This window comes from Camarhynchus parvulus, chromosome 3, assembly GCF_901933205.1.
Source record: "Camarhynchus parvulus chromosome 3, STF_HiC, whole genome shotgun sequence".
In the NCBI taxonomy this organism is placed as follows: Eukaryota; Metazoa; Chordata; class Aves; order Passeriformes; family Thraupidae; genus Camarhynchus; species Camarhynchus parvulus.
Window position 1 is genome coordinate 19113929 of NC_044573.1, and position 71564 is coordinate 19185492.

General features: G+C 39.8%; 1 protein-coding gene across 1 annotated transcript; it reads right to left on the minus strand.

Moving 5' to 3' along the window:
- Positions 1-1922: 1922 nt before the first annotated feature.
- Positions 1923-30487, minus strand: RRP15 (ribosomal RNA processing 15 homolog). Its single transcript, XM_030945756.1, has 5 exons — positions 30362-30487; positions 26689-26963; positions 24757-24854; positions 23733-23934; positions 1923-9892 (listed from the first exon to the last, which is right to left on the minus strand). Exons 1-5 carry the CDS (start codon positions 30420-30422, stop codon positions 9740-9742), a joined length of 789 nt encoding a protein of 262 aa, XP_030801616.1. The 5' UTR covers positions 30423-30487; the 3' UTR covers positions 1923-9739.
- Positions 30488-71564: the final 41077 nt, after the last annotated feature.

The following is a 71564-nucleotide window of genomic DNA, read 5'->3' on the forward strand; positions in this document are numbered from 1 at the left end:
ACGGTGATGTTTTTGCCATGCAGAACTTCCAGGGCATGCATTCTCCATTCCAAAAGCCTTGGCCACTTGGGCTAAATCCCCAGCAGCTGCAGAAGCCCACCACACACGCCTGAGCTGCTCCAGTTTGCACCAGGAAGGGACACCTACCTGCTAGCCAAACCATTCAAATACACATCCACATTCATAAACATCGACTTTCCATTATGTAATCTAAATGGAAAATACCTGGAACATATACATCATGATAGATCTGGTCTTAGTTCTAAAATCTCCCCCTTGCACATTTAAGGAGGCTTTTTTTGCCACAGAAGTCCTGCAAACTAGACTCAAACAGGTGTCATTTTTTACCTTGCTAAAATGACGAACACACGGAAGAGGCTATCAAAAATTGTCAGAAATGGCAGAACCAAACTGCAGGCACTCAACAAAGCTGGATAAAGTCTTACATCACAGAATTCAACTATAACATGACCTTTTACAGAGGTAATTCTGCTTCTACATTCTACTGTTAATTTTCGTGACTATTATCCCAATTACGGCTTTGTATTTTATCTTGCAAAGCTTTTTTGTTTTTGTTCATTCCACAACAGCTTTTACTGATGACTACCTGTTAGTTTCAAAAGTCTCTGGATTATCAGACACTGAAGGTTAACTCAGCTTACATTTATCTCTTCCCCTCTATGAAATGGCCTTGTTCCGTGGGGCTGCTGTCAGTGGAAGCTTTGTAAGTCGTAAAGTGGGAATGGGACCTTAGTGTGCCTATGGGAAAAGAACAGATCTTATCTGTTTTGGTGTTTTTAATTCAATACAATACCGTCTTTTTTACATATTCATTTTTTTTAATAAACACTGACTGTTTATTAGAAAAACAGGGACACCTGGAAAGTTACTTCACTAAATGTAAAGGTTTCATGTTTCCTATTAAGTTAAAAATTACGTGGTCGGGATTTTACAATTTGTGGTTTCTTTTTAGATTGTTTTGGTTATACGCAAATGCACTGTGCAAAATACAAAGGCAATAATCTTTCTAAAACTGCTGACGACCAGGCCATTAAGTAAGGTGGCTGGTCACATTTCATAAACTAAAGAAGATTGTTGGAAGAGGAATAACTTTTAAAAGTTAAGAGGTGACTTTTGTAAATTCTCACACTGATGACGAGCGTAGGATGATTGCACAATTAATTCTTTGTGGCACGCACAGAAATCTGCAGCCATAACTGTGGCTGTGTAGAATCTCAGTCATTCTGATGCAGGGTGCTAGGGAAAAAAAAAACTTTTGAATTCTCCTTTTTATAAAAATACATGTATAAAGGTTCAACTTGGAGAGCCAAAGTGGCACCTAATAACGGTGAGGCAAAGAGGAGATGACAAATAGTGGAAAGTTGTAATATATACTATAATAAAACGTTAGATTTTACTGTTTATTATCCTTAGTGAAGTAGAAGTCCATACCTCTGTGCTGCACATTTCATTAGTGTGCGCTGTAACGCCTGGATGAATCTGAGAGCAAACCCTGCTGACCTTACTAACACAAGCAGCCCCACTGGCCCAGGATTGCATTTCACACAACCACAGCCCATTCCTGCAGCATTTATGTTCCAGAAGATAAAGGCCATTTTATAGAACATGCTGTTTGACACGCAAGACTGCTACCCATATATACACATGTAACTACTTGTCAACTTGCAAATCAAAGGTATGCTTCTGATATATATATATAAAAAGATAATTTATTTGTGTGAGCCAGAACTTCTTTTAAATATATATATAACAAATATCAAACAGGAATAAGAACTTTTATTTTAGTATTTATTTATAGACATACATTTTTGTGTATTTACAAATATATGTATTCATACATAAATATCTATATACATAAAAGAAGTTCTCATTCCTACAAATAGATTTAATAATTTCAGTGGAAACAGTCACGAGTAGTCAACAGGATCTGATCCAAAAAGCCATTCAGGTGTCATCTCTGACAACTTATGGAATGGCATCATCTTCCACCATTAAGTAAGAACACAAAGCTGTAATGTCCACACAGCAGTGTATAGTCTGTGTTTAAAACTGCAGCTTAATAAAAGACATCTAGAATGCAATTAACCCCAAAAAAACTGTTAGCAAAGACCACCAGAAAAACTCCAAAACAACAACACTGGAACTTTAGATAGGACCTCAAGCCAGAAAGACTAAAATCTGAAGGAAAGGGGAAAAAAATTCTTATGGAAAAGAAGAAAAGGGAACAGAAAGGAACATCACCATTAGTCTGAATTTCAGCACTATGTTATTTTTAACATTTTTCAACTCCTAAAATAGCTTCTCTCCAGTAAAGTTGCACCCTGCCTCCACAGAGTACAGCCAGACATTGGGGGTCTAGTGGAGCATCAATAGCCTAAACCCCATATCCTAAAAACATACACATTTCCCATAAAGGCTGCACACATCACTGCTGCATCCAAAGAGGTTTCTGCTTCCAACAGCTGATTTCCAGCATTGAATAAGTTCAGATTCAAGTCTTCATAAAAACTTTGCCAAAGAAATTTCCCCATGGTTACACCTCCCAGAGTTTGATCCCCTCACGTGCTCTCCTAAAACTGCTTGTCAGCCTTGAGAATGCCACACTAATCTTCTATGTATCATTCCAGTTTTAGTCTGTATGCCACTGAAGAAAAGGCCTTCCTTAATCCTAGCACCTGTGGTTTTAATCACCACAGGAAATCCTGTTTCCACTTAAGTCAGTAAGACTTAAATGTCAGCAGAAGCAAATGATCAGATTCACTAACTAAAAATAAAAATAATTAAAATAAGACAGAGAAATATAAGCTCCGTGGTTCATAAACCAGAGGGCCTTGACATCTACTTATAGCAAGCATGACAAAGTAAAGACAGTAGGGTAAAAGTCATCCCTTTAATCTCAAGGTTTGAACTCGTGACCTGCATCTCCTTCTCAGAATTACAGCTGCTGCGTTCTATTTCTGAACTGCATGGTGATGATTTGGGTTATACCTCATTAAATAACACACAAATGATATCTGTAAATACTGGATTCCTAACAGAGCATCCACTGGAGTTTATTCAACAAATTAAAACCATGTAACTCAAATTAGAATGTGCACCCAGACTGCACTGTTGTTACGTGTATAGCAAGATTAATTGGCAGCAACTTCAATAATGGGCCAGCCAGTAGTAATGCCATATTTAAATCATATTCTGCACCTACAAAATCAAATAGCTCTGGGTCTGGCATCCTGACTTCTTCACAAGCTGCCTATGCAGTCTGCACAGATAAAAAGCTCTAATAAGCCAACACAGCTTCAGAAATGTTTTTTCCCTAATGGTTTTTAAGCAACACACATGTTCAAGAACATCCTAGAAAGCTTAGAGAGAGCAATGCATTGTATCTTATTACCTCATGAAACAAAACCAAACCCACAACCAAACCAGACCTCATGCAGTACCAAGATTTTGTGCTGCACCTATCAGATTAGTGCAGAGGTGCCTCTCAGCCTTACACATTTTTAAACCCATTTTCTATGCCTGGCTACTGAAATCAGTGAATGAAGTATTCCTGAATAGTTGATTAAACTACATCCTCCCAGACAGATGGTTTGAGCTTGGTGACTCCATTTAGAATTAGAACATAAAGATCTATTTCTGTAACAGTTCTTTTGATCCATATCCAGATTATTTTAGAGCTGGATCTTGAACAGGCCACCTCTGCGGAGTGGCAAAGATGTTCAATATTTTCTTCTCCTGAATCAATGATCTTTTAGATGGGAATGCAATTAAAGTAGGTTACTCCCCTGGTTTTAGCTGGGCTCTAACGACCAGTCTCTAAGCTTTCCCATCATGGACACTGACTGACAGCTGAAATGCCTCCTCTCACAAATTCCAGTGTCATTTGAACATCCACCCTATCAACAATTAAATCAGAATGTAAAAATGCCTACAAACTGGCTGCAAATATGCATCAGACCCAGTAGTATCTCACATAAAGGACCTGAGTCCACAAGCTCATCCCTGCAGTCCTGTGAAATTAAAAGCAATTAATTCACCATGAGACAGATAGTCCAGCAATGTGCTTCAGCAGCAACAAGTGAATGAGAAATCAAGACAACAGCCTATGTCTGGGAGGCACAGTATTGACATAGAAAGTTCAAGTAAGAAGGGAAATGTGTGTCTATCTTCTTCACATATGTTCCACTTCTTTAATTCTAGGAAATGATGCAAAAATTTAAAGTAAGTAAGTCCAGCAGTTAAAAAAAAAAAGGCAAAACATAGCAGATGGAGAGAACAGCAGTGGCACTTGCAATCCTGGTCTGACCTGCTGGTTGCAGTGCTACAACATCAGAAAGATGTTCAGCACCTTGCAAGGCCTGACCAGACCCCTTATAACACAATCCACAAGAAAGAGTATCAATATATCACCCTCCCAATTTGATCAATGTTCACACTGGAAGTATGTTTATATTTGGGTCTAATACATTGTTTTGGCTGAGTAATGCATCCTTAATTGAGATCTTGTCTGAAGTTCTGAAAAATGTCCAGTCTTTTTCTATTAATCATGAAGAGACAATTCAGAATTTTATAAAGTCTTTTCTTAATTAAGGATAATCATAAGGATATACCAAATTTCAGTAGGTATTGTCAAATAAGTCACTCCTCTAAAAAATCCACCACATAAAAAACCACACTGCTGTTACACCTTTTGTACAAAACTACACCATTGCAGCAATATTGCACTACTGTGCAACATGAACCTCTTTTGAAACCCACTAGGGTTGTAAGTGAGGATGCAGAGTAGCCTGTGGTGCAGACTGACAATGTGTGTTGGACTGCCCTTCTTCTCCAAGCAGCCCTACGAGGTGTGACTGGGAAGAAGCCATGGGCAGGTATGGCAAAGGCTCAATTACCAACAGCTCAGGGGCTCAGCTCTCCAGCGACAGTTTTCATTCAGCTGCCGGACCTCAGGCACCCTTTCTGAAATGGACACAGGCCAGCTCTTGTCCCTGGACATAGGCTACCCTAAGTTAAAGGCTGCTTCACTGCCCACAAAACTTGCAATTTATGGATCACTTAAAAACCAAAGAAAATCCTCTTGAGATAAACTGTACTCAACCTGAAAGGCAATGCAAAATCCACATAATCATGAAAGCCTGACACTATCTTGTTGCTTGAATCAAGCAACACTTTTAAGCTTTTCTGTTCTGAACAAGATTAGAATGTCCTCCTTTATCAGGATATAAAAGCAAAGTTCAAAGCAAGAGAGTGATTGAATAGCTATGAGCCTTAAGTCACAATCTCCACAATTATATTCATAGTGCACTTTATAATGGGCTCATAAGTGGCTCGTTGAATCTTTAAGTACTTCAGATTTTTAAATTATGGCAAACAACCCCCTGTTACCTTCTACTTATGATCATACATGCCTACAACACATGACTTAAAGAACTATTAACATCAGCATGTTTTATATTTAACCATTTCTTAATTATGGCATGAAGTTTCTGATAAGAAATGTAACTACAGCTTATCTTGTAGGTGAACTGTTTCTATTAATTTATTCTGCTACTTCTGAGAACACTATCTAAGTAAGAAATGCTAGTGGTAGGAAAACCTCAATGCAAATCTGATCCTGGTTAGCAGTTCACAATGAACACCACCATATTTACTGAAAACAGAGTGAAGAAACACAAGGAAAATGTTGTAAAATTATGCTCCAAAAGTTCATGCACTGGCACGAGAGAATGGGGTACTGAACCAACTGTGGCATTGTGAACAAATAATGCTTTTTATGAGTATTCCTAAAATAACCCTCCAAAGTGCCTCTTGGAAACTGCTTGTGCTCATGAGTTCACATCCAAAAACTTGATGAAAGTACCCTAATTGAACAAATTTGTATCCAACAGGTTAAACACGCGGATTTAAACAAAAGTAAGTAATTTCAAGGGATGGAGTATTACACAAACACAAGGACCTTTTGTGTTGAAGGTATTCAGTTTGACTGGAGTTTCATTTTTAACATGTCCCTTAAGACAGAAAAGCAATTGAAAAAGATGCATTTGAAAACAAATGTTTTGTCGAAGAAGGATCAGCCATTGCTAAAAGTCTGAAGAAGAATGGTTAAGAAAAAGTCCTTATCTGCTAGATCACACAGAGGTGAAACACTGGAAGTTTACACGCTGCAAGTTTGGAAGCCACTGCTTTAGAACAGCAGTAAATGAAACGTACAGTCTTCCACCATCTGTTAATCAAGAACTTCTTCAGTCTCTAGTGTCTAAGGTCTTAGACTCCCAAGTTTAACAACTTATTTAGCACAAGGACCCAATCTGTGTAACACGATCCTAAGCCTCCACTACCTCAAGCCTTCTCCTGGCCCTCTCACTCCTTACCTCAGCAAGTCTTGAAGAAATCATTGAGCAATTTGCAGGGATTGGAAGTGAACAACACTGATGACTGCTCTGTGTGTATATTAACTGTGCCAGGACTCATTTCATAAGAATGAGAAGCTTGTCATTTTCAGTTGTGCAGAGTGTTTTGCGCCAGATGACTTCTGCCTTCCTCCCTGGAGACAGCTACTGAGCCAGCTCTGAACAGATGCAGCTCTACAGACCACCTTCTTCTGGAAGCATCAGATAGTCAAAAAACTTTTATGGCCTCCAAACAATTAATTTCTCTCTTTAAAACAAATCAGACAAAAAATCCCTATCTTCACTAGGAAGCAGCTTCCAGCTCTTTTGTCCTGCTCAGCTTGTGAACCCAGGAGAGGCTGCCTCACAGCTGCAGAAGTGGGAGCTCTACCCTCCAGGTTTCAGCAGAGAAGATGCTGTGGTATAGTGGCATCAGACACAACAAGAATATTCCATCACCACTCCCAAAGTGTTTCCCTAACAGGAGGCTGAAGAAAAGCAGGGACAAGACAGTTATTTTTTTCCATAGGCCAACTCATGCTTTCCTTGCTGAAAAAATGTTAGCACAATTAATGTGAAGAGAAATTAGACCAGAGGACAAGAGACATGGGGAAGAGCTGACCCTGTGCCTTCTCTTATTAAACCAAACTCCTGCTTTGCGTGCAATCCATAGAATATTAAACTTTACATACTCTGGACTTGGCTTGAAGCCTAACAAAACTGGAACCACCCCATCCTTATTGGCTTTATATAGATAGGTACGGAAATATACAAAGTTGAGATGATTCATGCTCTCTGGAATGAAGGGCAGCAGCACAACTTTGCTTGAGCAGAGATATTCATGGGAGCAGAAAAAACAGAGTGAGCACTCTGACTGCTGGGAAAAGCTGCTGAAGGTTGTTCTTGGTAGCTCTTGAAGAGGAAGAACATTACTGAAAAAGGGGGTAGGGCAGCCCAGAGAAGAGATGGGAAGGTGCCTGGGCCAAAGAAGATCTTTTGAACTTCTAGTCCACAAAAACAGAACTTGTGAAATAGAGCAGCCTAAAATCAAAATATGTAGTCAGCAATTTTAGCAACTCTTGGAGCTTCTCAGCATATGGCACAAAAAAAGGACAAGGCAAAGACAAAGTACAGTATAAAATTTAAGTAACTACTCAATATACATAAAAATGTAATTACTATGCTTCTTAAAAGGCAAGAAATGCTCTCCCCATATAGGCTATGCACTCTAAATGAAATGGAAGCTCGAAATACTTTTGGCAATATTGATAGATTCCACATTTTTCTTAAACACACAAGATTCACTTCAGTGCTTTAATCAAAACATTACTCCAAAAATACACAAACAAAGACCCAGGTATTCTAAAAGTATTTGGAAAGCATTCTGAGATTTTTAATAATCATATCAGGATGTCACAGTTCCTAAGGAAAACTTTAAATTATTTTCCAGAAGTTTGATTATGGAAAGACACTGCTGATATGAAACTAGAGAGCAACTTCAGATTTAAGGGTGCTGATGTAATTTTTCCACAGAAAGCAGCTGAACTCTGTAGAGAGAGAGCAGTGTCAGGTTAGAATGTTATCCCGCTTCATGGACTCAAGCCCCACTGCAGTACGTTTCTGCACTGCGCTCATGAGATGGTGACTCTCACTGCACAGCTGTACAGATGTTGAACCTTCAGAAGCTGAGATAACCATATGTCAAACTTGTGTGGTTTTGCCACTTGGTATTTTGGGTGTATGCCTTCATTTGTGATAATAAATATCAGGCCACAAACGAATGTCGCCTCAGATATCTAATATGTTTAACACTCAAAACAGCTTGAAAATCAAAACATTTCTGCTGTTAGCTTGGAGTTCTCCTGGAAGAATTATGCTACAATATATACCAGATGAATAGGCAAGGGATAAGACAATGATTGCCAGTTGTTGGGATGGGGTTCTCTGCCATTTTGTACCCATAGTTTTTATCCTGCAGTACACACAAAGTTCAAACAATGCCTTTGTTAGGAAAATCTAAATCCTACTGCACATTTCCATGCTGAAGACTGAAAATTTCAAAGTGGCTCCTAATCATATCTTGCCTATAAGCAGGTACAAAGAAAGGCTTGTCTGTAAGGCATCTGTTGAAATGGGAACAGTACCATGCATTTTAACTATCAATTAATGGGCCCCAAGGCTTTTTCTTCATGTAGCAAATGGGGAAATGTGATAGCAAAGTTAAACAAATGACACAGCATCAGACAGTCAGTCTGGAACAGCAAAGGCAGCAGAATTCAACCCTAGCCTCTCATTTAGAACACCCTTATCACCACACAATTCCTTCTGCATATGCTTACATAAAATATATTCTTATGTGCGTTAGCTTCTGCACCTCTGCAACCAACAACTACTGAGGAGAAATTGCTGTAGCTTAAAGAAAGGCAATTGTGTTATACCGACAGATGACTTCCAAAATTGTTACTGTTACGGCCCACACTAAGAAGAAGGGTTTTGGTTTGACCCTTTGCACACCCTGAGGAATTAGCATTAGAGCTGACTAAACCCACAGGATGAATCCTGGCTCCTCCTTGAAAAAGGCCAGAACACCACAACTGTAAATGAAGCAACACTGAACACCATTTTCTGTGGTATTGTTAGAAAAGCTCTCCCTCCCCAATGAAACCAATAGCAATGACTGTCCTTTCCTACCAGACTCTTAGCTTATACAATCTCAGACTCCTATCAGTACGGTGAAGTCTCTGTCTTTACAATTCTGTTTCCAGAGTTGTCTCCAATCAAACTAATGCTCCTAGACCAGAACTGTCACATGAATGGTTACTTTCCTTTATTATCTACAGAACCTTTTCTGGCCAAAGTAGTAAAGACTCTATAGGAGTCCAATAACTTTACAAGGTGACGGCATTTCTGTGTTTATTGTAAGCAATTTCTATTGCAAATTGCAACAACTTTTCAAAGTGCAGCAGTGATTTGGAAATGCAGGCACACTAATACATCAATTGCCATGACTAATGTGTAAACTTTTAATGACCTGGGCAAAATCTATCTTTCATTGGGCAAGTGCCACTATTTTGACTGTACAAAATGTTTTGGAAATATGTTGAAAATTATACTTGTTTTGGAAAATATTTCAGGATTTCAGTATAGCAAACGGAGCTATATTAAATAAAAGTTTGACATGGAGGAGAAAACACTCCAAGGTTGTGTAAGTCTTTTTTTTTTTCCTTTTAAAAGAGGTATCCTCCAAGTGTTGTACATTCATAGAATGCTGACTTTTTATCCAAACAAACTTAAGAAGATAAAACATTATCTTGAATGGTTTTCATTCAGTCACTGTCATCTTCTTGTTTCAGACCACCTCCTTCTTCACTGTTGCCCTCTCCATCGCTTTCCTTGTCCCAGTCCTTCATAGATGCTCCCATCATGAAGTCATCACGCAGTATATTCCATTCTGGCCCCTCTTCAGACTTCACTTCACCCTGAATGTTTGAGGGGAAGACAAGAAAGAACAGAGGAACGAGATAAACGTGAAAGGCAGTAAAAGATGCAAGGTCTCCATGCAATCAAAATAACACCTCCAACAATCAGCAGACTGGGGGCCAGGTCTTTGTGCAAATGGTACAGAAACATGCAGAACAACCAAAAATGACTTGATGCTAAAATGCAAACTTGTTTTAACCAACCAATAAAAGAAATATGGAAACAAAACAATTATTCCTCACGGATGAAACAGTCAACCCTGGGCATGGCTTCCTTTATTAAAATCTTTCCTGGCAATCAGAATGGATTCATGATATCATTTATTAACCCCCAGGTGCTGCTTCATTAGAACACTTCTTGGCACATTTCTAAAACACAAATATGGATTTAATAAAGGCTTAACCCCCCAAATTTAATATTTAACATATTCGGTGATACATGAACCAAATCCCCTTTATGTGAATTATTACCTCACTACCTGGGCTTGTCATATGGTACAAAGCTGCCTCTAAAAGAAACAAAGTTGATCTACTCTCAGCAAGCCAACAACACTTGACTCCAAATTTCCTACCTCTTGGAAGTGGATAAACTCGAGGCCCACTGCATGGGCTGGTGAATAATAAAGAGAAGGGCCGGGAGTGGAGTTTCAGGTTAGCGCTGGAAACAGCGCTCGGTCGCTGTTCCCGGGGGTGACAGATCACGTTTGGCAGTGCAACAGCCCCATCCTGTGGCAACACTTTCACACAACAGCTGGAAGTTGTGCTTGCATCCTTTGCGGAGGAAAATACCCAAAGCTGCTCGATGTACTGAGGAAGGATTTATTTCAGTGTTTATGCCTTAGCAGCAAAACATTTCTGAGGAACAACATGGCTCAGTGTCCAGCAGGCAAGCAAAAACTTGTCCTACCAAAGTGAAATTAGGGGCAGTGAAAACACTGATTTAATTCTGCAAGGTCTTTGAAAATAAACTTAACACTGGCACCCCAGGGAAGCATTCCACACTCCCCTGCTCCAAAGAAGGGACCTCAGCATCCTCTGCAAACAAGATTTGCCTCCTGGATGCAAAACCTGCAGTAAATGTATGATCACTGTAGACATCTGTCCACACCTCTTTTCTGCCATGCATCTAGGAATGTGATACCACTGCATGTTTAAGCTGAAGCCTGTGGGAATCAAGATTTGGGATAGAGCAGCATAAAGAATTTGATTTCAGGAGAAAAGAGAAATGAAGAATGCGAGTCCATTACTGTAAATAAAACATGTGCTATCACACCATCAGAAGTTATCTGAGTGCAAAATGCCTGCCAAACAAAGTATGTGTTTTTAACAGGTAATCAAAGCAGAAATGCTACATGTGACTTCTGCAGTTCTTTATCAAACACTGCCCTCACAAAAATAGGATAACAAGTCTTAACACTTTTCTTCCCAAACGGAATTTCCCAGGGCCCAGCTCAAATAAAGAGAAACTCTACAGCTGTTCCTCAAGATGTTTGCACTGGGTTTCAGTTTAGGCTTTGCTTTTGTGCCTTCACAGATGCTCTCATTAATGCCTTCTCCCATCCAACAATTCCCCTTTTCCCAAGGGTAGTGCCTCCTAACCACCCACCACTCTTGCAGCAATTTACTTCAAGTGCTACACCCAGTAAACCTAAAATCATCTCAGAAGGGGCAATCAATTACTTGGAATTAAAGAGCTACAGATAAGGTAGGTCCCTAGGCAGACCTTAAAATTTTCACGAGATTCATCTGTATTGTTATGACAGTGCAAACACAGGTAGTCTGTTCTGGGATGCAAGGAGAGGGAAACTACTGTTTTCCTCCTTTTTAACTGTATTGCAGTTGTACATGTTTGCCTTTGCAGAGTAGAGACTAGTTTAAAAAAAATATCACCAAAATCACCAAGTTCTTTCTTTTTTAATCCCAGATCTTTGATAAATCAATATTTGAACAGTGAAATTTAAGAGCATTGAATCTGAAATACTTAAAAGGAAACATCCCATATTTCTTACAAAACAATCTACATTTTTTGTTTTCAATAATTAATCCAACAGAATTCCCTTTTTTTCCAGATGTGCAGAACAGGGATTTTTTTTTTCTTATTTTGTTTTGGTTTTTAACAGCACAGAAGGAGTAGATTATTATCAGCAATGACAGTTGCAAGCTCAGGGTTTGAAAAGCTCAATCCTCAAATTCATCACAAGCTACTATTCAGCAACCATTAGTCCTTCTTTCTGGCTATGTCAAGTGAACAACAGGACAAAAGCAGGACTTGAACAAAAGAGGGATGCTGATCCTCCATAGCATTACCCATTCTGTAAGGCACCACAAAGGCCTGAATAGAGTTTTACAACAAGCCCAAAGGAGAAAGACAGAGGTAGCATGTTCATGGCTCAAAGATGAAGATTAAATGCTTGAAAGCAAATATTTAATCAATTTTAAGCATGCCTCCAAGTGAAGAAAATGCCTTATTTAGTATCTTCATTCCTAACTCATTTACTACTTATTTTCCCCTCAGAATAAAAACTCTCCAAATCTACTGCATCACAAAACATTCCCGAAGTCTTACGAAAATATGCAGCGAGAATATTTGTATAATTAACAATTAGTTGAACTGTAACATCACTTCCCAACTTGCTTTATGTAAGAATGTTAATACAGTTGGGTTTTCAATGCCATAATCTAGTTTCATCTAAATAAAACAAAACTGATTCTTGGCACGTGGAAAATAAACCAACTTTCAATCTACACAAATGCTTTTGAACTCCCAGTCAGCTGTTCATGCACATCTCACTACAACACTGAAGTCCCCTTTGAACATCCCCAAATGAAAACAAAGCCAACTATATAAACAACAGAGTGTAATGCTACATAATGTGAATCCTTCAGTAAGGCAAGGAGTGAAAAATTCTTGTGTTCCTTTTTTCCTCTCCTCTTTTATACATTGGAATTGGGTTTTCTTTGCCAGAAGGGTCTGCCAACCTATTTCAAAAGGTCTGAGAGGCAGCAATTAGTAAAATACCTCAAGAGTCACTGTTGCTTTACTAATTGCTGGTGATGAACTTGCTATCATGAGCTGAAATAAGGCAGACCAAAGCATGTACTGCGGTTACTCTAGTGCTGATACTTGCTCTGATGGACTCATTGTCCAGTTGAAAAGAGTATAGATTAAAAAAAAAAGAAACAAAAAAAAAAACTTGCCCACTTGTTAGGCTATCACAGGATTAGCTAAAGCCTCTCACAAGTAGGGCTTTGTAGTGGGGACATACTTCCTGAACTAATTCTGCTTTGAAGACATACTCCCTAAAATCTGCACCAGGATAAGAGGAACTGAAATTCTTGGCCAAGTCCTAATAAAACCACCAAACAGAGGTCCAAACTAAGCTCGAGCTAAGCTTAGTCCTGTCACTTAGAACAAGCAGCTGACCTTTGCAGGATCCAGGCTGGAACTGCCTCCTGGATGCTTTTAAAGGAATTGGTCTATGAAAGCCTTGTGGTAGCAACAGCAGCTATAAGATCAAATTAGAAATCTCCATGCTTTTGTTCATTTAGCACCACAAAAAACTGGAGCTAAAAAATTTGCTCTTGGTAAATGACAAGACAGTATATTCAACTGAGACCTGCCAAATTCAACACTGGAGCTGTGGCAGACAGCACTTGACACACCAAGGTGTGGGATCAAACTTCTCTGCTCTGTCTCAAGCAGGATGATACCTGCCCGAGCTTTTCAGAACCTTACACTCAAGCAGACCAAAGTCCACAGTGTTTACTGGTAAGTAATGGCATTAAAAGAAGATATGCCTTGAAATCAAACAAAAGACAGCATTTCACTCCACTGTCCATCAGCTTGGGTCACTTGAGCAACTCCAGCTTCTGTATCTGCAAAACAACAACCACATCTACAGCACCATGGAGATTCCCCGAGAGCAGTGTCCAGAAGAAGACAGGAATTCCAGGGTTTTCAAAAAGGAACATTTTTCAGACCTAGGGATTACAATCAGCACACTGGACCCCCCCCCCCACGCCTTTGCTCTGTGTATAAGATGAAATGCCAGAGCTTGCAGGGGCATCTCTCTTTACCATCACCTACAATAAATGTTTATTTGTACCTGTCAGGGAAGGAATTTCTAACATAAATATCTCTCAAGCAACAACTTTAAGCACTGAGAAAACAATTCTAACGTGTCTAATTAATCTGAACTGCCTCCCCAGGTTCCTCTGTTTTGCTCAATACAAATATTTAAGACCTTGAGACACAGCGAAGCTTTTGTCATAAGGAAGCAGTTAAAAAGCGTAACTGCCAGAACACATTCTCACATACATCTGACAATTACCTTCTCTGTCAGCCTGCATCTTGCTCTGAATGACTGCTTCTATTCTGGTTCTCATCCCCAAGCAAGTCCATGTAAACTGAGCTCAAAAAACCCCAATCAGGCAGCACAGGCATACACTGAACTGCGTTAAATGTGAATTTAAAATAACAATAATAATGATAATAAAACCCCCACTTGGCAGAAGAGGGGGAGGGAATGAAAAGCAAAGAACACCAGCATAATCATTTCTCCTAAGTTAATTTTCAGCAATATGCGAGCTCACAGGCTAAGAAAATAAATTTCCTCCAGGCCGGGAAGAAATGAAAAAAACTGCAGCCAAAGTATCTAAAGCAGAAACGTACACAGAAAACAAAATGTAATGATTTTTAACAGGAAAATGATACTTGGGTTTGATCATTAGTGCTTCCAGCAACCTCATCTGATTTGAACTGCAGCAAGATCTTGACTCTAAGAAAGGTTCCTATGTAAGCCTGATCCCAAACAGCCAAAACCCCACAAACGTGCAAACTGAGAATACAACCTACACTGCTATTATCTTCAACTTCTGAGCTGAATTCTCACAGCAACTCATTCTGGGAAGTATTTTCAGCTTGCAGAACATGTGAGCTGCACAACAGAAATTTATTCTGCTGCAGTATAATTCTGCACAATCATTTATTTCTTAGGGTACGAGTTATTCAATGCCCATCTGCATTCTCTCTCTGAATGAGAAATTAGAGCAACTGAAATAACTGCCCTGGTTTACTTGAAGTGACACTACACTGTGGGTACCAACAGTGGGACAGGGGATTTACCCAGATCACAAGCTTTCTCATATACACCAGAATCTGCTCTGGCAATTCTAGTAAATAATCTAAGAATGAAATTTTTTTACAGCGTGTTTTGAGACCTGCTGTTCCTGTTCAAACTTCTCTAAAAGTAACACACTGGAATTATTACTACAAGCACAACAAATAGTGATTTTCCTTTTGAGCACAGCCAGAAGACCACCCAGAACGTAACGACCTGCACAAGGAATCTCCCCATCCTCACATCCTCCTCTAGGGTTTACTACAACTGGGGATGTGTGAATGAGAAGGAATGCTTTGGATTGGCATGCAGAGGCTTAAACATGGCCCAGCTTTGGAGGGGTCAGAACTCAATTACAGAATTTCTAAAAGCAAGCATAAACCTGGGCCTAAGCAACGAAGAAAATTCAGAAGCGTTGTTATTAAATGCTCAGTTGCAAAGAAGAATCTTAGAAAAAGCTTATGAGAGAACAGATTTCCTCAGGCTTGGTTCACCAGAAACCTCATAAATCATTATTTCTGTCAGGAAAAGCAAAAATATTTTAAGAATTCAAGCTTAACACAGGGCCCTTCTGCACACAGGATGCTCTGGAACTCCTCAGCCTGTGCTGTTCTCCAGCCCATCGACAGCAGCCATCTCAGAAACCCCTGTGCTGCACAAGGAATTCCACCACATGCTGCTGCACGACCTGTTTGGCCATACAGGCATCAAGACTCCCTTCCCATGTTTTAATGAGCATGATGTATAGCAAGGGCATGCTACACCAGGAGCAAGCTGCACAGTTCCTGAACCACCAAGCTGTACCTGGAAAATACACAGATATAGCAAGAGTGCCTAGTAAAAAATTATGCAGTCAAGATTAAGGCCGCCACTGTGCTATCCCTCAGATGTCACATCTTAATGTCTTTCAACAGTTTACTTTAGACAAACATTCTCCAGTCACAACAGATTTTTCTCAGATGTCACCCATTTATGAAAGACACTTATGCCCTATCTCAGCTGGGTACCTAAAATTTTCTGCAAGTTGTTATAAATGCTTGCCTGCTGGCCCAGTAAGGAAACATGCAGACCTGCAGCTGTTTGGAGTATTTCTGATTTTTTTTTCACAGTAAATTAGCAGCTTGCAAATTTTTAAATAATATGAATATCACTCAAATTATTTCCAAGAAATGATGCTAAAATCATCCACTGTCTTTCATTATGATTTAGCCAGATGCATAACAGAGTGAGTCCCAAAAGGTTGTCTCAAACAATAAGGGCTAGAGTAATGACCATGCCTGTCCCTTCCAGCACTTGAGAAATCATCTCACAGAACAGCTGATGAGAAGGAAGTGGGGCAAGTAAAGAGCCTCTTCCTGACTCAGGATTTCCACTTTTGAGTCCCAGAAGAAGTGTAAGGATCCAAAAAACTTTGAGGTAGGAGGGTGACAAATAAAAAACCACCAAAACAGAATCTACAAGGAACTAAGCTTTATGCAATTTTATTATTAAATGTGAAATAATGATGTTTTCATGTCTGCTAAGCAGCTTGTCTGATTTCACCTCCCTACAGTCATTGCCCTTGCTTTCACTTCAATGGTTTTTGTGACATATCCTAGAGGTCTCCAAATCCAAATTTCTCTGATCTTATATTCCTGTAACTTCCCCTCACATTGCCATGTATGAGTGGCAAGCTCATTAAGGAACAGACCATACCCCTCTCAACACTCCCAGGCTGCTTCCTAAAAGCAGCCTGATGAAGGAAGATGTAAACTGCCCAGGATCCCAATCCCTTATCTTAAAAATATGGCTACCCTTTCTCTGCATTTCTGACCTTTGCATCTCTGTCTATGTTTCTGTATGGGCTTTCCCAACAGCTTCAGGTGAAGGAGAAATGACACAGACCACCTGCAGGCCACTGTCCAAAGTTCAGCAGCAAACCGAAAAGAGGTCAGACCTTTCCAAGAGGCAGTTTTAGTATAATCTGTAATACTAACCAGGTTTTAGAAAGTACGTTTTCTAATCTTTCAGTAAATTTCAGAAACATTCATTAAAAACTGGCTGGGACTTCCCACAGTTCTGAAAAAAAAAAGTTACTGAACTCAGCAACCGTCTAAACCATTGCAGGCTGGAAGGAGTTTCATCTACCACTCCAGAAATCTATTGACCAAGATAAACAGATGAGTAGGTACTCACAGAGGTCATTTATAACACACACACTCCGGAAATCACAACATTTTATACCTTAATAAAACTTCAAAGTAAAGGAATCACTTTCCTTGATAATTTCCAATAGCAAATGCTCAGATGGGGAAAACAAACTTATTCAGATAGACAAGCTCCACCCAAATCTTCTTACTTCCAGAGAGCACTTTTCCATAAAACTTTATGAAATGTTTAGATGTATTTTTCTCTAAGTACACTGCCCTGCCTATAAGAGTTATGAACAAAGCCAAGAGTGGAGAGCTGCTTTTATAAGGCTTCCAACTTGATTTACCAGATAAAAGTCTAATAGGATTTGACTCTTTGTGCTTTGTATACTCACAGGAAGATCAAAAGAAGATGTATGCCACAAGTTTTTCAAATGTGGTTGTTTTAGACATAGTTTTACTGCAAAAAAAAAAGCCTTGCAACATCTTCTGGGAAAACAAAACACATCATAGTATCCTGTGCACTAATAAACAAATAGCAAGGCAAGTTACTCTCAAATATGACAGATGGAGCTGTCTCAGCATTGCCTGACATTTCAATCACAAGTCCCTGTTTATATTCACTTATAAATTTGCCAAACTTCAACTGCTTCATGGTGAAGGATTTTGCAACGTTTCAAATATAACCACTTCATTCCTTTTCACAGAAAGACAAACTTAAAGTATTTTGTCTTCAGCTTTAAGGAAGAAAGAGACATTTTCTACAGGAACCCATTAAAACTTTGCATCATTCATTCTTTTTAAACTTAAAAATCAGTTAAGGATGTGTTTTGGAGCTTGCAACATATCTTTTGCTATCTCCATGAACATTTGCTGGATCTGGACAAGTTACAAACATCTGGAAGATGGCCCTCCCCAAACTTCAGGTCATCACCTCAGTAAATGCAATAAGCATTTAGCATCCAAATTCTCTTAAGATATCTGTCCTCACTGATCACACACTATCTGCATCTTAGCAGGCAGCACTCAACTGAACTGAGAGTGACTCATGATGACACACAGGGAACTGGCCTTTCTGTGCAAACAGCTGTCAGGGCTGCTCCTGCATTAGGCACAGGATACTCGCTTGGCTCTCAGGTGCAGGAGGAAAGAACCTGTCAGGAACACAGAACCTGACAGGAAGAGGATAAAAAAAAGAGGCAGATGGAAACAAAGTGCAAAATCACAGCCTTTTCCCTTCCTGATTTCTGATCAAATATCTGATAAAGAGGACAGAAAGGGATATCTAAGCATAATAACACAGGAAATAAGGTAAACCTAGTAAAATACTGCCCTTCACATGACCCTTAGTTGTCTTAAGTGGAGTTGAATTTACAGTGTCAACTTCTTGACATTGAATCAAATTTAAATATTGAAACACTGACAAATTTAAACTGACATTTAAATATTGAAAAAGGTCTACATTCCCATGTTAACACAGATTTGCATTACCTGTTATGACAACAATCAGGGAACTGAGCTTGCACGTCTTAAAAACCCAATCCTGTTGATGACCCAAACTCTCTAAGTTAATACAACTTCTAAACAAATTTAAAGTAAAAATGTCATAATCAAACAACCTCTAGTACTTCACAACAACCCTTTACCTTAAAGAACATAAAGAATATAGGATATAGCAAATGGTGGCAGGCTGCACTGCATTTATCCCTAAGGATATTCCTAAGAATACAGCATACAATTAGTTGTCAGCAACTTTCTGGTACAAAACCAAAAAACTTCATATAAAGCATCAGCTCTAAACATATATGGGGTGACCTTCAAGAGAATGTACATACAGTTAGGGAAAACAGATAAAATTGCAGGATCCAAAGGAATCCAAATTAAAAGTTTTTGTGCATGTGATGGGAAGACATTTATTAAAACTGGGAGAATACATCTACTCTGGCTACAGCTGAACTAAATTAATACTTGGCTGCCCCCTCAAATCTCCTGGAATACATGCCTGCCTGGTTACTCCTTCAATTAGGTCTGTAAAACCAGCCCACAACAGCTGTAGTAATAAATTTGTGCTACTCTGCAATGCCATTATCACCTAAGGAAGTTTCTTGATAAGATTGAAAGAGGTGTTGATACACCTTACTACATTTCCAGAAGTCATCTCTGCCTTCAGCCACACTTCAGAAACAATTTCATAATGCAGATTGAAGCAACTGTTCAGACTATTGTCACTCCAAAGAGGTATATGAATGAAAGCAGTTGTTTTTGGTTTTTTTCACCCTCCCCATTTCTACACTGTGAAAGCAGTGGAAAGAAACAGACCAAGCTGATGGCCAGTACTCAAGAAGCTGCAAGGAAAAGAAGGCAGTTACTCCCAGTTTTTAAACTGATGCAACTTTTAAGCTGGAACACACAATTTATACCCCCATTTAGCTTTAAAAATGAAAGCCCCCATGCCAATCCTTGTATCCCAGCAAGAACAGCAGTCAAAGTTGGAAGCATAATATTCCTCCTGCCCTTGAACAATCTTCAACTACGGCTTAAAATAAAGTCTCATGAACAGAAGAAAAATCTATAGGAAGTCTGACTCTAACCACTGTCCTTACAAATTACTGGCCAGATACTTAGAGCATTTATAAAATATGCTTGAGGTAGGAGTAACTTTTCTGGAAAAGCACTCTAAGTCCCATATGAGCAATCGCTGCTATGAAATAGCACTTACATTCTTCTCCACTCATCTTCCTTCCCATCAATAATTTATTTTAGAATAGGCACTATTTTGAGACCAACACACCGTTTTTTTCCAGATGCCATCCCAACACAGGAAGCAAATTGTACCTCAGGGTCACATAGTGAGCCTAGCTTACAGAAAGATTACCTCGCAGAATTTGGATCATGGTTACTGAAGTAGACCAGGAAATCCTGCTCTTACTTTCACTACTGAAATGTTCTGCAACAGATCTGGTTTAAGAAAGTTTACAAGTTGTAGCAAAACTGAAGTCCTAATAAAAAATGAAAGGTCAATGAGTGCAGGTTATGCTTGTCATAACGAGCATCTGCAACTTTCATGCCAGTTGTTTATGTGTCACTAGAAAATGTTTTACCACACAGTAACAGGGACCAGCACAAATTACAAAAGTCTAGATGAAATTGTAACTAATACACAGCAAGCGTGGAGAATAACTCTGAATTTCCTCCGGATTTCCTTGGTTTCTTACAATTAAGATTTCAAGACTTCATGTAGTTTGCTACATTAGCCAACATATCTATGCAACTCTAGCAGAACAGAAACTTCACTCGATCCTGGAGGCAAGGGTACTTCCTAAGAGCACCCTGTATTAAGGACTTAAAGAAAACAAAAGGTTCCTTTACTGCCACTACCTACTTCTGTATTCATTCTATAGACATAAAAATAACTTCAGTCTCCAGGCCTGAGAAAAACAGTACTTTTGACACATACCCCTTCTAAACCTATAGTTTAATAAAGTTTCTTGTAGTGTCTTACAAGAAGATATGACCAACACATTCTGAAATGAAAAGCTGGTGTGTAAGGATTTTGTTGAACAAATTGAAAGCTCTCATATCTGCCAATAAAAGATTCATAGAAAAGTCCAACCCAAAACTTAAAAAAAAGCCCATCCAAACACAAACAAGTGGGATTTCTATTAATTTTTTTTAATGACTACATTTTTCTCCCACATTGCAAGGCTTCATACAAGGTGGTGAGGCGAGAGAAATTATATGGTCTTACCCAGAGGCAAGCATCATGCACAGTAACTTGAAAAAAAACAGGAAAAAATATTACACAAGTCAGCTGGCTCAGCAAGGATTAAGAAATACTTTGATAAACAGCAAATGATATGAAAGGCAAAGCTTTTGGCTCCAGCTCAGAAAAATAATTACTCCCAGCTGGGCACACAGAACTCCAAGAAGGGCTACAATTTCACAAGAAGGGCACAGGAGAACTTACACAGCCTTACAGTCTTTCCTTTATAGTTATGTTGGTAGGTATATGCCAAGTAACATTTAGGCCAATGGCTAAAAGACTATGAACAATGTTCTAGTGGGGCACAGGTTACCTGCCCTTCCCAGGCACGCATAAAGCTGATGGAAACAGAGAACAAAATTTAAAAGGTGGTCGTGCTATTTTGAAATTATACTGCTGCAGATGGGCCTTTACAGAGCATTTAATTTCTTTTTTTCACATATAAATATACTTGGCTAAATAGTCAATCAACAGAGCTTTATAAGGGGTTTCTTCAACAACCCCTGACACTTGAAAGAAGCTGCCAAACTTTTAAAAATACAAAGCAAATTTTGCATTTAAAAACTCCTGCAGAGCAAGAAAATGCTTTCACCCATTCTCAAAATACAGTCAAGTCTCTTCTCACAGCACAAGGCTTGAGTCAAAAAGGTTTGCTTTCACTGGTAAAACTTTTTTCTGCTATTTTTCCTGCTGACTGCTTGTTTTATGTGGGTGGGGTAATGTTTTTATTGTTCTGGACTGCCTTCTAATTGATGGCAGAGTGCCTGGATTTTGGGATTGGCATCTCTTCCACTGTTTTTGCTGAGATAAATAAATGTATCTCCCCCCCTTTTTAAAAATGAACACACTCTATACTCTCGACTGCTAAAAACAAACCCACAAAACAAACAAACAAAAGCTTTCAGATGGCACAAGCAATCTGCTGAAACCCTGCTGCAAGGAATTTACTACCGAAAAACCTCATCCAGGCTTCTTACCCTCTGAAACACTCTCAGACCAAGAAACAGAGATATGACAGTGGAGGCCAGCAGAACTGTTCAGTGGCTAAATATTTGTGTAATTCTGAGAAAGAGAATGAAGAGCAGATTTTGGCCTCAACCTCAACCCTCAACAACTACCAGGAAGGGAGCTTGCTAAATGAGTAAGATATGTTCTCAAGAGAAAATAAGGCAGATTAGGAACAGCTTGAAAAGGAGTTACTGAAGAGTTTGGTTCAGTATTAAACTGAATGGAGAGTCACTGAAGCAAAGGCTGAAGAGTCACTGAAACAAGGGAGAGAGGAAGGGGGGTGGTCTGTCTAGGCAGACATACAATTAAAAAACCCAACCAAAAATCCCAATCCCCACCCCAGCTTTTGTGCACAAGCAATGTGAAAGCAGCACCTACATTAATACTCAAACCCAAGACTAACCAGCCAGCACCTAAAGCATCTCCAGAGGTCTTGAATGGAAATATGCTATTACTGATGCTGCCAAAATAAAACTTTTCTTTAGCATAGAAACATTTGCAATCTGTGTTTTCTGACCTAGTAATTAAAAAATTGCCCTGCTACAATGTGACACAAAACAAAGGTCCTAGTTCTTGCTCAGATATTGATTTAATGCTGACTACAGTAGTAGTTGGCACTGCCATTCTTCCAATATTTTGCTATTCCAAGGGAGGAGAAACAAACAAATGAACCAAAAAAGAGAACCACACACATACACGTCCCCCCACCCAAACAAGCAAGCTGGAATTATTTAAGGAGAAATAAAGTGTCAGCACCAAGCTAAATTGTTCTCATTATCCAAAGAATTTAAAAAATACTTTAACATTGCACTTGCATGAAAATTGTATGAGCACTCCATGCCAGGCAGTGTTTCAGCATGTTCCCCAAGTGCACACAAACAAAAAACATATGACAAAATGTTGTCTCCCAACTGATTAAAGTATTTCTTCCTGGCATGGAAAAGCACTTAGTTAACTGCAGTGTGTCTGTGCCAACTGCAGTATTCCACCCACCACCAAGCACAGAGTTCAAACCTGAACACAAATATGCTTCAAAAATGTGCAGCTTCTGAAATACAAGAAAGAGTTGTCTGGGCAACTTGTTTTCAACCCTGAGCTACTTGGTGAGCTGAAAGAACTGATGAACAGTTGGATGAGTCCAACTACAGTGTGTCTCAAACACATTTGGGAAAAGTGGAATGTATTTCTTTCCAAAACATCTCAAGAGCAAGGAAGCCACACCAGCCCGACACACACAGAGAATCAGGGAAAGAAAAGCCTACATATAAGATTTAATAGGCCTGTGTTTCTTTCTGTTATGGTATTCATTTTGTATGGCAAATCCTTCCGTTTCAGACACCATGATCACCCAAAGGAAGCGAGTTTGACATGACCAAACTCTGGGGACACACAAGTACAACACACCCTGTAAGATGAACAGCCTCCAGGTCTTTAACAATTTCAAGGAGCTAACTATTGTTGGCCAAATTCCAAATGTCACAGCCCACCAGAATCTAGCAGTTTGTTCCACGCCTGGTGTAAAATCCAGGCAAAGACAAAATCCAGGTAAAGACAAAATCTAGTGTTTCACAATCGTTTTTTAAACACAGCTAAACCAAGTTAAGTGCATAAAAGGATCCATGTCTTATCAGAAGAGCTTCCAGTGTTTCGTACTTTGATAGTCAAAAGACAGGGAAAATAGGCTACTTGTTCCCTTCCACAAGTCTTAAAACATCCCAGCCATTTGGGTCAGAGGTTTATGAAGAGCAAGCACATTAACAGAGAGTCATTATATTGAGAAGGTACCTTGTAAGCATTCTTTTCTCACAGATGAAGCCTACCTGTTTACTTTTAGTGGCCTTTCCAGCAGGATTCTTGGCTCCTTTAGCCCCCTCCATGTTTCTTAGAACATCAATGAAATCTCTCTTTGAAACAGAAGACATCAGTTTAGCACGCTTCCTCTCAGAGCCCCCTGCTCTCTTCACCTCCTCTTCCATTTTCTTCTGGTGCGTCCTGACAGCGTTGAATAATTGTACAACACCTCTGGGACAGGGAAAAAGACAACAAAGCAAATCTTTTAACTCAAGTTCCTTCTACAGAAATGAACTCCCTACTAAAGCTGATCAGTGCAGATGCTGGATGGCTTCTAACTCCCCAAAATGGTTACCTGGAACCTCGATTTGGTTAAGAAGTAACAGTTACTACAACATAAAGGACTTTCAATTTTTACTCCTCCTTCATACTTATTGCTAGGAACCAGTAACAAACAAATCTACTATTCAGACTCTGAAGTAAGCCTGATAACATGGCACTGAGATCAGTTTCATCCTTGAGAGCATGTTATTTGTCCTAAAATCAGTTATTAAATTACTCAGACAAGTTTCTTAATGGTAGTTGAAGCTGGAGGATAGGGCAGAGGAATGAGTAAGGACATACGGGCAGCACATCAAAATGTTCAACTAGTTCTGTGACACCAAACCACCACAATGGGAACAGGCAGCTGTGGATTGTGAACTTCACAACTGTGGATCTGGTGAATCACTGTGGAGAAGCAAAAAACCAGAACAGTAGAAACAACTGTTCTGCATTTTTAAGGCATTAAATTAACAAAATGAGGGGATTCAACAAAGCACTTCTGCTAAGCAAACATTAGATTTCCATCTAAATTTTTACTCTTTCATAAAGCTTCTGAAATCTTTTGCTGAACTTGATACTGTACAATGCAGACCTGTCTATAAATCTCTCGGCTCCTGCTAGTCACTTCTTAAGAGTTCAATCTGATTGGAAACAGATTACCTGTGCAGGCCTTTTCCTCCTCTTTTTGATATACATACATTTAAGGAAAGCATTCAGAAAAACTTTTACCTTGTGGCAATTCTCTGAAGATTTCTTTCCTTCTCTCGGTCTTTGACAACATCTGGCTTCACTCGGCACATCATTTCCCATTCCCGCTTTTTATCGAGCTGCATTATAAATATTGTTATGTGAAACAACATGGACATTTGAGAATGCAGCATGACCTGATAGAGTATGTAGCAGGAGGACAAAAAGTATCTGCAAAGTTCAGTCTGGTTGAAAGTAAAAGGAACTCCAGTTTTGGGCTGGACAAGTCTCTTGCATTGACACAACAGGGGCCACACTCAGATCTCAGAGTCATCTACTTCCAGCAACAAAAGCCTAGGAAAAGATGCTTTCACACCGACTGCCTTGAGCAAAGAAATTATTCAAAGACAGCCTTCAAATCCCAGGCTTCACAAGCTGATCACAGAGAAATTTATACATAGTAAAATCCTGGGTCCATCAAGACTGGCATGTCACATCTTGAATGTAGAGAATTTGGCTTCCCCCTACAGAACGGGTCCTGCTATGGCTTTGTGACCAAAGCAACACTCAGCAAAGAGTGCAACAGGCAGAACTCTAACACAGGAAGAGCACCAAGTGTCCACCAGACAACAAGTCACGTGTACAGTATTGGTTTTGTCTGTTTTTTGGAGGCTCTCCATTTCAAAACCAAACTGATCCCCTTTCCCCACCAGTGGACACAAAACCATCAGCTTTGTTTCTGCTGCAATAGGAGACCACTGTATTTCATGACCTCTGCTTTAGGAGTAAGTTTTTCTTCCCCTCTGAACAATTTAACAGTGTTTTAGGCCTGGTGATGTTCCATTAAATCTGTTTTATGCAAGAAGTCTCTAATGGAATTTCAGAGTCCTTATCTTTATAATTAAAGGCAGACTACTATGAATTTCTGCGTTTATGACCATGCTTTGGCCTTTGATCAAAAGAACTGCCCTATCCTACCTTTCATCAGCAAGAAATCAATGAAAGGCAAATTGCTTTCAAGTTTTTCTAAAGCAAACAAGTCACTTTGGGGACCTGTGGCCCATCTCTGTTTTGCAGTATTCTCACATATTTACTGGATGAGAGCAGGTATTTAGGACAACCATAACTGTGCAGGTGCTGTAGCAAAGCTCTCTGAATTTAAAAGGCAAGCCATGGCCCAACTGCAGCATGTCCCAAACTGTCAGGTGAATAACCTGGTTATCCCACAGAAACAGAACTGGTAGGATGAGACATTAGAACTATTAATGTATTTCTAGCCTGAAGGGAAATCAATCAGAGCCTGGAATTAAAAGTTCCACAGAAGGCACAAACAAATTACTTACTTGCCAACATGGTTTGGTTTCTTCATACCAGTTTCAGAACCAGAAGCAATTTAGGGCACAGACATGGTAACACGAAAACTCCAATCAGGAGTTTTCTATTGAGAAAACTATTTTCTATTCATGACTGAGGGGAGCAAGCAACAATGCACAACCACATCAATGATTACTGCAGTCTCAACCTAGAGGCCTTGATTTTGGAAGTCACAGCACAATTTAATGGAAGCAGTTTTCTTCTCTTTCTCCCTCTCACTTTCTAAGGTAGACAATCATTTCAATTTGTAACGCCAACAAAGTGAATTTCACCCCAAATTCACAATGCCAATTAGACAATCAAGCTTAAAGTAGCTGCTTTCAGCTCCTCAAAAAAGAAAACACCTTAAGCTGACAGACTGGAACACTCCTGCTGCCAATGCTCAGCCTGCCTGATGACCCAGAAGAAGCAGTAAGAGAAAAAATCTTACACAGCATGACTGGAAAGTAAAAAAAAAATTAAGCTGCTTAAGATCACTGTGAAGGAGAGACTCCAAAACTGAGACAGACTCAGCAGAGATTTGGGACAGTGCTCTGAGACTATCTTGCATGTAGCTCATCTCACAGTCACTGCACATGAAATACCGCATCTTTTTCTCACCCTCATCTTCTTTTCTTGCCTCTCTTGTTTTTTCTTCTCTCTTTCCTTCTCCAGGCTTTTATTCTTGGCCAAGATGGTGGACTTATTCTGTGGAATCTTTTTGTTGAGCACTTTTGCCATGGCATCTGCCCATCCTGAACTTGGGCCATCTTTGGAGCTTGTTGCCTCTTCAGCCACATTGCCAGGGGCTGCTGCTTCATCTTCATCATCACCATCCAGGGCTTCACCTCCCGATGAGTAGCTGTCTTCTGGAAGTTCTGAGCTTAACTCAGAACCTATTAAAAAAATTTTAAAAAAAAAGATTAAAAAAAAAAAAGAAAATAAACAAAAAAAGTATCAGGAATTGTTTCTATTAAGAATCCTTCACTAGAGCCATTTGCTCCACATATAAATGTTAGCCAAGTTCAGAGCAAGGTAAATGTGCTGTTACAATCAATTCCTCAAGCAGGCACACACCATTATACTGAATTTATTAGAAACTATGCAATGCAATGCTTGCTCACCTCAGTGATGGTTTAAAGTGATTGAAAGAGGCTGGGCAAAAGGGAGAGGGCAGCCTTGGACATTTATTATTAGACTATTGAAAATTTTTATATTTAGGGCTGGTAATTGTGGTGGGAAAACCTGACTATTTTCCAGTTTTTAAAGTGTAACTTATAAATGCCTATCCACACAAATATGTGCACATATGTATGTACACACAGAGAAACTGCAACAGTGACATCTGGTGTTTGGCTGCAAACAGCCACAGGAATTAAACTGAAGCAGGGGGGGCATTTCGTATGTGACAGCAAAACCTGCTCAGAGACAACACTGCCAGCGAAAATACAATTACCTAAGCATAGTGAACCCAGGGGACACTGCTCTGTGGAATACAGAGAGTATTTGAGCTGCCTGCATCAAGACAGGCAGCTCAAAAGAAACCAGAGGCACTGAGCTTTTCTGGGTAAGTAACTGCTCAAGTCACACAAATAAAACACTCCCGAAGTCAAACTTCCTTACCCCATGAGCCCTTCAAAATAAAAGAAGGAACTGAAATTACAATACCAAAGTCTGGAATTAAGACAGCTGAAAATACCAAACTGATAGCACAAGAAATACATGAAGAGTTAATCCTCATTACTCTGTTCAGTGGGTCAAACTGCAAAAATAGAAGTCTTTAACAGGGCAGGTGGTTCACTAGAATGAAATGGGCTGCAGGTTTATTGTGTGCTGAAATATGCTGGGTTATTTCACTTCACCACGTAATCAAGAGCAGAGCATACACAAAGTCCTGCCACCATTAACTACTATTCCAGTAACATTTGTGCCACATTAAATTTTAGATTAATTATCTTACATACAACTTTCAAGACTGCAAAACCAAGTGCTGAACAGAAGGAAGCTGGTTTCTGATCCCACCCAGTCCCAGACTCCTGACGTGACCCACTGACACGGTTTGACGCTGGCGCAATGCCAGTGCCCCCATGAAAATACATTCTCCCTGGCTTAGGAGATGTTGGGATGCTTGATTTGACCACAGCATCCCAAAAAAACTCACTTCCTCTCAAACCACGACACTCACTTTCATCCATCTACCACTCTCAAACTCCTTAAAAAAGAGAATTTAAATTTTAAACCACACTACTACCGAGCAAAGTGCTTTACTCTGTAAGCACTCCTATATCCCATGAAGTACCTTTATCAACCAAACGAGTGCTTCACAAGCTCTGTTCTCCATGAAACCATGCAGGCAGCTGTTAACAATTTTCCCCATTAATCAACTGTCTATTTAATTACTAAGCAACCATAAACATACACTCTGCTGCCACACTAATTCATTATTCTGCCTTCTCCATGTGCCTGTTTCAACCAGAAAAAACCTAACAAACAACATAGCAGCAAAACAGTGGCATTGACCAATTTAAAACAAAACCTCTACTGCCCAGGCATGTTTAGAGGCTTGGGGAGCATTTGGTTACCCTGACGGAAAGAAGTGAGAGTCTGTGGTTACATAACAAATGTGGAAGAGAAATAATGACTGAATACTCGGTCATTATCTCTATCAGTATGACTTTTCCTACCACCAAGTGGTATGTCATGCTCCACTCAAAATAAATTATGGGAGTGTTTTCCAACAGTCCTTACTACAAACTGGAAATTTAGAGTGGCAAATTTTCCTCAACACATTCAGTAACTATTTAAAGGCATCCTTTTTATCCTTTAATATCCTTCGAGATATTTGCATCCATATTCTGAGTTTCCAATAAAAAATAAATTCAAACCATTGCCTGCTAAGAAGTAACTGCAACACCACATGGCGTTTTACGTGTAGGAATCACATCCTGGTTCCTACACATAAAACAACGTCAAGTTTTCACCCCTTGGCCTTGTCCATGCTGCTCTTTAGCTTTTAAACAAGGAATCAGCCCCTGCTTGTGACTTTTTTTTACACACACAAAAGCGAACAACTACAGAAAGTCCAAACCTGAATCCCCCACACTGCTTAGGACCAACTTTTGCAGTTAGCCATAAAAAAACAGCTCAGACTTATAAAAAGGAAATTTGCAAGAACATGTATCATTTCCTCTACGTAACATCTTCTGCCAGTAAAATAGGAGAATAATACCACAACATTTTGCTTTCAACAATTACAGAAAAATTAACAAGGTTTCCACTACCTGCCATAATTTATTCTTTAATACATCAGAGTATCAGTCAACAGCATGAGATAAAGAAGAAGTATTTCAAAATAATTTAAACCAGATTAACTCAATCAGAAATAGGACCTGGGGCCCTATTCAGAATAGGAAAAACTGATACCTAGCACAGATTTAATATAAAAAGTTTTAATTGTTTCTGTGTATGCTGTTGTGAAATACACATACACATCTCTCTATCTCACTCTTTCAGACTCGCTCAGTGATCAAGGTGTAGACACACAGTTAAACACGGCGAACATTCAGTAACGAGCTCTGAATGAAGCTCCCACACAACGCTTCCCTTTGGGTTCAATTCTGGCTCTCAAACCAAACAGAACCAATGCTGGAGCCACAGCTCCAAATGGCAACAACCCTAACTCCTCCTCGAATAAAAAATTTTAAAAAGTCCAGTCACTGGATAGACTGAAGAAGTGATCACAACTGTTTAGCTAGACTCTCACAACACGCAAGGAGGCGAGAACGAGTGCAGAGCCGTGCGCTAAGGGTGAATCACTGGAACGAGAGCGTCCCCGGTGTTTCCTTCGGGGAGAAGCAGATCGCGGCTGGCACAGACACGGAGCTCGTGCAGCTCTGCACAGTCGTTCCCCTCTCTCCCAGGAAAGCTGCTTTGTGGCCTAGGGAATTAAGGAGCCGTGGGCTGTACCCCCCGGGCTGAGCGGGAACAGCCCAAGGGCCAGCGCAGGGCGGGCAGGAGCAGCCAGCAGGCCCCGCGGGAATGGCAGCCACGGGCCACGCCGCTGGAAGCGGCCTCAGCAGGGGCCGGGCCGGGGCCGGAGCTCCCGTTCCCCCCACGCCGACCGGCGCTGGCCTCGGCCCAGGGTCCGGAGCCGGGGGGTGAAGGGCCACGGACCCACCGGCGGGCTCGCACGGGGCAGAGAGGAGAGGCCTCCAAGGTCAGAAACGGCCCACAGCGGCGGCCGGTGATGCCTCAGAAGAAGAGAGGGCCCCGTTCCCGTTCCCGATGCCGTTACCGCTGTCCGTGTCCGTGTCCGCGGCCTCGCGCCCACGTGGGCCCGCCACGGCCGCCGCCATCTTCCCCACGGCCCACCCGGCACCGCGCTCCGGCCCGGCCCCCGCGCCGCCAAGCTGCGTTCCGGCTTCCGAGGTTCCGGGCAGGCCAGCGGCGCTTCCGGGGCGGGGCCGGGGCGAGGCGGGCCGGGGGCTCCGGGCGGGCAAAATGGGCCCGAGGATGGAGCGAACGGGGCTGGCCGGGCCCCTCCTGCTCCCTGGGTTCTGCCCGCTGCTCCGGCCAGCCCTGCGCTGAGCCCCCGGCTCTTCCAGCCTGTGCGGGCGCCGTCATGGGGTCAGCCCCAAGCAGGCCCCGATCGGGCCCTCCCTGTGCCCCCTGTGCCGGGAAAGCTGCGCTTACCTGGAGCATGGAAAGTACCCTGGGAACCGCTCCAGCACGGCAAAGCTCGGGCTCATTCTTCCCTTCCTCCCTGGGGGGCTGCTGTGGAAGGACGTGTCAACGATAAAAAGAAATTAATGCTCTATATATGTGTGTATATATATATGTATATACATATACGTGTGTGTATTTATGTGTATATATATGTATATATGTACACATATAGGAGTCCTGGTGCAAAGAGGAATTTGAGGGCACTAGCACAGTGCTAGTGTACCGAGAAAAACTTCGAGAAACCAGAGAAAACTTAGCCACGCTTCCAAACATTGCTTTGAGGCCCCAAAGGAGGGGCTGGAAATGCTGACAAACTCCGGTGGATGTACTGAAATCGCTTTCTCGTAGTGGTGGTATTTGTTGTTAGCACTGGCTGATGGAAAAGCAGACCATCTGCCACATGTAGGAAAACAAAATTTCTTCCATGTTAGGTGAAAGAAATCTTAGTAACCCTAATTTTCTGTCACTTCACAAGCACTAAACGGCCACTCAGATTTTAGAGCCAGATTGTAACTCTGCCAGCCATCCAATCACTCAATTTGGTGCATCTGTAAGAAGCACCTCCTGAAAACAGCACCACCTAGAATGTCAGAACTGTAAAAGAAACAAATCTTAGGAAACTTCTTACATAAAAGTGCTCTAAACTAAAGAAATGAAAATTAGTTATCAAGATCTGCTGTTCTTGCAGCAATAAAATGTGCTGGGGGATAGAAGCTCCAGCATTCCTTGAAGTCCTAAAGTAGTGCCGTAGAAATAACCACAAGAACATTTATGAATATAGGTAGTACAGGGAGAAATTGTTACATGTAAGGTAGTCTTCAGTATTTTTCAGGTTTTAAAAATGTTGTTTAATTTCTACACCTTACATTTTTTTAAGTATTTCTTTTGTTATTGCAGCCCTGCACAGTAAGTGACCTATGTCTTTGCACATCTCATTCCACCTTTTTTCCTCAATAATGTGGATTGCAGCTAAGATGGCAAATTTCTTTTCCTGCCTCAGTATCAGGGGGGAAAATTAGAAGTTGGAGAGAGATCAGAAAATGGTGACAGATATTCTGACATGACTGGGGAAACTGTTTCACAAGGAAAGATTAAAAAGACTAAGTGTGTCTTGGTTAAATGCTAAGGACAAACAGGCTTGGACTTCTTGTTTCTGTCATGATCTGTGCTGCTGAGTGGAGCTATCTGGTACAAATTTCAGTCTAACTCACTCTTGCAAGCAAAGAGAAAACATATGTTGAAAATCTTGGGCCGCTGCTGTGATGTGCAGAGTAACAAGGAAACTACAAACACCCCCATGATGTTTAATGAAGAGGCCCAAGCATTACAGGAGATGTAATTCCTAATGTTTTACTCTGTGGGGCTCAAATGCAGTAATAAGCAGTAACCACTCGGTCCAGTCTGCTGTGTGATGATAAAGACCCTTTCCATGATTCACCTCTGAATCCCATTGTGTCGGAAGGGACACTGCCAGGGGAAGGTCATTAAACTACATAGACAACAAGCTCTCTCAGCATGGCAATTACAGCCCTCATTTCCTACAATACACACCTTATTGAACATGTCTCACTCCTGGTAGCCTGTTTGTCTTGGAAATATGTCAAAATCTTCAGATTAAGTCCTGTAATAGGTTCCAATAAATGACGGCTCTGAATCTTCTTCCCTCAGACTGAATTAACAAGTCACATCTCCGGGAGCACAATTCTCTCTGCAAGCATTATCCCAGAGCATTTGTCAGAAAATCTGTTGCCAAACCTCATTTCAAATGACTGTCATTGTCTCCCATCACTCTGGTCTGAATGTTTTCTGTGTTGAAATTGTGGTCTGAGGAATGTTGGAGATGTAACCAGACTACAGAATCTTTCCAAACCAGACACAGCAGCAGTTACATCCCAGTTGATCATGAGGAACTGTGGCTGAAGAGCAGCAGAGGCACAAGCTGGCATTCTGTGTGTACAGGTCTGTAGTTAAACCTTGGCTAATGAAACAGAGCACAAAACTTATTTATGTGTGCACCATGGCCAACATCAGGAAAAAATCCAACCCAAAATTGTAAAAAGGATGGTGCAAGAATTTGCAGTCCTAACTTTTTTTTTTCCTAAGATTTTAAATATGTAAACTTTTTTTTTTTTGGCTGAAAGTTTAAATATCAACAATAAAGCTCAGTTGAAGCAGTTACTGTGTATTGCTCATTACAGAAATAGCAGCAGCAAATTCTTAGGATCATAGAATGGTTTGGTTTGGAAGGGACCTTAAGGTCATCCAGTTCCAGATCCCTGCCCTGGGCAGGGACACCTTCCCCTACACCAGGCTGCTGAGAGCTCCATCCAGGCCTTGAACACTTCCAGAGATGGGGCGTCCACAGCTTCTATGGATAACCTGTGCCAGTGCCTCACCACCCTCACAGCAGAGAATGTCTTCCTCATATCTCGTCTAAACCTGCCCTGTGTCAGTTTGAAGCCGCTCTCTCTTGCCCTATCACCACACAGCTTTATGAAATTATGAAATGTCCCTCTCCAGCTTTCTTCTAGACCTTTTTAGGTACTGAGAGGTCTCCCCAGAGCCTTCTCTTCTGCAGGCTGAATAACCCCAGCTCTCTTGGTCTGTCTTTTTAACAGAGAACAAATAAAGACAAAACTTCCCTTTGGTTTCTCTTTGGAGTTGTACAATTCCTGTGTCCTGGCATGTTCTGTAGTTACAATGACTTGTGGATCCCAGCAACAAAGTGACCAACATCTGCATAAGTCTTTTGTCAGTTTGTCTCTAGGAAAGAGGTTTGTGTGATGTTCTTCAATACAAAGGCACAGGGAAATGTGTAGTGGGTGTGTATAAAGGAGAACAAGGACAGAGTAACATACCTTGTGCTTAGCAACACAGTAAAAGTTTTGCACTGCCCTTAGTTCTTGTGGGAAAGCCTCCACAGGCTTATCTCGTTCTGTGCAAAGGAACTCTTGCCTAGGCAGACAGAATTATCCTTCCTAAAAAAGTTCAGTCAGGCTGTCATTCTCAGCTGTGATCTCCATCCCAGAGTGGAGCCTCTCGATACCATGGGTGCGGGGCACCAAAAGCCTTTAAGGTAGGGCTCCAGCTTTGGCTAATTGGATGGGTCTGGAAGTAAATGTAGATACCTGCTGCCTCCAGTCTTTGGATCAAGTTCTTAATGCTTAAATTTCAATAGAATAGAAATTAAAAAAAGTGATAATTGCAAATGTAGCCCCTTGTTCTGTGCTAGAAATTTATACTGGCATCGTGAAAATGGAGAATTGTAGCAACCCTCATGTATTCATGTGCCATTATCCTCAGCTTCCCAAGATCTGAGCACATTTATCCCAGCTGAACACTAAGCGTTTCAGAATTTCCAGCTGTTTTTTTTCTTTTCCAGCTTTCTTCTTTGGCTGCTACCACTCTCTTCCTCTTCCCTTTCTGAACAAATTGCCTTGACTCATACACATCCCCCAAATAATTGCCCTTTCTGTTCCAATGAAGACTGAGTTCCAAACCAGTATAATAAAGTTAAAAATCTTTGCCACATTTGTAGGCCATATTCATTGCCTGATTCCTTCACTAAGAGAGATCAATAACACCAGAGAGGAGATGAGCATGATAAAACTCTCCAGTGCCTCGAGATGTAAATATGTTTATTCTCATTTCCATTTCTTTGGTTTAGCTGATGCCATGTTTTCCCCTCCGCTCTGCAGGGTATTTGCAGATGAAGAAAAAAAGAGCAGTTCATGAGTAAATCATAGAACACTGTGCTGTCATATAATAACTACTGCTCTAATCTCATATTCAATAAAACTCATATAAACTGACATTTAATAAATCATAATAAAGTACTACTTGGTCCTCTGCAAATGTTTTACCTCCTGAAAGTTCTAGTCTAGCTCCCAGCAAGGTCAGGTGGAAACTTTCTGTTTCATTCCATGTGAATTCATTTGATCCCTGATCCTCACAAACACCAGTGCAGTTTTTAGGAGGGAGACACAGAGTGGTAAATACAACTTTTGCAAACCTTTATACCTGTAGTTTTAAACATAAACATGTTTGTGGACTTAGCTGAGGGCTTGTGCAACTGTTAGCTACCTCAGCAATGAAAAACAGAAAAAACAAGGCCTTTTGTGTCTATTAAAAAACCCCAAGCTCAGAATCATGGACTAAGAAATGATTCTAAAAATAAATTGTGAAATCTTGCCCACTGAGTGCAACAGGTTTGCACCCTGTGTATGCATGAACTGATGATGGATAATCTTAATTCTGTGTTTTCTGAACTTAAAGTGCTTGAATTTGAAATTATCCCTATTATTTGACACAATTTATTCTGTGTGTGATTGTTTATTATTTTATTATATATCAGCTTTCAACCAATACTGCAGTGCCATTTGATAAACAGATTCCTGGTTTGAGAGATATGTAAGTTTATGTGTCATGTTGAGGAGCAATTATTATTTTCTGTCTCATCAATATAAGAAAATGAAAAAAGATGAAAGGACTTAATTTGCCTAATGTGTACCTAAATCTTAAACTTTTCTGTGTTTGTTCTTCCCTAAGTCCATTCATTCATTTATTCACCCTCAATAATTATTCTTGTTCCTATATTTCCCAGGAATTAATTATCGTAGTGATGTATTACCTGAAATAATCAAGTCCAAAACATGAACTGACTGTAATTTTAGGAAATTCATGTCAGTTTTTTTCCATTTTATCAATACCTGCATCACAGGAGTTGGCTGGAGCCGCGATGAGCAACTGAGAAAAAGAGCTTGTCTCCAAAAATGTGTCCTGAGTGGATTTTAAATGTTTAAGGACTTGTCAAGGAGGGCAGGTGGGAGAATGAAATGATCAATGAATATTGTATCCAAATCTTTAAAGCTTTAGGGGTGGGGTTTTTTACATTTAAATTATTGTCAGCTATGTTCATGACAGCTGATAATTCTTAAGATTTCTCAGTAATCATTAGTAAGGAGAAGAACAAGCTTGCATGTATGAGAAATCAGAAAACCTTAGGTAAGTGCAGAAAGTTGTCTCCTGCTCCCTGGGAATCACAGAAGAGATTGTGGCTTGAGCCTGTCTCTAGTAGAAGAAAATCCAAATGCTTAATGCCCAAGTTGTAATTAAACCTCCAAGTGGGACAAGGGTGCCAGAAAAGTAACTTTGTTTGTTGCACTGAGGGTTGTGCAGGGACACAAGTTATAAAGCAAGAAAATGCAGAGAAAGATAATTCTGTAAGGTGACTAATTATGAATCATTTCCTACTACAGAATAATCTCAGGGAAGTTTATATGTATTTTCAGTTGAAAGGTTTATATATTTTCACCTAAATATTTGTAAGCTATGCTTAATGATTACCTCAAATAGCAAAATTTTCCACATCTACTTTGTTCATTTTTATAGCAGTCTTCACAAAACCACCTGAAGCCTCACTGCAGTGATTTCACATTGGCCATAGAAGTCATTATAGGATAGAGATGCAGAAGGGTTAGCCAAAAACAGTATTGTAACTACAAAGCAAAATCTGTACTGAGATAATTGAGGAGGATGAGATAATACCCTCGTACAATGGTGTAAGAGCCAAAGAAAAATCGTGTTAAACTAGCTTAAAATTTTCATGATATATTTTTTAAACTCTAAGACAGGAAAATTCCGGGTTTTAACTAGGCTTGACCTTTACTTCAAACTTGTTTGCCCAAGATCATCAAGTGCATGGATTCTCCCACTTCATTTAATGTCAGATTTTGATACAGCTCCCTTCAATACCACTGACACATAAGTTATCCTACACCAATCAGTAAAAAAAACAACCAAAAAACCAAATAAAGTCAAGCTTCAAAAAGCTTCCAAGCCCCTCTTCAGCAAGACTTCTATACCTGTGACCTTTCAGAATATAAAATCTTTCCATGAGTTCTTAAATCATGCTTACTAAGCTAATGTGTACTTACCTTGATGAAGCCTGAATACATGAGGTTGCAAGCACGAGAGCTGTTACTGGGGTGCCCTACTTGCACCCAGTTGCTGATGAAAAGCCATAATTCTCATTCAGCAAATATTCTGTACCTAATGATTAAGTTTTATTTTTTTCCTCATGACAACTGAAGCACAATGGGAATTGGTTTGCAACTGGTCTCCTCTCATACTCTCAGATTTTCAAGTAATGGTATGCTTTCAGGAACCTGAACTTTCCTAGAAGTAAGGTCTCAAGAACACTTTAAATGAACAAAACTAAACTTTGCATTCAGATGTATTGCTGCAAAGTAATTTATTCCTAAAAATCAATTCCTCCCCCTTCTACACTCCCTTCTCCTCAGAGTGAAAATCATCTACAGATCAGTGAATTCAGTTATTTCTCCTTCAGCTGAATGAGAACTTGGCCAACAATAGTAGTTAAGACTCCTTTAAATGTTGTGAGATCTATCAAGGGTCTTACCAGGCCTGGGAGATATTAAGACAGACCTAAACTCTTCAGTGAATGAGTGTTTAGATATGTTGAAATACAGTTAAAGGAAGAGGTGGTTCTATCAAGCCAGAAGCCCATTCTGTTAAGACACTTGCTGGAGAGATTCATCATCCAATCTTCAATTGTCTTCAGCAAGTTTTCCTGTGTTCTAGCAACGGGCACCCTCCCAATTAACATTGGGATTCTTTTTCAAAGTGTTTTAGGAGTCTTTCATCTTTAGTAAAAGACAAATGCATTCCTGGTTCCCCAAATTCAGTAGCAGATCCCTCAATGTGTCAAGGCAAAATAGAATAACATACAGTATTTTTGTTGCCTGTGCAAAACCATAATTACTAGTCATTGTTTGTTAAGTTCATTATCTTACCTATATGCTTCTAGGGATGTACCTTAATGATGGAATTGCTAATGGACAAACCTGTTATAGAAGTAGTCTTTCAGTTTTCATCTGAATGCTGACATTAACTAAATTCAAATAGCTTTTTTTTTTTTTTACTGGAGCTCCCACAGAAATAATTATTGCAAGTGAAATCCCTGAGTTTCTTTTGATGCAATGAGTTTGGATGTTTGGAATGGGTCTATGGAAATTATTGAAAGAACTTGGAGTCAGAAAAATGAGCTTTACTTTTAAATTCAAAAGCAGTGGGTTCTGTAAATGTTCATGGGTTTGTTGTGAGATTAAGTCCTGTGGAGTAAATCAGGTTCATGGGGCCATTCAGCCTCCTTGCCTGAGTGAACCTCCCCATGCTGGCAGGATCTTCATTTGTTCTGCAGGAATGGGGCTGCCTGGGGTCCCATGGTGTCAGCAGGAAAAATTACTTCCCTTTCTAAACAGGGACAAAAATATTTACCTAAATCTTGGATTTGTGAGGAGCCAGACCAGAGGATTTGTGGTGATCTTAACCAATAATTGGACATACTGATGAGTTTTATATAGCAGTAACTCTTCAAGTTGCCCGTCTTCTTTTCTGGATTTAATTTCTGTCTCCTTGTTGCCCTTTAAAAAGAAATAGGTGGTGGTGGTGTGATGTAGGAGAAAGACTAGAAGTCTGGCAGAAGGATATGCACTTATTTTTACTTGTTTTTGTGGTTTTTTGTGGGGTTTTTTTTTGGGGGGGGGAAGTTGGTTTGTGGTTTTTTGTTAGGTTTGGTGTGTTTTTGCATTGTTTGGAGATGATCTGGGTTCTGTCAACCGTATTTTTCAGGTGTGAAGATTCACAACTCTAGGAAGAGCCAAAATAGGATGTGTGTGTCCATTGGTACCCAAAACCAGACCCAGGGTTTCAGTACTGTTGATAACAATAAAAGAATCATACTCATGTCTGAGAAGACAAATGTGAATCCTACATACATGTGTGGGTTTCTAATGAAGCTCTTTCTGCCTTTAGAAGAAAATGTTTCTGTTTATCTTTAATAGAAATCCATTGTGTGTAGCTATGTAATGGAATCTCTCATTTTTTATTTGCATCTGTTAGCTTTTTATTGCAAATAGGGCTCTAAATCTTACTTTAGAAATGAGTATTGCACTATATGTCAGTGCATGTGCAAAGGAAGCCATTAATAATGTTCGTTATGAAAACCTGATCATAAGTGGTTTTAGTCCATTAGCCATTCATTTTTATTTATGTCCTCTTTCAGGAAGAATTTGAAGCCAGAATGCAAAAGATGAAGTTTGGAAAAGGAGCCACACATGAGGTCATAAAAAGCTGTCACTTTCAGGATGCTAGAAAATTCTTTTATTTCTGCAAGGTTTTCAATAACCATTAGAAAGACAAATGAGTATTCATCATGTGCTGCTTTGCCATCATTAAATTACAGTGCTTTTAGGAAACAAAACTCTGGCAAACCAAGCCAAAGTAATCTGCTAATTTCACAAAATTAGAATATATCACACTTCCTTGGGCTGTTTAAATGTACTTCAGGTGGCAGCTCTCTCAGAGTCTTAGTCCCTTCCCCTCAAGGCTTAGATGACGTAACTTTACTCTTGACCATTTGTCCTAACTGCCAAAATGTGTACTGTCTGATCTCTTTTAAGATAGAAAACTTTTAAAATTGAACACTGGAAAATGGGTAGCCAGCTTCCCATCTTCATGGACTTATTCCCACTGACCTGCATTTTTTAATATATATTACTGAAAAAAATTAGGCCCTAGCTCTAAAATGTCCTGTGATCCTATTTTCAGCAGACACCCTCAGGAACAAAATTTTGTTCTCAAAAGATCCTCATGAGCTAGGTGAAAGCATAATCATATTGAAAAAGGAAAATACTTTTTCTCTCTCAAATGACCATTAAATTTCTCTTGCATTTCCTTTCTTTCTAAAATACTGTGGCAATTGCATGATTTATAACTATAAAACTGTAGTTTCTATTTTATCTGAAAGTGAAATCACCTTGTACCTTTGAGCTCGGAAAAAAATAAAAAAGGTTTCTTATGACTTCCTTGGAATATAGCTACTGTCAGCTCCAGAGATTTCTCGTGTATGTTTACTGTTTTAATGTATCCCTGAAGCTATGACTTGATCCTTTGCATTTAGAAGTTGTGTTTGGGATTTGAAATGTCAGCAGAGGAGCTGCTCTCAATGCATCACCGCTGCCAAAGGTAGCAGTGGCTGTGGCAGCCACTTCCAGGGGCTGCTGCTGTTCATATTTCACCAAAGCCTCCGGAAAAGAGGCTGTGTGAGAAATAGGGCAGCGTAAAAAAGGAATGATCTCAGCTAATCTGTCTTCATCTTTGGTTAACATAGTACCAGGCAAGTTAATTGTGTATGATACAAATTATTTCATGATGTATAGGGAGAGTTTTCTTCCTGTGATTTGCATTAAAATGCGGTTGTTAACCTGATGTAATAATTTGGCATTCAGCAGTTTTCGATTGCTTGACGCTGAAAGGCTGAAGTGGTTTTTGCATGAAGAATAGGTCGCTAACTTCTGAATTAATTTCTGTAGGAGAAAATATGGATGCAATGTTTTTAAAGCTTAATTTAGATTCAAATTAATGTGAAGACAAGCTCCTTGAGTCACCTAGTCTTTCTCTGTGGAATCATTTCTAATTGAATGTTAAGATCAAAGTTTAAGTTTATAAGAAAGAAAAACAAGTGCAGATAAATAGTTATTATCTGACATCCTTATGAAAATTCATGACCTGCCGCTTTATCAGAGACCTTTTAAGAATTCTAATTGTGAAGTATGCATAACTATTAAATGGCTAGAGCGCTTCAGTCTCTTGATAAGAAGCGAGTTAAATAATTGTCCTGTTTAACTTGTGCTTGTTAACCTTTAAGGTCAACTAGTTTGAACATACGTTTAATGAAATCCTGGAGCCAGAATTTATGATACTGCTGCTGAATGTTAAATTGGACAATTTACATAAGCAGGACATTAACCTTCTGAGCACTAAATAGCATTTTAGCACTTAGCCGCTGGGGACAATAAGGGACATGTTCTATATATTTGTGATTAGCTTGCCTGGAAACTCTCATGATGACCAATTGGCCTACCAAGTTTAGCAGCATAATTAAATGAATGGACTCAGCCTAAGTAAATTATCAGTGCTGTGTACAGTATATCATTATAGTCCTAAGGAAAAAAAAGATATGAATAATTTAATATTACATTACTAATTTATCAATGCTAAGTGACTGTGAGGAGGCTCTTTGTAATTCGTTGTTTTAAATTTGATATTTGATTTACTGCTGGTGTGATTAAACTTGAACCTACTTCATTTCTTTATCAGAAATTTATGGTAAGAGTAGACTTTTTTCTCAGGGTAATGGATGTTTTTTTCATTTGCTTCAGCTTTAACGATAGCTGCAAATACAAAGTATTACATATTGCCAAACTTGTAATTAAGCAATTTGTCATAACAAGACGTGTGTGTCATCTTTTGGCTGGCAGATCTTGTAGCAGATAAGGGCAGCAGACCTGGAATTGTCAGTGCTCCAAGCTGCAGGAGCAGACTGATAGCAGCGGTAGCAGCTCAGGGTGCACTTTTCTCCCTGAGCTGAAAGATGGAGCAGGATATCCACGCTCTGCCCACCCAGCTACTCTCTTGGGGCAACTCAAGTCCATGGATGGCAAACAAGCAATGTGGATTTTTTGGGACACGTGCTGTACTTTTTAGAACAGTTACAATTTTTATGGGATGATGCCTCATCTCTGTCTGGTGTTAGGTGGTGCTGCACAAACAAGAATAAAGACATGTTTTGAAGGACGCGGTGGGACCTGAGCTATTTGCTCAGTTTGTTGTCTGTGAGATGCCTCCAGATGGGTGTTACCTGTGGCCATTGCTCCACTGCTGTTCAGGCCCACACCTGCAGGCAGGAGCCACCCTGGAGCACTGACTCATGTGCAGGTGCTGCATCTCCAGCCCAGCCCATCACCTCTGCCCCAAAAGTTACCTTTGGTCAGCAGAGATAGGAATGGGACTTGGGTTCCAGGAACTGAGGACAGGATGGAGCTGACTGCCATTTCTGACAGTTGCCTGCACTGCCTGTGGACTGGAAAGTGCAGGATTTGCAGATGTCACTGCCCGAAGGCATTGCCACCTGTGCAGTGCTTGTGTTACAGTCCTGGAAAAAGGACACTGACTTGTGGCACTCTTGACTGAACAAAAGAATCAAGACAGTGATGGGCATATAGTAAATTAATAACCCACGGATATTTCAACACAGAGAGAAAATAGGCCCAAGATCCAACTCTGGAACTGCACAGTAAAACTGTCAGGAAGATGCCTTGCTGTCCTTCCTTTCTAGGATGGAGCAAGGGAGGCTGCCAAGCTCTGCTTTGTGTACCCTGTGGAGTTTGCTGAGGGTGCTGGAGAGGCTGAGCAGTGCCAGCAAGCTCAGGCTGTGTGCTTGTTGGTTCTGTCAGGGAGGAAGCACTCAAAAACAGATTTTCTGGCACCCCAGTGTCCTACTTCAAGTTCTGCACTGACCAGTTTCTTCTCCTGTATTGAGTACAAACTTAATCGTTCTGTTCACGTGCTAGAGTGTCAATCTGACCCAGTGGTGAATCCTCTGCTGGTTGTCTGGCATGCGGTTGCTGAGAGCTAATAGTGCTAAGGTTGTAGGTTTGGTCCTAGTATGGTCCATTCAGTTATGAGATAGACTTGATGATTCTTGTGGATCCCTTCCAGCTCAGAATATTCTGTGGTTCTCTGTATTTACAGAGCCTATATGGATTTAGATCTTTTGCTCGTTCAGCTCGCTGCCCTAGAAGCCTGTGTTGTACCTAAGAAAGTCATGGAGTGTGAGAGAAAACACAACATAGTTCATAACCAATGGATGTCCCTAAATACTGCCTCACCAAGGAAGAGAAGTGGTTTAGGTTCATGTATGCTCTGAAGCTGCCTTTGTCATCCAAAAGTAAATGAGAGTGTGTTATGAGAGCGTTTTAACTTTCCCTCCTTTTTTTGTATTTTTGGCATCGCATGAGATGGACTTGAAAAAAAGCTGCTTTTCATTACAGAGGATCAGACTAGTTTCTTAAGTCCTACTTATTCCAAGTATTTTTGCTAGAAGGGAAAAGGGAGGAAACCTATTGTGACGGTGGTCACAAGGGTTTTTGGGTGAAGGAAGACACAAGATCCTTGACTCCATGATCAGAAGGCTTGATTTATTATTTTAAGATATACACATATACTATAACTATACTACAAAGAAAAGGAAGGAAAGGTTTCTTCAGAAGCTGCTAAGCTAAGAAAGAAAAGAATGATAACAAACGCCACTCTCTCGGACTGTGTCCGAGAGAGCTCAGTTCTGGATTGGCCATTAATTATAAACATCCAAGCTGGGCCAATCCAGATGGACCTGTTGCATTCCACAGCAGCAGATAACCTATTGTTTACGTCTGGTTCTGAGGCCACAGATTCTCAGAAGGAAAAACCTAAAGAAAGGTTTTTCACAAAGAGAATATCTGCGACAACCTATGACCTCTAGTCTCTGAAAGAGAACCTCTCCTTACAATTGTAGTTCTGTTTCTGTAAGGGATCAGGTATTCATGGGCAGGAATGAATTTACAAGATTCCTGCCTGTTTCCCCTGGAAACAAGTTGAAATTATTCCTAAGGATACTGGTGACTAGCTAGGAAGGTTTTGTGCTTTATAAAAAAAGAATCCTTGTGTTTTCAACAAGCTAGATAATTACTTCTCATGGTATTTTGTATGCTAAGGCTCATAGCCTTTCCCTGTCTCACCAATATACACCAGCCTTTTCAGTCTCACTTACTGATTACACCACAGTTAAAAATTATTAATAATAAAATAGCAGAACAGGAAAAACACTTAAAGCCATCAATAGACTTCTTAATAAACCTGATAATATCATTCTGGGGTTTATTCAAGGTGTCATGTGGTAGCTGTGGACATTTGGTAGACCTAAGAAGCAATTAAGAAGGGAATTAGGTGTTTTCAGGTGTTTCAAAAGCTGGTTTGTCTGAAAAGAAAACTCTGTAAATTTCTGATTTTTCCATGTAGACAACGTCAGGTGGCCCAAGTTCAGTGCCTCGTTGTGGAAGAAAAGTTTATGTAATGTTGAGCAAATCACAGAGTTTGAATGCATCAGCTTCTGAGCTCAAGTTCTGCCATTCACAAACAGCAGGTAATAGTGTCCTTCAAGTAATTCTGTGATGATGAATGCACCAGGACCATGATCTACTCTGGCACTGCAGTCATGAAAACAGTGTATTTCCCCTTTCCAATAAATAGTAAAACTCAATGGAAGAAAGTTTACTTTTTGTGACAAAAAGGTTACAGCTTGCTGAATAATAAATACACTTGCATCTGAATTGAGGGAAAAAAGGAAGAGACAAAGTCATGCACCAGCCCTTTTTGGCCCCAGAGACTCAGACTGTTGAAAAAGATACATTATCAGCACAGCATGCATCTATTTTTCTACTCTACTTTTGTGGCATCAGTGCTTTCAATCAGCCATCACTGAGATTACAAGGTGCAAGGTTCTTCAGAAACAATTTTAACCAAGTTCTTTTATATATGAGAATCACTTTTCCCCTCTCCTCTTCCTTCTTCTGGATATTTGTCATTTGAGACATTTCTCCATACATTTTCAAAACAGTTTTGCAAATGCAGTCAAAAGTTCTTGGCTCCCCACTACTTGCTGTGAAGGAGAGCACAGCCCATACAAAACACCAGCTAGAAAGAGAGGGGGTCAGAGGGGGGAAGGCGTGCAGAGGATTGCCTGCAGAGGAGGACAGAAGCACCTGGCAGCCCCAGACCTTCAGTATTTTTATTCTTATGTATGTAGGAAGTAACTTGTGTGAAGGGATCAAAATGTGGGTTACTGTACATTTTAAGGTTGTCCTTAATATTGTGCCTGACTAGTTCTGTGTCTCTGCTGCTGTACAGAGCCAGGGGTGTCAGTGACAGGGGGGTGGCAGGGACACTCAGCATGAGACCACAGCAGTTATGCCACTCCCCACGTGTTACCCACATAGCCCTTTTTGTTCTCATCAACCATATTTACCAGTCTGAAATGCTGAAGAGGCTGGGGAGGGCTGTTCACTGGTGTTAAAAGTTGTGATTTTTCATTTTGTGGGCACAGACAATAGGGTTACCTTGGTGAGATAAAGTCTGGTTTTAATAAGGAACAGATGAAAGAAGTTAGGTAGTCAGGTAGTACAGCCAGTACAGATGGAAAAAATTAAGGCTGTTGTAGCCCTCAGCTGCAGACTAGCATAAATCCAAATGGGAAAAGATGAATCTTTTAAAAGGCTTAGTGGTTATCTAGCATTTAACCTCATCAACTTTACTCATGGCAAGATTCATTTATGCCTCTTTTGTTTCTCTCCTTTTCATATTGTTCAAATTCAATATAATCAGACAGCTATGTGGTTTTGGGGTCTGCTTCCTGTTCAAGTGAATTCAGCCTTTGAATTTTTCTCTTTTGGTTAGCCTACAAGGTCTCCTGCTGCCCTTCTATCCTCTACCACAGTCTTATTTTAGGATGCTTAGCTTGTCTCCACTACACTGGAAAACTTGTGTTCTGGTTCAGTTGTCTTTTTTCGCCCTCCATCAAGAAAAGTTTTAATTCTTCTGAAACAGACAGTCCCTGTTGAGGATGAAAACTCACAGAACTGTGAGTGTTGCACCAGGTGATACCAAGGAAGAACAGAATAAAATACACACAAGCACACACACACACACACACACACACACACACACACAGACAGACACTCTGAATATGCAACCTGAATAAATGGAAAGGCAGACTTTTCCTTCAGTGGACTACTTCCCATCAGTCATGGTGCAACCAGTTTTGCTCAAATCTTATGCTACTTGCAAGTATTTAACCTTTCTAGTTTTAAAAATGCAGCAGATACGTTAGTTGAGTGCATTGGGCAAGAGACTTCGCATCGCATCTTTAAAATCATATGCACTGATTTACACCTACAGGAAGCTGCACATTTAAAATTACTGGCATTGTTTTGTCTTCACTTTCATTTGCATTTTAGTCTCCCTAAGTCTCTCCTTAGTTTAATGATGTCATCAGTTCATTAAGTGCCCCCCAGCTTCTATTTAAGCCTGCTAATAGCAGTATATGTGCAGAAATGGTGCACATGAAGAGTTTTGTGCTGCTTGAAGCCACAGAGGTTGTCTCTGCATCCTTTACTCTTCCTTTTACATTTTCTGCTTAGTAATAGTTGTATGTATTATTGCTAGTCAACAGCTCTATGGAATGATGTATTTTAAACAAGCTTAAAAAAATTCTAGTCTTAAAAGAACTTCTGAAATGAAATAATGGATGTAGCATGCTGGCAGACTGAGGAGATTTAAATGTTCTTTCAGCCTGGCTGTAGCTGTAAGACATCTTCCCACAGAACAACTGTTATCTTTTAAGAAAAAAGGAAGACATTTCTCTGGCTTGTTTTCCATACAGACATTTGTAAATATAATCCCTTCTGTTGCTTTGGTAAGTCAATCACACTAACAGGTACCAGTTATTCAGTGACTGCCTTGGGCTAAAAAGAGCAAATGACAAAAACACTTTTAGGTTGTCATGTGTTAATGCAAAATGCCCCCAGACCCCAGTGCTTATTCATCTTCATCTAGTTGACTAATGCTTTTCTCATGTTGTTACATGTTGGTAAATTAAAGAAGCCTTCCAGACAGTTCTGTCAACAGTTTACTGAAATGTACCTCATTAGTGAGGTTGAGCTGTCACACGAGTGTAATTTAATCCTATTGAATTATCACTCAAAAATGCTTGAATACCAGGCCTTTATACAGTGAGAAAGAAGGTTTTCTAGGAATACTGTCAGGCTGTAAATTGATTAGATGTGAAGCATGCAAAAGAAAAACCCCGGAATTATTTTTATACTTGCAGTAAGATTTGTGACAGCTCTTTCACTGCATCTTGTGTTTTAGAGACCTGCATAGAGCCAGGTACATTTCTTTTCAGCATTTGTTTTTCATATTCATAGTAAAGCTGAGAGGCTGAGTGCCATGCTTAAGATGGAATATTTCTTTTTTTTCACTGAAACAGAAAGGAGGGAGAGGAGAAAAAAGAAGGTAACGAACTAGAAGGAGAAGGGTGGATTTCAGTTGGTGTAATGGTAAATTATATGTGTTTATCCCTCCTTTTAGAGAACACTGGGCATTTAAAAATATTTGGAAATGGTTCTTGTTTTTTGACCAATGGACATAAGATTTAACACATGAAGTATAGGCTCTAGCTCTGTACCTGTCCGTGTGGGGTCTTTAAAAACCCTTTGTTCCTACTGAGACCATGGAAATGGGCTACATCTGCAGACTGAGTGTGACATGCTTGGGAAAGTCCCAAAGCAGCATTTGTCTGAAAACTTTATTTGTTAATATTGAACATTTCCTAGACTTAGCATTTAAATAATGGTCTTCTTACAGTTGGGAGGACTGGGGGAAGAGTTTAATGAGAGACAAGGATAAGTTCTGCCCAATGATGGGCTTTCCTGGGCTGTGGTGGATCACAGTTCACAGGACAGCTACATTTCCTACACCCTACCTATATGCTCAAAACACTAGATAATCAGATCTATAGCAGAAACTGCAAAAAAAAAAAAAAAAATGGGCATGTCACAGAAATGGTTTTTAAATGTAGTGCCACAGGGTAATGATTTCTCATTCACCCCAGCAATCCCTGCCAGCAAAGGAGTGGCACAGTGGACAGATGTACACACAGACCCCACACTTCATCCACTGCTGATGCAGGGGGAGGGTGAATGGAGAGGTTTCCCAGCAGCTTGCCTTGCTGGAGAGCATCCCACAAGACTTGAGCAGGAAAGTGTGCAGGAGAGCTCCCTGAGACAGTCCTCTCCCCACTGAAGGTCACTGGGGAGTCTCTGTGGAGCGCGTCCTCTGTGCTTGGGGCCAGCCCTACCCAGTTCCCTCTCCTGCTAGGTGTGCTGCCTCTACATATTTAATGAGGTTTTATGGGTTTAGGCGTTATAAATTATATTCACTTTCTCAGACCTCTAAGACCTTCCTCCACCTACCCTCCCTTACCTGTCAAGTTTCACTGGGTATGCTTTAAATTCTGCAGAGGAGAATCCTGACTTTGCATAACATAAATGAAAGAGCTGGAAAGCATTACATTTTCATACAAATTACATGAAACCCCCGAGATTCTGCCCTTGAGGGGAGACAGCAAAGCAGCAAGTGTGCAGAGAAACAACAGCTTTGTGTTTTGGGGTTGTGTGGGCAGGGAGTAGAATTTCATGTACTTCACATAAGGAAAGGAAAGCTCCTGTGCTTTGCAGGTAGTAGTTTTCAGGCAAAGCTGGATTTTACTTGGTTTTGTAAAAGCAAGAATCCTTGATGTTAGCCTACACAGAAAGAGTTGTATATGTCTGTGGGAAGTCTGTCTATCTATCTATCTATCTATCTATCTATCTATCTATCTATCTATCTATCTATCTGTCTATCTATCTATCTATCTATCTATCTATCCATCCATCTATCTATCTATCTAAATGCAGCAGTTTCTGTTTTGGCCTTCTGCATCAGTAATTTATTCCTCAGTGGAGCAAGTGCTCCCTTCCACTGGGCGCATTGAACTTTTCTTCTGCAACAGGGACTCCTACAGGCAAAGAATTTTTAGTAAAGAAAGTGCAGTGCTGCATCTTGTATGTGTGGCTGAGCACAGCAGCTGAGCTCAGTCGACTCCTACTGAGAATGTGTAACCTGTATGGAAAGCTTTCCTCTTTGGAGTTACTGTTGGAGGTAAAGGGATATTGAGACTGGGCAATGGGGTTATCAACAGAAAGTGAATCACTTCCTTGATGCTCCTGAGTCATTATTGCCGCAAAGGCAGTCAACTTTGGTCTTTCATTACTCTGTATGAGACAAATGTCTGATCAAAACACGCCTAATAATTTAAACCATTTACAAGTGATCACTTCTTTACTATTTTGAACACTAAGTCAGGAATAAAACAAAAGGATCAGGTGTTTCTGGCACAGGCCAAAGCATATGGGGGAAGAGTATATTGCTCTATTGTCTCTGGTCATGAGGCTTTAGGTTCAGGAACAAATTGTACACATAATTCTGAGTTCATAGACAGAATAGAAAACATAATATGAATTTATGTATGAATCCTAATGGATAAACCAGTTCTATTTCATTTGGAAATAAAGTAGTATTCAGTAGAATCTATCCACCCAGTTTGAAGAGAAAAAGTTATTTTGGGGTTAAATAGTCATGCCAAGAAAACATATCCTGATTCCTATTTTCATGTTGATCTTTTAGCTCATAGAAGCTGTTATGGCCACCAGGGGCTGAACCAGAACTTCATATAAAAGGGATGCTCTGTTTTTCAGGTGATTTTGGAGTATGATGGGGTGTGCCCTGCTTTCCTGGACATGGCTGAACACCTCCCTGCCCGTGGGAAGCAGTGAATTCATTCCTTGCTTTTTCTTTGCTCGTGTTTCTTTGCTTTCCCTCTTAAACTATCTTTATCTCAACCCTTAGGTTTTCCAGCTTTTACCCTTCTAATTTTCCCCCTGATTCCTCTGGTGGAGGAGTGAGCAAGCAGCTGTGTGGGACTTGAGTGCTGGCTCTGGTTAAAACATGATAAAAAACTTAACAACCTTATGCTTTCTTGAGTTTGTTTTCATTCTGCCAGGAGCATTACATGCTATAAATATGTGGAACTCCAAACCAGTATTTGTCTTCTGAGCTCAGCTGCTTTCTAGCTCTGGCCATAAAACCATTCTCTAAAAGAAAAGCAATGCAAATTGCATAACATCTTATCAAAATGTACCTAAAAAAGCCCAGAGACTGAAAACCACTAAAATTCACTATTAGTTTCAGAGCTAAAGAATATTGAAATGTAAAAATGTATTTGTACTATCTTTTCTTGACTTCTGGTATTTCAAATCACAAAAATGATGCTAAACTAATAGTGTGAATTTAACTTTTTAAACAGTAAACATTTTTAAAACAGATGTCAAAATTTTATTGGTCAAACCAATATCTTTCTGTATCTTTCTGAATATAAAAGTCTTCTTAATTGTCTAATTTTCTTTATAGTTGTGTGTTTTCTATTTATTTAGGTTTCCATAAAACTATATGTATCATTTCACTGGACTTCTTCTTCATAAGTAAATATATCAAGTTCATTGTGGTTTTCATCACCTTCTACTTCCTAAAGAAAAAAAATAAGCAAATGTAAATCTGATAACTGTTGTAAGAGTAGGAAAGAGATATTTCTATCCGTAGGAAATGAGATAGGAAACCAGATACTCTTCTGCAAATGATGGGGTACCAATCCTGGGATTTCAAAGATTACTTTTTTTCCAAATTCATATAGTTTTTGGAGGTAAACTTGGAATCCTAATAGCTTTACTTTCTGTTCTAATTATCTTAGCAAAGAAGCTGCCTCTTAAATTCAGACACTTCACTCCTCACAAAAAGGCCATTGAAGTCAAGGAAAGATTCATTCACCCCATGATATTTTGCATCAAGCTTTTGTATGGAAGCATCTCATCATCTTTTTTTTAAGTGTTGTACTTCTAATCATTGCTGGCACAGTGCTATTAGTGTCCTTTCTCTTACAAATAGTTCGTTTGCCAGTTCTTAATCATGGGATGAGCTTATAACTTCATATGCAGAGCTTTGGGTTTTGTTTTTGTGGGTGGTTTTAAATAATAATTAGAAATGTGGTTTTGAATATTTGGAATGCTTGCAGTTTCTGAGTGCAGTGTACTTTATTATCAGATCCACTTTGTATTTGCTACTACTTTGCAGGTGGCTTGAAGTCAAAGTATAAGGTGCAGGTCCAAATCTCTTTGTGTCATCAAAAATCATGTGATGATGCTGGAATGCTTACAGTCTTGTTAGGTGTTTACCCTATGGTTTTTACAAAGTTGGATCACTGCCTTTTCTCAACAAATTACATCTGTGTTTTATCTTTCTATTGAAGGAGTGCTGGAGAGGTGTGTTTATGTTTCATTTCCTATTTAGGACATCATTTGATGACAGCAGAAGGCTCACTGCTGTTGAAGGAGACCATCCTGGTCTCAGTCACAGTTTTGTTCCCTTAGGCCAGCTCTGGGTTGTCAGATCCCTGAGTGAGCCAGCTCTGCTGATTGTGCAATAGAGAACTTCCTCCTTGACAAGTTAGATGTTTATTGGTGTTATGGTCAGACTCTGTAGGGTGCAGGGGAGAGTGGGATCACATACCCAGGAGAAAGTGAGAACTTTTATTTCATTGCTACAAGTGGCTACCTTGGCTTAATGATTAATATGGCACCCTTCATACATTCCTTTGGCTTAGCTATAACTGATGTATTTGAATAAATTGGGTGAAACATGATCATCACTGCAGGGAGGCAGTTTCCTGCACTCAGGCTTTTACCCAAACTTGGTGCTGTTGCTGGAGGACAGCTTCTGACCTGTTTCCATGTTGACTAATCCTGATGGGCACTGCAAGAGGCACAGAAAGGCTAAAAATTTGTATTTCAGTATAGATTTTGTCCTTGGCCATGTAATCCACTACATTAGAGAGTCCTTTTGCAGAACTCAAAGAGTGAAAATTCTGCATAGTTTCAAAACAGGAGTAAAAAGAGAGAGTGTTGCCTGAACCTTCTTCACTCACTAGTTCACCTGCAACATAGATGCATAGCAAAATAATACCCTGGAGTATCATCCCATGATGTCAAGAACATGTGAAAAAGCAGAAACTGAATAGCTGGGCACAGAAGTGTAACATAAGAAAAGGGATAGCCATTATTCACAAAGAAAAATGAGAATATGGAAGCTGATACACCTAGGAATTTTTGCAGAAGGTGGGCATGATCCCAGAGCAGGCACATGCATGACTGGAAGAGGGAATTTGTATTTTAAAGCATATTTTGCTTCTTGTTTTATTGCTCTGCTTTCAAGTAACAGTAGCTTGCAGAATTGGGCAGTTTGAAAAGGAAGGTTCAACTTCCACAACAAAAACCCAAGAAAACGAAAGTATCTTGGAAAGAGTAGCAGTGTTGGAAGGCATGCTTAAAATGGATTATACTGAAAAAAAAATACTAGAAAGACTACTTTTTTTTTTTTTTTTTTGTCCTGACATGCTTGTAGATCTAGTACTTCAGAAAATCCTTGGCCTGTCTTCCTCCCCACCATCATTCTTCTGGAGAGGGAATCTGTACCTGCTTGAAGACAAACTGAGGGATTTTTTTCTCCCACCCTTATAAAAGGATGGTGCAAAGGCAACAATATGAATGTCATCTCCCCAGTGATAAACTGTCTCTTTAAGCAAAAAGTCTGCTACATATAAGAAATAGCTTCTAAAACCTTTACTTCTTGGCACAGGGCTCTGCTTCCCAGTGGCTTAACAGCATTTTACTAACATGTGGGTGAAGTGAAATGGTGGTATTTTACATGTTCTCCATTCGCCTTTGTAAGGATGCCCAAGAGCAGCTAATCTGATCTTTTTTTCTTTGATCTACTACAATTTCTACTATAAACATTTCTGTGGTGGTCCTCTGAGGCAGCACTTTTGTCTAGGTTATAAAATGTAAATGCACTATATGGTGTTGCTTTTGGGTTATTGGGACAATACTTCTAAAGTTTTATCTCATCTCACAGGTTCGGTGCTGCAAGCACCAAGTGAGGTGCAGAGCACCTCTTACACTTTTACAGATTTCATGTGCTTAGGTATGCAGGCATCTTAAACATTGGAATGAGGTCTGGCCTACAAAAGCTCTGAGGGTGCATGCTCCGAATGTCCATACATCAGCACAAAACCATCGACAGGAACTCTCAACAGTTACCAGGAGTCAGACTAGCCAGGCATAAGGAAAATAAACCAAAACAAAACCCACCACCAAAATCTACCAAAATAACCCCAATATGCCACAAAACCAAAGCCCAACATTTTGTACTGACCAGCAACCTGCCCAAAAGCAGCAGGAGCAGGCTGCTTCCCAAGGGCTGATGACACCAGAGGCAATGGTAGCAGGGAGAGAAAAGCTCAGGCAGATATTTCTCAGCCCCACAGCACCTGAAGAAGAGGAGCAGATCGAGTCCAACAGTACCAACCAGGGCTAGCCAACAGCCCAGGTGGGCTGGTGGTTACAAATTCCAGGGACCCAGCAGGCCCATGTACCACTGAGGCAGAAGGCAGGTACCCGCTGCCTGAGAGGCTGCTCAGGGCACTGGTGCTGTGCTCGTGGCCCTGGCACAAACACCTGCCCTGATCTATTTGTGATGTCTTGTGTCAAAACAAGGTGTTAAACTGTGTGGATATCAGTGGTGAGAAGGACACTGGTGCATGCCTGCTCTGGCACAGGAAACGTGGGAAGAGCAGGGAGAAGTAGATTTCTTCTCCCAGCGGCATCTCAGCTGAGTCTGTAAGCAGATAACTTGTAGATTGTCCTAATTTACATCTGGATAGGGATGAAAGGGTTTGAAAATTAAAAGGGCATTACCACAATCCTGATGGCCTCCCACTTTTCCTTTCTCAAGAGACTTTGGTGAAGGAAATAATCTGTCCTTCCTGCTTCTAAAGGGCAGGTTTAAAAAGGCTCCAGCTTTGTCACAAATTGAGTAGATGTTGAGGACAGACTGTTTTTTCCAGCAGAGAAATCTTTCAAAGATTTGGAAACAAGGCAGTACAGCTTAAAAGATATCACTTTTCAGTTCTTCATTGGGTTTGCTCTTGTTGTTTCTCCTTCATTTTTATGCCCATGAAAAGTGCTAGGTTGACAGACTTGGAGATGAACTTCCCTCTTTATCCAGCTGTCCTGACAATGTACTTCTTCCCTGAGGGACCACTTTTAAGGGGACTGGATGGTAGGCTGACTCCTACATTATGCGTCTCTGCCAGTAACTAACTGCCTGTGAGGAGATGACCTAGTTCTGGCTGTGAAGGTGATGAGATTTTGGCAGGCCAAACTTCTGGCCACAAACATTTGAGCTTTAATAATTACCTTAATCTGTAGATAAGGTGCTTTTTTGGTTTAAGTATAGAGAGAAATCTATATGCACACAGACATAAAACATATATATATATTGTTAAATGCCATGTACTTGCTTTGCCTTATAGTGCTATTTGCTCTGTGGGCACAGCCCATGGAATTATTATCTTTACAGCTATTTTGCAGTCATGACACTGTTATTACCATGCAGGAATGGAAAAATATTATCTTTTTTTGGTGTCAGTTTTCATTAAATTGCTTACATTTTTATACCAAATAAAGAGTGGAGACTGTCAGCCACTTCAAGCTTTTTTTATCATTGCTAGGTGAACATGAGGGGTTTTTTTACAGATACTGAACTGTGAAAAAATGATTTTTAAAAGGATAAACAATTTCTGTATAAAATACAGTACATTAATCCTGCTACAGCTTAATGTAACTACCTGAATTTGATCATTTCTTTGAATCCTGAAATCAGTTGGTTCTTAGTTACTTTTCAATAACATTTAACAGTTAGACTTAAAAATACAGAAGAATGCATTATAAGTTTTACCCAAAATGATTATGGCAGTCATTTGAATAAAATACAGATTTTGCAAGCTGTAAAGCATATCATTATACTATATACTGGTCTAACTAAGGTTTGGTTCACAAACTACAGTGCTCTAACCAAGTCATTAAATCTATCTAAAAGGGCCTCATTTGAGAAGCAATAAAATTTTTAATCATTTTATTATTAAAAGAGTGTTTAATATGTAGCTAATTAAATGCCAAAGGCAGGTTATCTGAGTTTAACCTTCAAAAAGAAAATGATGTATCAAAGTCTGCCTCTGGCATCATGGGATAGAAATGTCATCCTCATAATCATTGCGTGACAACTAGCTGGTGGCCTTTTCTAGAGCTATAGTTAAATTACCTGATTAAATTAATAGCCATTTAGATGTTTTAGGAACTGCACAGACCTATACTAAATGAAAATTAGGTCCATTACATTTTCTGAGTGGGCTAGATAGACCCTAAAATAAAACACGTATGCCATTGTCCACATTACTTAGATTAAGCAATTAAAAGCCCTTTCTTAAAAGCTACTAATTTCCCATAGTGTGCCAAGAAGTAGGTTTACACTAATGATCAGAGAGGAAGCTTTTCCTCTGTTTTCCCCCACCTTCCTTGTTTATTTTAGTATTTAAAAAATACCTTTCAAATGTGCAAACACTTCTGGTTTTTGTGCTGACTTCTCCTGAAGCCTGACCTGCTGGAGAGCAGCAGGGGAGGTTGTTAAGTGTTCAGAACCCAGTCCCACAGAAATCATGGTGGTCTTCTCTCTTCAGCTTGGCATACTTCAGCTCTGGGCTTTGTCCCATGACAAGAGAAGGCCTGGATGGGCACAGGTGTGTGAAATGACAGGTAGGGCAAAATACTTGCTCTGCTACACAGAGCTTTCAGCTACAGGAGAGTGACTTTTAAGACTCCAGTAAGGATGTTTTCCTTGTCTTGATAGTCTGATTGCAGAGAGAGAAGAGAATTCTGCAGATGGTGTTCAAATTCTGCACGTTGTGTTCAGTGAAGCTGGAGGCACTCACATTTCCTTTTGACTCCTGTCTCCAAAACTAACATTGTTTGTTGTCCATCAGATTTCCATGTCCCCCTCCCAGTCAGGCAGATTCCAACCACATTTACTCCTAAATGCCAGGTATGTGTTCCCCATACATGATTGTCCAAGTACATAATGCTATCTAAGTGCTTAAAGCAGTTAGAACCATGCTAAAATTTTGATTTAGATATGAATTTTATGGATGTTTATCCTTTAATCCAGATGTTGATATTGTTGTACAGCTCTCATCCAGCAAAATGCTCCATAGGTGCAGTGCTTTAAATACATGGAATCTCACTGTGTCCAGCAGGACTGTATATACATATTTGAGTTGGTATGTACACATTTTTAAAGTAGTTTTTCAGTGACACTAGATTTCCAAAAATAAAGAAATCTGTTCCAAACCAGGCTGTCACTGAGTGGAGCTGTGTGTTTAGTAGAACAAGTTTGATTGTAAGTCAAAAATGTTCTTCAACCTGGTCTTTCATAGCATGTGAGATAAAAATGTTTTACACATTAGGCTTGAAGTGAGGCAGTTTTAAGTGGATTAGTAAATTTAACTGTGAAGGATGATTTAAAAAATTCAAATTGATTTCTATTTTATTAGTTAACTCCAGCAGTGTTTTCAAAGTTAGTAAAATGAAACATGAGACAATCTTATGGAAAAGTAGATATTGTAGAAGCTATGATTTAATAAAACATGGTTTAGCATTTCATTTTTCTTTAACAATTCAAAAGGCATTAACACAATATTTAAAATAATTTTTGCAGTTTTAAATAATGCTTGTCTTTTTGTTTCTGTAGTTTTCATTTTTTAATTCTACCATGTAAGCAACAAGTTTTACCGGTGATATGCCAATAATGCAAAACTTCCTACAGAAATGTTTAAAATTTGTGATAAATTACATATTATCAGGTTGTTAGATGCTGATGATATTAATAGTTTTGCAAAATACCAGTACCACGTTTATTTGACATTTAAGCTTGAATGAAGTTTAGGGAAGTTCCAGGGGAATAGACTGCTTGGGGACAGTGGCATATCTTCCAACTGTTGGTGGGCAAGGACCCCAAGGTCTGGTCTGGCCAAGAAGTGGACTCTTGGTGGGCTGAATCATATTAGGTCTGTAGGCAGCTAAAAACAATCTAATTAGAGGCGCTTTCAGTATTTACAAAAAGTGTCTTTTTGTATCTATCCCCCAAAACCAGAACAGCCCCCAAAACTGTAGTATTTTTGCAAAAGTGAATTTGGCTTGGCGCACAATCACTGCTGTTTTGAAGGCTACAGGAATTGTCACTCACAGTAAGTGCGGATGACTCTTGGAAGAGAAAGGCATAGGATAAGGAACATACTTGGGTTGAGAGTGGATCTGTAGAAGAAAGAGTGAATCTTTACCTCATGTCAAATTGTAACCCGTGTTTCCATTTGTTTTGCACCAGAAGTTCACTGCTGCTACTGATTTTGTTGTTCGTCTTGTGTGAGTATCAATGTGTGTGTGTTCAGTGAATAACATGGCCTACACCCTTTGGATTATCTTCAGGAGCTCTTGAAGTAGAAGAAAAATATTTAATAGGGATGACTGAACAGTGATCAAATAAAGGGTGAGCTCAACCAAAGAAAGTGAGCTCCTTAGAGTTCCCCTGCACACCTCTGGAGTCACCGCTGGCAGTGCCTCAGTGTTTGGCTCTGAGCAAGGACCCAGATCCTTCTTCAGTACTTTCAGCAAACCCCTCCTTTCTCATCATAGCTGTTGGTGCCTCTCCTCACAGAAATTTAAAAATCAATATAGTGAAAGGGATGCTAAATAACATCTGATTTTAACAAGCCTTTTCATTTCATGATGATACCTACATGCTTCGCAGCACTTCCCCATCAAAAAGGAAAAGGAGGTGTTTGTTTTGTCAGCACAGCTATGCCCAGCTTCATGGTGGAGCATCCTGGGGCCAGCTGAGAAGAGAGGTGAAATGTATGCCTAAACTAGGTGGATTAGGCACTCAGGCAATGCTTTTAAGTGGGAAACATGGAATTCACATAGCTAGGATTTGGCAGCAGTGCTGCCCCTGTCTGATCTGTCAGGGTCATCTAATGTTTTAGGTCTTGGAGAAACCAGAGCTGCTAGATAGGGTGGCAATATCAAGAATAGTTTCAGTTTTGAGCTTTCAGAAACCTGGTAGGTGAATTAGAGGTTTTTCCCATACTGAGCAGTGGATTTATGCTGATAACCCATATATTAGCATCTGCATAAGCTACTAGCATAAATGTTTTTCTGTGGTGTGTAGGCAGGTGAGAACCACTGAACCACTCTGATGTTGCTCCAGGATGTGTGTCTTGAAACACCAGCAGCGAGTTGTGTTAGGCCCTAGAGGAGCTGAGGTTTTGTAATGAAGATTTGTTGTACAGATTTATTGTACTGGAACTATAATAAAATAGCAATTTTGCAATTGTAAGGTATCTTTTGTCTGGAGAGCCCAAAATGTTTGTGGAATATTGGAGCACTAATTTTAACAGAATTTGAATATTACTCTTGTTTTAGTGTCTTTCATATTACTGCTACTGTGTGGGCTAAGGCATAGAAACAAATTACCTTTATATTAAAATTTTGAGTCATCTAACTCAAACTGTTTAGTGGAAGCCCAGACACCATAGGCTTTACAGATAGAATCATAGAATAGTCTGGGTTGGGAGGGACTTCAACAACATCGAGTTCCAAGCCTGCTGCCATGGGCAGGGACACCTTCCACTAGACCAGGTTGCTTAGAGCTCCATTCAGCCTGGCCTTGAACACTTCCAGGGATGGGGCATCCACAACCTCCCTGGGCAACTTGTTCCAATTTTCACTGCCCTCCCAGTGAAGAATTTCTTCTGTATATCTAAACTAAGTTTCCTATCTCTGTTTGAAGCCATTCCCTCTTGTCCTATCTCTGTAGTTGAAGAGTCCGTCTCCAGCTTCCCTGTAGCCCCTTCAGATACTGGAAGGCTGCTATGAGGTTCCCACATAGCCTTCTTTTCTCCAGGCTGAACAGCCCCAACTTTCTCTGCCTGTCTCTGTTGGGGAGGTACTCCAGTGTCTCAGAGTAAATAAGGACAAGAGCCTTCCCTGGGACTCTTCACATTCAACATAGGACTGATGTTTTTTTTCCATGAAGGAAATTAATTTCTTAAAGGCATCAGACAAAGGGTGAGGAATACAAACCAGTAATGAAGATATAGAGGTGCTTTTTCTAGGGGAGAAAAGAAATCTATTTAAAAACCCCAAAGATTCTAAGGACTATTACAGCTCCCAGCTGGAGAAAATGCCATTGCAAAGTTCTAGCAGTGCAATTGCTTCAGAAATACATATTTTAGGTGATTTTTCTCTGTTAGTAGCTGGCTGACATTTTCCAAATGTTACATCTCTGACTTTAAATCTTTCCTTAAAGTCCCCACCTTGTGGGGGCAGGGCTCCACCATATCAAAATTATACTGGTGGTACCAGGCTGAAATTTAGATGTCTTTACTGAAGCATCCCTTTGAGGGGTCAGACTTTTTGCAAAGAGCTTTCCCACATCCTTTTCAAGAAATCTGCATGTTTTTCCAGTTCACAGCTTTGTGAGGAAGGGAAATGAAAGAAGGTGAGCACAATTTGAGCGTGTATAAAACTAGTTACTAGGCTTTGTCTAGAGCAGCTCCCACTGCCTTCAGTAGAAGTTGAGCCTAAGAATGACAGCAGTAATTCAAATAAAATTCTTCCAAAGTTTCTGTCTTTGGTTAAGAATCATACCCCTGTACTACACTAAGTCTTGCCATTCCATTGGCTTCATTACAGCAGCTCAGGATGAGCAAGGATGACAGAATTGACCACCAAATCATGCTTCTGGTGAAGAAAATGTGCTTTAAGCTCTAAAATATTAACAGTAAACACAAATCAATGTGTTTTTATGGCTAGATAATGATTTCAATAATGGGATATTGGATTTGATAAGCAATGCAGGCTGTCACAGCTGATGAGTTAAATACTAGAAAAAAATGCTCGTGGAAAAAGAACAGTGGCAGACCTGTGAAAAACAAATTTTGAAGAAGAATAATGGAAAGGCAAAGGGTGCAATTTAATGTTTATAATATGATTGGAGGTCACTTAGTATCAGCAGGGTGCTGAAAATGCTGAAATAAAAATGTAAGTGATTTTTAAGTGTAATTACTGTGATTTTGTCACAGCATCTCATTCTCAAAGCCCATTCATTCTTAAAACAGGCTTGCCTTTTCAGTGGGAAATGAAAAGCACTAATCCAAACTTCCAGATATAACTGATTTTCCCTCTATTATGAGAGAAAAACAATAAAGAAAAATCATAAACACAGTTTACATATTTTCATTTGCTTATTTCTTCCATCCATGTGGTTAATTGTGGATTTACAGTATTACAGCAGAGATCCGAATTTCTCCATGACCTAAGAACAGGATCTTTTAGGTGCTGAGAGCTAACTAACTCCTTCTTTAAGTTCAGCAAGCAGGGAGGGGTTTGCATGTGTGGTCTGGGCTGAGTGAACACCAAGCCAGCCATATCCCACTGCCCAGGTGGTCTGGCCTGAGTTCACACAAGTGTGAGGGCGTGGGAGCTTCCCAAAGGGCTGGGAGCTGGCAGCTGCACGTGCTGGGAGCTCTGCCCATGTTGGAGATGGAGGCATAGATCTGTTTTTCCCAGCTGATGCAGCTTTTTGATGAACTGTCATTGCACATTAGAGGTGGCCATACAGGAGCAGAGCACCTGGAGGTGTCACTGAAAGGTGGGCTCTGCCACCTGGCTACTGGTTCCTGGGTTGGGGGTTTTTCTTCAGAAGGCTGGAAATAGGCACTTTCACTACTTGACAGAAATAAGGACACTTCTTTCCACACTATAATATTTGAGTATTGAGTATGAAACATCCAGGCTTCTGAATTTCTTGTTTATCTTCTTTTTTTTTTAACCAAATCAACTAAGCTCAGAGGATTTTGAAACCTTCTGTTTTCTTTGCTGAATCAACTTAGGTAGTCCACAAGTACAGTCAAAAATGGTCTGGAGCTGTTAAGTTTATTTCCAGCCTTTACACTGTTTACAGCTATTTGGGCCTTTGGGGTGAACCCAGTAAAAGTGTTGACCCAGCACTGAAGACCAAGCATGGATTCAAGCAAAACATGCCACAAATAACTGGCCTTGTGTTTAGACCTACTCTAAATGGAGTCAGTATTTTTTTCTCTTATAGTTAGCCCAGTATTTTCCAGTCTTCCATAAAAGGCTTATTTTGATTTTTGGCATGATGTTTGGGGGCAGTTTTTGGAAGGCAGTGTTGTTTGCCTTCATTTGAAACTGTCAATATCTCATAAATTTCACTCTGTGGGATAAGCTACCTATCTCTTTGCTAATGCAGAATATTGCTTTGTTTGAATCTGGTTTTAGGTTGGGGTGGTTTTTTTTTTTTGTGTTGATTTAATTTAATTTTATTTTTTTTAAAAGCTGTGTAATTTTTTTTAACATGGCATTTGCTGGCTGCCTGCACTTCTCCTTTAAATACTAGCTGGGAGATACAAACGCGCATTACCTTCACCATTTCTGAACAGTATATTTATCATTTTTATTATTTATGTTTCTGGCTTGCAGTGTAGATGCAAATGTATTAAATGCTGTTAAGACCTGTGTGCTTTAGCATCTGTGGAATATCATCACACTTCCAAGGCTAAGCCTGCAGCTAAAGTGTTTAAGAATTTATATGGCCATTCTTTTTCTCTCTCTGTGGCATTAGAGGGAGGAAAAAAAAGGAATAATGAAATGCATAACCTACATCCACAGAAAATATAACTGGTCTATTTATGATTATGATTCACAGTTTGGTCACTAGTAATATACTACAGTTCTGCAGGTTTATGCCTTCAGTGGTTATTTGTTAATGGCAACTCCTGCACACATTTTCCCGCAAGTCTTTTGGATTTCAAGAGAAAATGTGTCCTTCAAACAAGTAGTTTCTTTGAGGGATCTTTCTATAAGTGGTTTCCACTGTGTATTGACTACTCATAATATTTTCTGTTATCATCTTGTCAGGGTTCAATTCATTACTCCATTCATTATTCAATTTGTTGGGCCATGAGCATCTGAATAATTGAAAGCTGCAGAAGTATTATAAATTATAGTGTTGCCATGAAATCCCAGTTTTAGGGTTTATGGCTTGACTTTAAGAAATCACTCTCTGTTGAAAGTTGGCATATGAGGTCTCATCTTTAAAGCAGAATCTTATCAGTGTGATGGTTTTTAATATCTCTATCGCTGCACACTTAAGAACTCGGGTTACCTGTGTGCATTAAGTTATGGACTTTTTTAACAGTTTATCTGTTTTTTAATTACTATTGCCATCTCAGTGATGTGGGCTAGGGACAGATAAAGAAATTAATTTAATAATATATATTAATAATATATATAATAATTATATATTATTATATTATATTATTAATAATAATATATATAATAAAATATATATTAATAATAAGCAATTTCCAGTTGTTAATTTAAAATCTTTTTTTTCTCCCTTCACAAAGTAGAATTAATATAGGTCCCTATACAAAAGACAAAATATTTTTGCAGTGTTTTGCTGCTTTAAGCTATTCCTATACAGAAAGATAAACTGACATTTAGCTGTTATTTTAACTAAGTACAGTATGTTTTAAATGTATTTTTTTAAATTTTATTCTTAGCTCTGGTGTTTTGATTTGGAGTACTATTATATTTCTACTCTCTGGATAAATTGTATCAAATGGCATCATATTTTTTTAAGGGAACAACTATTTAATTCTAAAAATATTAATACCTCATAGACTACATTCTTCTCTTGATTATGTTGCTGAAAGATCAGCAGAATTGTCCCAGGGTAGCCTGCACTTCTTGTTTTGAATTTTTAAACATTGCCTGTCTTTAAGTTATAGACCAAATTTGGGAAGATATGCCAGAATAAGTGAATCTGTCATTAAGGCTGCAAAAATTTTTTTTTGTTTATTTTGGTGCTGGTTGTGTGTAGCCTCATATGCTTCCTCATCAGTAAATGTCAGGATCATCTGATTTTGCTACTATAATAGAGGAAAACTTTTAGTCATGATCTTGGCAAGCTAAAAAAATAGAAAGAGGGATGCAGAGATGAAGTCTCCAGTATCAGCGCTCCCATTACCATGTCAGCCATGTTCTTGGGCTTGGCACAGCCCTTTGCAGAAGGCAAGAGAAAGATGTTTTCCTGTACAGTGGTCCAGGACTCACTGTCAGCTCTCAGAGCTTGATCCAGCAATCCAAACCTGGGTCTGTAGCATCCTTTGAGGAACCTTGGCTGTCCTGTGCTCCTACAGGTTTGTCCAACAGGGTGCAAGGCTCCTTAAATCCTGAGGGAGACCAGCCCTCTCTATGCAGGTGCCTCAGGTCCCTAACAACCCATTCCTGACCCAAGATTCAAAGGGATCCAGCCTTGCCAGCTGCATGCCCTGTGAAGCATCCCTTATACCCTGCCGTGCTTTTGACCATTTCTGGTTTTCACTGAGCTCTGGCTCCTCTATGCTTTGCTGTGCTTGAGGGCTGCTGCAGAGTGACACCTCACTAGAGCTGGCAGCGATTTCCTACAGCAAAATAACTCACCCAGAGGAGGCAAAAATGGAATTCCACAACAAGCTTTAGAATCTGACCATCTCCACCAAGCTGGAATGAAAAACTCCACTCTAGAGTCTTCTCAGTGACACCACGCAGCAAGTGGCCCCAGGTGGCTGTGGCTGCCAGGGATGTTCAGCTCATCTGTCCCAGAGCTCTCTGAGCAGGGTGCGCAGGGAAGCACAGCCCTGCCTGCACAGCTGTGTTGCCTTCACAGCTGGGATGGTGCTGCAGCTGCAGGGAGGCTGAAAGCCAAGAAATGCACGGTCTCTCCTGGAAGCAGGGAAATCATTTGGGATCTCGGTGAGGTTTGGAAGAGTTTGATTTGTGATCCAAATCCAAGCATGCCTTTACCACTTCCATAATTTGCATTGCTTGCACAAATTACCTTGTGGGGCTAAGCCTTTGTACTAGGCAGGAATGAGTAATTTTATTGCCTATGAAAAGGGCTAGAAAGTGTGTTTACTATATTCTTACTTCCTACGAGCATCTAGAGCTTCTTCTCCATTCTGCAGGAAGTAAACACAGACAAAATTCGTCCCTTTGTGAATTAAAAGCTGCAGCTATTACCACTGCTACTCAAAACTTGGATAAATTTTTTGCCAGATTGAGGAAAACAACATCTGGGTTGTGGAAGAGCTGGGAACAGTAGCTCAGTGTCACTGTTAAAGTGCCAAGTAGTCTTAATGTGTGTGTTGTGCACGTGCCCACAGGGCTGCCAGCAGCTCAACCTTAGTACAGCTGAGGCTAGCTGAAGTTTTGCTCACAGCTTTGTCAGATCCAGGGATTCACTCCTGTATTCTCTACCATGATTCATTGGAAGAGTAAGGATCAAAAAGGGTCTTCAAGGCTAGTTGAGATGCTAAAGGCTACCACAAAGAGAGTTGATGCCCGTGGTTTCTTATGGACAGGTGCAAAAAGGCCAAGTAGAGCTGTAATGGTCAGACCACATAGAAAACTCACCACATTCTATGCTGTGCTCATGCATAACTAAATCCCTAAGCACATGTGTAGTTATTCAGCCAATTTATGCACATTAATTTCAGTGAAAGTGAAAGAGGAGAAAGTCTTGAACCCTTTAGAACCATATATCTGTATAGAAACCACATATCTTTTCTTAGAAAAAGGGCAGATTGTTTCTACCTACCTCTGCAACCCTCATTATCATCTTGATGGCATTTTGTTTGGATATGCTGTAGACAGGCCCAAAAAATCCCAGGGAACATTATCAGTACTGCGGATTTTGGAGAAATATTTTAAAAAAAGGAAAAAAGCAAGAAGCAGATGGGGGACACAAAGACACATGGCATCAGTCTGGTTCCCAATTTCATCTGTTCCGTTATTCCTGTGTTACTTGGGGATGGTGACACAGCACTGTCAAGGTGTTCCTGCATAGCCAAACCCCAGAGGCTGGTTCCTGATGATGCTCTTTAGGTGAAATAACCAGAAAGAAGAGGAGAAGCATAATTTTGGATGGGGTGGGAAGAAGCATTTGGGCACATGATATTGCCCACATTAGGAGAGGGTTCAGGACCTAGTTTGCCACTTGTGACTGTGGTGTGGGATCCATGGGGTGAGTGGAGGAGATGACCTCTTCTGGCAGGGATGTCAGGGCTGCCCAAAGCCCCTGGAAGGCAGGGCCTGTTGAGAGACAATCTGGCCCCATGGGACCAAAGTGAAGTGCTTAGAGAGCAAATTCCTGGTGCATAATGGAAGAGGGGCAGAGAAATAAAGGGGTTTGGATCTGTGGGGGTACAGGTAGGGGCTGTGATAGTGAGCAAGTGTCACTGCACCGTGGAGCTGGGGAGTGCAGGCAACATCAAAACTAGAGGGGAATGGGAGGAGGGAGGATGATGAGCAGGGGAGAGGGTAAAAAGGTTAGCAGTGAAGTATGCAACATCCTACTTGCTTTATTTTCTGTCCTGTTATTGACAATCTTATTTTCAGTCATTATTTAATGGGCAGTTAGTCGGAGTAAGAAGAGCAATTAGGTGTGGTAAGCACAGTGATTAAAGCAGTGGGGTAAAAAACTGCTTTAGGAAATCTGCCCACTAACATTTTTTTTAATATATCAAAGGAGGTAATTTTCTAGTAAAGTAAGGGTTTTATCTGAAAGCTGGTTTTCTTCTTTGCTTTCCATATTGTTGAAAGCACAGGCTTTTCAAAGTACAGCAAACAGTTCTCTTACCAAGCTACCACATACCCCACTCCACACTGACAAAGTGTAGCTTGGATTTGCAAATAACTGAGTGGTTTTGAGAGCTAAAAAGATTTTTATTTATGTTTTAGATTGAACAAATCTGGGTTTGCAGTGAAAATACATTCTCATCTTCAGCAGTGGGGGAGTTGCCTTTTTGCCTCAGTACAACTTAGAGCATAGGATCATATTTAATAAAGAGATATTTAGTTTGCTATTGGAAAAGGATTGCTGCAGAAGATATAAAAGCTACTTGGATATTTTTATAGAACTTCTGCATAAATCTTGTATCCATAGCCTGATCTAGTGACATAAATATTAGCAGCTTGTTTCTATTTCACCTGCTGTAGAACCACTGCTGTCCTACAGCAATAACCAGCAAGGGAATAGAGCTATTTGCTGCTGTCATAAATAAGACAGGGTGTCACAGCTGTTTTCATTTGACTGAGCAGTAATGGAGTTAATTATACTTCCAGTCTCTTTGTTTTTGATCTGTGTTTCCAAAGTCATCTGAGCTTCTAGAATTCTTGCAATTTTTTTAACCCTTTTTTCTACTCACCTGGATTAGACATTTTCTGTAATTTGCAGGTGATTTCACTGTTATAATTTTTTTCTGGTATTTATACATGCTTTTCCTTTGAGTTATATTTTATTGTTCTATGAAAATCTCTCCTAAACATCAATGTGTTTAGTTTTCTTGAGCAACATAACAGATAGAGAGTGTGGTCTTTTTGAAGACCAGGCACATGGATGTACTTTTGGTAGAAAACAAACCTATTTTAATCTCCAGCAATGCAGATAATTTGCTTTAAGAAAAAGAGCAGCATAATACTTTGATCCCATCAATCATATTTCTGAAAGAATTCATGGTATTAGAGTGTCAAAAGGACAGCTAGACTCACACAAATAGGGAAAAGATGATTCATATTTAGGAACACTCGTCCATATAGCTGCTTCAGAGCAGCACATCAGGCAGAACAATGCAGGAAGTTCTCTCTGTTGTTGACAGAGCTTCACTAGTTGCTTGCAATTTTATTTTTTCTTTCCCTGCTTTTAAAAGTTGCTTTTTTATAATGCAATAATAGTAGATAAGAATAAAGGGAAGTATTCATTTTTAGGTATTTATAGCAATATATTGAAAGTGTCCAAGTTTTGCTCAAAGAATTTAATAAGTCTGTAGGCATGCAAAGAGGTAGTTGTTGAAATGTCTGTGATGGAGGCTCTGATTCTGAGCCAGTTTTATAAAGTTACTGGTTTTATGGGAGTTGGACACCAAGTCTGTGTGAAAATCACACCTGACACCTATCTGCATATCTCCATAGCTGAAAATAGGCTTTGAGATGTGCCTCCAGTGGTTTGCAAGCAAACAAGTGACAAAGTGAAATGTGGGAGCAGCAAGTACTACAAATATATTTCTCTAGTCTTAATAGTCTGTCGTTGCTAAGTCTCTGAAATACCCTTGGAATGGAAAGCAAGGAGGAAGCTTCAAGAGTCAGACATAAATTAGGTTGCTAATACACACTTAAAATTTAAAAGTTACATGTAATTTAGCATGACAAAAAGCATGATCAGTGATATGTGCCAGCATAAGTGTGTGATAAATAACTTTGCTCTTAGTGTGGTTGCCTAGTTCTCAAATCCAGTTGCCACACGGTTACTGCAGCATTGCAATACAAAGGATTATCTATGTTTTTATCTCCCTGTTTACTCTTTTTGACAAATAAATAATTAACTGAGTAGACAGGATGAGGGGAGGATGAGATGAGATGAGATGAGATGAGATGAGATGAGATGAGATGAGATGAGATGAGATGAGATGAGATGAAGTTCCTAGAAGTCCTACCAAAGTGTCCCATCACTGGGACACAGTGGTCATGACACAGAGTTGACAATGTGCAGGAGTGATACTTCTCATGTGTGACAGCGAGAAGTCAAAGTTTCCATTTTCTGCTGCCAAACCTTCAACCACCCCCCACCCCTCACCCCCAAATATGGCTATGTATGATCATGGAAACTCTCCCTGTTGATGGAAATTCTGGGATGCTGGGAAGACAGTTATGCTTAGCTGAAAGATAGGGAGAGATTTGGGGATTGGTTTTGTTTCAGATTTGGATTTGTTTTGAAGGCAGGTAAAATTTAAAACCCAGATTTCATTGTGAGGTGTGTAAAATCTCTACTTTCAGTAACAGATTTAGCCAGATACAGCCTTTTACTACAGAAGGTCAAATCTTTCACTCTGAAGTCTTTCAGACTCTGAACCCAGTTTGCATATTGAGCTCTCAGAACTATTTTCAACTACCAAGGGCATCTGAGCATGAAGAACACATTTCTTGATGTCTTTAGTTACAAATTGGCACACAGATGGGCTGCAGTAGTATGATGGGGGCGGTGGGGGGGCACATCTTAAATCCGCTCTGTTTATTACCCAGGAAGTTTTGATCAAGTTTATGGTGTTAAAGACTCCAACATATCAACTCCATTGAAGAACAGGACAAGCTATTGTAAATATGAACCATCAAAGCATTAGCCATTTCAATGAAATGAAGCAAATCAATTGTTTTCTATAAAGGTGCCTTTCAGATCTCCTTTTTCAGGTTCTGAGATCCCTTATCAAGTACAGCATTATTAAATGTTGGACTATGGACTGCAAGAGTAATTTTTTAGGAGTTCTAAAGGGTCACTTTGCTGCTAATATGCTTGTCTTTGCATTTATTTTACTTGGCCTAAACAGAATGACTCACACACACACACACACACACACACACACACAAATATACATAAACCAGAATTAATTCTGTTGCATATAATACCTGTTTGAACCTTAACCCAGCAAAGAATTTGAGGTCTTAAAGAAAATCAGAGATGTGCTCAAATGCCATTGTAAGATGGGAATAACATATCCAGTGAAATGAATCCACTATGGTGATCTAGTTAGGATCCTTACTGTTTATCTGTAGGAATAAACTACAGCTTGCACAAGGGAAATAGAAGATGTTTTCTCTGTGGTGCATCATGTACTCACCTTTGTAGGCAGCTACATCTCTAGATGAGTGGGATAGTTTCCTTTTCTGGGGCACCCATCAGCTTCTTGAGACATGCTGCAGAAATGCTGAGCCTGTGTTGCCCATATTGGGGCAATTCCAAGCGTGTGTACAAGAATTCAAAGGGTGGAGGACACTCCTTTGTTTTCTGTCCTTCCTCTACTGGAGACAGTAATGGAATTAAAAATGGAACTTTGTTTATGTTGAATATGCAGCCTTTATCCTTTATTTAATTTTATGTAATTCCTGAAAAGGACTTTTCCATTGAGATGGAATTCCTTAACGTCAAACATGAGATGTCCATCTCAAAGCACACCTTTAAGTATAACTAGAAGATTAAATGCCTTCATAGGCTGGGGTCAGTGCTTGTAATTGAAGGTGCCTGACATTACTTTAACATATGCTTTCTTTAACATGCCAAAGCCCTGAGCTGCCATGTTTCAAAGAAACAAGAGGCTAGAATGAATTATCTTCTTTCAGTAAAAAGTAGAATTTCCTCTCTAAAATTGCAGTGGCTTGAGCTCCATTATTCCCAATATACTTTCCAACACCAGTGACAGGTTTAAGATCTGGTATTTGTGATACTTGAGAAAGAAAAACATGTAATTTATACCTCTGGAAAGACTGTATTTCTGGCTTTCTAATGGGACAAACAGAAGTAGCACCTCACTTAGGAATGTCCAGAGCCATTGCAGGTTAAAGACCTGATGTCTGTTTAAACACAAAAGTTATTTTGTGTCACTTTAAAACATGACTTTAAATAAGAGTTATATCTTTACCAATTTAAAACTGAACCTGGTAGCAATTTAGTAAAATGGATTTTTTTGGTCAGAATATCTATTATATCATATGAGCCTACTTTCCAAAGCATGCAGTTAAACAGAGCTTACTGTAAATTGCGTGATTGCTCAACTTTCTTCCCAGACTCAGCTCAGTGGAGTAACAATGCTATAAAACTGGGGAGAGAGGAGACATTTCTTGTGCCTCAGTGACTGAGTAATTCCAATATTCCCACTTTCATGTGAACCTAGTCTGGTCTCCAAACGGGCCATTCTGTCAACCTGGAGGAATAGCTCAGGAAGGAGAATAAGCAGGGTCTGTTTTCTCTGGTTTGTTTTTTTGGTGTTTTAGAAAAACAGTCTTTGAAAGAGGAAATTCTCTTTGACAGAGTTTTAAACTGTATACTTGAATAGTGAACATTTCTCTAAAAGAGGTAATGGTAATGCTATTCTGACAGTAACGTAAATCTACCTTTTCCTTCAAATTAAAGCTTCAAAAATTATAAATGTATTCTTGCTGCATACTGATATCCTCTTTTTCTTCCTCCACATTTTTCCTTTCTCTTTACAACTCCCTAAATTATAAGGGAATTAAAAGTCCATTAGATAGTATACATTAACATATGCTATTATGGTTTTAGCTAGTGAGCGTGGGCAGAAGCTGCTGTGTGATGTGATTTTCCATTACTGTCCTTTGAAGGCAAAACATGAAATTGTTTAAGACATTTTGCTATTAAAAAAAAAAACAGGACTAAAATTTTAAACTATGACAAGTGGCCTAAAATAAGTAAAGAAAATATTTATTTCTAAAATATGCTCCACATTAATTCCTATGTTGTAAAAGGCTGGTTTATCTCATGAAATGCCATGACTAAAGTATCAGGGTTTTCCAAACCATGTTGAAGAAGCTTTTTATAAGTGTCTATAGAATACCTTCTACCAAGGAAATCTGACTCAATTGTTTTTAAGTAGACATAGTTGTCAAACCCCAAAATAATGATTTTTAAACCAAAAATAACAGGTTTTCAGTTGTGTTTCTTTTACTTTCTGTCTACCTTAAGTCTGCTAAGTAGCCTCTAGGAACAAGTGGCTACAGCCTGTGTATTTTTATGTCCTTGACCAAGTTGGTCACCCTTGCTATGTCCTTATTTCACCACATACACAAAGGCATAATGCCTCTCTACCTCATGCAATGGAAACTGGACTTCATATTTTAAAATTGTAAAGTGCAGACAGAGGCTTTGTTATATTTGTAACAATTTTAATTGTGAACTACTACAGCTTTGCAAAATATTGCATATACTAATGCTATGTTTTCTACCAGTTTGAAAGATTTTCTCATCTTACTACCACAGTTTTAGTGGGAAATACCAGAAATAAATCCTAACAGTCAAAGAAATTTACTTACAGTTGCCTTTTCTACTCCTATTGGTAGGAGATTTATATCTGTGACCAGGGAAGTAGTCATCTGAATGCAGTCATGGATGATTTTAAATTAAACATAAAGTTTAAGAAAATTCTGGCTAAATGTCATCATGATCCATCATACCAAGCTTTCTGAGAGGGTAAAGGGCACTCTGTGAGCTAGATGAAGGGCAAAAGCAGATCCAGAGCCAAGAGTCCTGCAGTATGGTACAGGTGCTTGGGGACAGCCAAGGGAGCCATCTGGGAGAAGTGGGTTTGTCACTCTGAAGCACAGGAGTGGGTGCTCTCCTTGTGTGCCTATCTCCTTCCCTGCCTCCCTTCATCCTGTACTCCAGGCTGCTGCTGCTTTTGCCTGAGCCCTTGCTCCCTAGTCTCTGCCTACCAGCAGCTCTATGTGCATCTACTCTTTTCCTCCATCCCATCCAACTATTTCCAGGCACCCAGTGGTGTGAGGTCCTGAGCAGAGGGTAATTTTTTTTTTCTCCCCAGAATTCAGCTCTAATTTACAGCATTTGTTTCTGCATTAACCATAAAAGGAAAATATTTTTGAAATCAATGTTTAAGTGTGAATCAAAATTCAATATGTGGAGGACAGGGAATATTTATAGCCACATTGTTTGTATTTTGGGATAAAAATAGCCTTTTCATGAAAAATGCAGTAGTGACCGGAATTCCATTGTTTCCCCTACAACACATACATTAAACAGTCCTAAGTGGATAATGGGAAAGAACAATAATAAGGATAACGATAGGTTACAGAAACAATTAGGTAAGGAATAACACATGACAGGTAATCCAGTCATAAATTTATAGGCATGCTGCTCTCTCCTCAGGAGCCCTGTGAGACACAGGGCCAAAGGCCAAATACATTCCCAAGGAATGTGTACTGAATCACACGCCTGCAGACTGCATGTTATTATTAGAATTGTAAAATGTTATTGCTGATTTTTATATATCACACTGTGTGGTTAATTTAAAAATGTGGCTAGACAATTTATTGTGTGTTTGGGATGGCTATTTCCAATACAATTTTCTTTGATTATTTTAAAATGTGTTGTTAGATTTAATTCTTTTTAAATGCATTTTCAGACCTCGGGAGGACTCTCAATGAGGCTTAAAAAGCTCTTGGTACCTCAGCTTTGTTCTGGCATTTTGGCTTCACACTCATCTACTGAACAGTAAATGCTTGTTTTTAAGCTTATTTTCCCCAATCCAGCAGCCCTTTTGTTAAATGCAACTAGTGCAGTGCCAGTTAAGG

Coding starts and splice junctions, on each gene's coding strand:
- RRP15 (XM_030945756.1), bottom strand. CDS start 30,422: ATGGCGGCGGCCGTGGCGGGCCCACGTGGGCGCGAGGCCGCGGACACG. Junction 26,964..30,361: donor GGACACGGACACGGACAGCG/GTAACGGCATCG, acceptor TTTTTTTAATAG/GTTCTGAGTTAAGCTCAGAA. Junction 24,855..26,688: donor GGCAAGAAAAGAAGATGAGG/GTGAGAAAAAGA, acceptor TTTATAATGCAG/CTCGATAAAAAGCGGGAATG.